This window comes from Staurois parvus, unplaced genomic scaffold, assembly GCF_062004578.1.
Source record: "Staurois parvus isolate SC_StPar_1 unplaced genomic scaffold, SC_StPar_1.0 ptg000058l, whole genome shotgun sequence".
Classification (NCBI taxonomy): domain Eukaryota; kingdom Metazoa; phylum Chordata; class Amphibia; order Anura; family Ranidae; genus Staurois; species Staurois parvus.
In genome coordinates this window covers 15141630-15196618 of record NW_028317854.1, presented here as the reverse complement: position 1 = coordinate 15196618, position 54989 = coordinate 15141630, and the positions used below count along the sequence as shown (strand labels likewise).

The following is a 54989-nucleotide window of genomic DNA, read 5'->3' as shown; positions in this document are numbered from 1 at the left end:
TACAGAACTTACCTGTGGACAGAAGCTACCTCAAGGAACTCCAAGAAGCAGCAAGTCCAGAAGAAAAAGAGAGCTGGAGACGGAGAGGAGCTATTCTCAAAGACGGTCTGTTTGAGTGCAACAAGAGGCTTTGTTTACCCAAGAATATGTTTCCAGCTGTAGTCCAGTGGGCACACGGAGCAGCCCATCTGTCAAAGAGCCTCATAAACTCTCTCATCAACAAGTACTATATAGCGCCTGGAATCACCACATTGACGAACAATTTTTTGCAGAACATGTGCCATCTGTGCAAAGTGCAATCCGGGACGCACAGAGAAGACACCACAGAAACACTTGGCCAAACCCCTATACCCTTTTCAAAGGATACAAATTGATCATATCCAGATGCCAAAGAGTGGGCGGTTGAGTACACCCTAGTGGTGTTGGACATGTTTTCCAGTTGGCCAGAGGCCTTTGCTGTAACTAACAGGACTGCTAAAACAACTGTGAAGAAACTCCTCACTGAGGTTGTATGCAGATATGGGCTTCCAGAGGTGATAGAGAGTGACCAGGGCCCCGCTTTCACAGCTTCAGTAACCAAAGAAATATGGGCGGCATTAGGAGTCACTCTGGCGTTCCATACCCCCTATCACCCCCAAAGTAGTGGGAAAATAGAAAGAATGCTAAAAAAATAGCCCAAGAGACTGGCATGAGTTGGCCAGACAGTCTGTTTATTGCCCTATTTAGTGTCAAATACACACCAAGAGAGAACACTCCCTATCCTCTTATGAGATTTTGTTTAGCTCAGCCCCCAGATTTGGTTGTTATTTTCCACAACAGTTGTAATTACAATTTGATGTGTTAACTGATTATGTGACTGTATTATCACGTGAATTAACCCGTATCCATGTCCAAGTGTTTTCTCCATTCCAGATTCTGAGTCAGATACAGGAACTCACAGCCTATTACCCGGAGATTGGGTATTACTAAAGACATTTATGAGGAAACATTCCCTTGAGCCAAGATATGATGGTCCATTCCAAGTTCTGCTGACCACAGCCCCTTCTGACAAGGTGGCCAGGAAGAACACTTGGATACACGCCTCCCACTGCAAGAAAGTCCCGAACCCTGAGGGAAAGGCATCATCTACACCATGACAACTATGTTGTATATCCTTTTTCTTATAAGTCTGACAGAGGCTCAACAGGTGGATATCACCGAAATAGGTGACACCACTATATTTTGGTACAACTCATCCAACACTCATGTAGCTATTTACACCTTTGATTTCTGTAGTACAGATCCCATGTGGTACTATGACCGTAATCTATATGATCTTGACACAACGAGCATGTTCTGATAGTAGTGACCAGGTATACATATGTGTCATGGATGATTACTGGGGACCAAAAGATTAGAATAAGATTGGAAGGGATTTGGACTGGTGAGTATGCCCTTGAAAAGGCCATTATGCCTCTCCACATCCTAGCAGAGAATACCCTGACCCAACGCCTGGCCGTAGGAGGAAACGAAAAGCTCCTTCTGGTAGTTTTGACCCACATGTGTATATAGATGCCATTGGAGTCCCAAGGGGGGTGTCTAATAAATTTAAAGCCAGAGACCAAGTAAAGCAGGTTTTGAATCCCTCATTCCCATGATAGCTGTTAATAAAAATGTAGATTAGATAAATTACATATACTACAACCAACAGAGGTTTGTGAATTACACCAGGGATGCCCTTCAAGGAATCGTTGACCAGTTAGCCCCTACATCCTACATGACATTACAGAATAGAATGGCTCTGGACATGATTTTAGCAGAAAAAGGAGGTGTCTGTAAAATGATAGAAGGAACCGGAACATGTTGTACATATATTCCTGACAATACTGGCCCGAATGGTAAAATTACTCTGTCTATAAAGAAATTGGAAGATCTGTCAGTTGAGTTGAAAAAGAATTCAGGGATCACAGACTTGTGGGATCAATATTTTAGTTGGATGAGTGGGTGGCAAAAGATAATTGCCCAAATAGGGGTAACTGTACTAATAATTCTGATTCTCCTGGTCCTGGTTGTATGCTGTGTTATACCATGTGTGAGGAAATTGATGAGCAAAGCTGTAGACAACAGAACATGTACCTTCCTGAACCAGGAGCAAGAGGATCCCCACATGATGGATGAAGAAAACCTTATACCCCATTACGGTCCCTCCCCGCCAATAGTAATCTCACAATTTTGTAGGGATAGCATCTGACTTCCTTATGTACAAAGTCTGTGGCAAGGGAGGTGATGAAATAGTCATCACTTGTCTAACGTACAGCATAAAAGAGTTCCAAGGTACATAAGGACAGATGAGCTAGGCTTTATAGGGACAGAGGAAAATAGTCATTTTAAGGGGGGACTGTGATGGATTTGGTAAAATGCCTATTTCGTTTCCTATTGAATATATATATATATATATATATATATACGCTATTTCTATAAGTTTTATAAATATTTACTTTTATACTTTAATACATATGTTGTGTGAATATTTTCTGCCTGCTGGGCTTTGTGGTACTTTAAGAAATCCTTGCTTAAGAAATATTTGCTCACAGGAACAGACCCCCTCCCATCGTGTGATTTGGAAGACAAAAGAATGTTTTTCTCTTTTTAAGATAAGACTGAAGAAGATCACACCTATACCATGACGGAGATTGTTTTCGTGTAAAGTGACCAATCAAAGACTAATATAATGCTTATGCTGTTATCACGTGATGTTCGCATCATTTTTCATATATAAGCTCACGGTTTCATTTCAATAAATTAGAGAGAAGTTTTCACAGACCAAAGGTGTCAGTGTGAGTTTCTTTATGTGCGCACATTCCACAAGCTGGCCAGCGTCATAAATTTTGGACAGGAACAGATAAGCACTGGATGATTAAGTCCATGACTAAAACAAAAGTAAACTTGTTGCTTTGTCCTGTGCAAAGCACAGGTTCCCTTTAAGCCTGGGTTCACACTGATGCAGTGTTCCACATCGCATGTGATTTACACAGGAACCGCACCGCATTCTTGTGCAAATCACATGCGATTTCTGTGCGGTGCAATTTCAGCCATACATTTTGTTGTGTAACTTAAATCACACCGCATCTGCACCAAAATAGTGCAGGACCCTTTTTTTGTCCGCACCAGAATCGGATCACATGGGTGTTCACACCCATGCAATCTGATTCTGCACATCACACCTCGTTTTGCGAACCGATTTCAGTGTGTTAACTTAAAATATACACCCACAGAAGTTCACATGTACGGGGTGCGATTATGATGTGGTATGGAAATTGCACAGAAACTAGTGTGAATTCTGCACCACATCAGTGTGAACTCAGGCTAAGGGTGCATTTAAATGGGCAATTACACACCCTGCAATTTTCAGCAGCAAGAATCTGCGAAATCCTGCAGTAGAACGGGCAGCTGTATGCGAAGACCTGTGGCTGCTGAGATCATGCAGTGCAATGACAGGTTGCATTGTATGATTGTATTGATTGTATCTGGATTCACACAAAATGTATCTAGCCACGTTCACCACAGCTATTCGCATACACCTGTCCATTCCGGTGGCAGGAATCTGAAGGATGTTTAATCGCCGTGTGAATGAACTCTTAGAACTTCTCTCGATGTTCTTCTTCCAAATCATCACCTTATTAATTTGTAGCTTTAAAGTACTTAGCAAAATAGTATCAATTAGCTGAAATTGGTTTATACACCCAGATTGTGTCTTGTAACTGATGGAAACTAAGATGATGAGGGTGGCCTCTCTTCTACCACCTCATACACTATACCCTGAAATTCCTGAAGATATACTCAACTTGGATGAACAATCCACATACAGTACAGCCACAGATATAAACACAGACTTACTGTATGCTAGCCATACACTAGTCAAAAAATTGTTCAAACACGTTTTCAAATAACGAACACGCAGTCATGGGAGCAAGCCATATTGCCATCATATAATGACCGTTTTTCAAACAATAAATTGTTGAATGAACATTTTGATTTTTAATGGGCAAGAAACACATTAACCATTTAATTCATCATCCATTCGGCAGAAGTTTTCCAAGCTTTTCCTTTGTTTTTTTTTCTGTCAAAAATATTTTCTATTTGTGCTCATTAACTGGACAAACAACAAACAAACTGTCCAAATGACAGATTTTCAAATGATTTTTTGTCTAGGGTATAGGCACCATCAGGGGCGGACTGACAACTCATGGGGCCCCCGGGCAATAGGGGATCATGGGGCCCCTGTGTCCTTGCCCAAACTCAAAAAAGCCTATGAAAAAGGTACCAGGGGCATCTCATGGGGCCCCCTACTGACCCCGGGCCCTCAGGCAGTGCCCTAGTTTCCAAATGTTCAGTCCGCCCCTGGGCACCATAAGTCTGGTGTTATGTATTTTTTGTTTGGATTGCCGCTTTTGACTACTTTGCACATCAGCAAATAAACTTACCCTGAGGTCACTGTGACACCTCTAAAAGGGGAAAATCAAGTTTACATTTAAAATGTTATACATGACTGCTGCCTTGGGTCCTAAGAAAACATATGCTTTTCTTTACCCTTAGCTTTCCTTCAAAGAGTTACTTTTGTTTAAAACAAGTGTAAAAAAATTCAGAAAATGCAATTACTAATGTCTCAAAAATTTAGCTCAGCCATTGAACTGTTGTGACTTATGCAACACCAGGCATGGCTTTCCTCGAAAGTACAACCAGGCGCTGTATTGTACCATTAGTGTAGAAGTGGAAAACCCCAGATACTCCTGTGCTTGGGGATGGACTCTATATTATTGGGACCACATAATGAAATTCTTTGGATATGCACGCTTTGCTGCCCTCAAAGAACCAGGGAGTCCAAAGTACTGAATAGAGAAAAACAAACAGAGGGCGCACCGGCCTTGTGCATTACCTTAAAAGTATATTTATTAAATATTATAAAAATGTATTCTACTCACAATAGTCAATAAATATAAGGCACATCATGAAGGAACCGCTCTGTCCAGTTTGCACTGCGTTTCTGTCTTATGATGAGAATTATGGACATCCAAAAGTCTGACGCATTTCGAGGACTAGCCTTTTCCTCAGAGCCTCTAAGGAAGAGGCTAGTCCTTGAAACGCGTGGATTGGCAATGTGCAGGGTTGGTTGAAACTGGCACAGATTCATAGCAGACAAGACTGCTCCTCTATTCTTAGTTTTAAAAAACTTGCCGTCTGTGTCTTATTAGGGAGATTTCTCTTTTCTGCCCTGTAGACTCAACATGAAGTAAGAGGATATCTTTCCAATGTGAGGGATATGCTCTCCTAGACAGTTGTCACTGGAACAAGTGTTCCTATTCAAATATTTGTCCACCTGGACTGGGGGTAATTCAGAATTGTGGATTTAGATATGACGTTCCTTTAGAGCGCATGCGCCGGCTTAAAAAAAAGAGTGAATATCTCCTAAACGGTGCATGTTTAGGAGATATTAATTCTACCTACAGGTAAGCCTTATTATAAATATACCTGTAGGTAATATTAAAAAAACGAGTTTACTACAACTTTAATGTGCACGATAATCATGCGGAAATAATTGAATAGAGAAAAACGTGCATGATCAGAAGCAAAGAACGACCCGGAAGAAGGTGGCAACCAACATAGAAATCCAACTTAAGAAAGAACATTTGCTTTTGTTGTTTGAGAGTTTTTGTGCTAGTTAATACCATTGTTGGTTCCATCATGATACTGGTCATCATCGGACGACCGGTTCTCCTATTTTCTCATAGTGTGTACCCCACTTAAACTGTAGCTGCTGACTTTTAATAAACATACACTCACCTGTCCCAAGATCCAGCGATGTGCTCACCCGTGCCGTCCTTTCTCTCCCTCTTCTCTCCTCGGCGCCGACATCTCAACTATGGGCACCAGGCTGTGACATTTTTCCCCTAGGTTCACACCTCTGCGGGTGGTGCCGTTGCGGATCCGCATGAAAATCCTTGCAGCCGCACCACCCACACAGAGAAATGCGGACCCGTGGGCGGGTGCCATTAGTTCTAATGGCACGCCACCTGCACTGGAAAACACAACTGTACTGGGAACGAGGTTCCCATGCAGTCTGCGTTTTTAGAAGTGCAGGGACTTCTCTGTGTCACAGGCACGGGAGTCCATTCAAATGAATGGGCTCTAATGCCCGTGCAAAGCGAGGCCCGCCCGGCCTCATATATGTGAAACGGGGGTTCCACTTCATAGACAGGTGCCAACAGTGCATGCGCGAGTCATGCTGCGCATCCTGATTGGTCCAGCAGTCTTCTGAGACCTGTGAAGTGTCCCAGAATCCTGCGGGAGGGAGGAGGGGGACGAACTTTTGGCTTACTTTATCACAGTGAACTGAGCTGGAAGTAGGAGCGGGTACCTGTCAAAACCAGGTATCCGCTCCTCCAAATAAGTGCCAAATATGGCAGTGGAGGGGGGCAGGAGGTAAAGAGGCGGAGCTTGCACGTTTGGGTAGAACTCCGCTTTAAGACTAGTCATTACAGAACATGGACCTTTGTGTGTGCAGGAGGCCTTCAACGTTCTGCCACTTCTATATTTATATTACATTATATTGGGGAAATTGGGGACATTGTCTCCCAACCTCATCTCTATGATTACCAATAGAAGAAACATATATATGTATACTTTATATAAAAATAAAGACGGCTTTCCACAGCTACCCAAAACGAGATGAAACTTTTTTGTGTTTCTGGAATTGCCCTTTGAGACGTTAGCAGAGTCACACACTATCACTGCTGCAGCGCGTTAATCAATCGTGTAGGCACACACTTTATTCATGCTTAGCGAGAACACAGTTTCAATAAAGTTTTATGATGTCTTTTTTTCCGGTTTCGTGACGCAATCAGTGTGTGCCGGATGTGTGATTCCGGAGCCCCCACGTGTCTGCTGAGAGAGTGATTGCGGACCGGGACTCGAGTAGGCAGGTATGTCAGGCAATATTTTCTGCCTCGGTTGTATAAACTTTAGCTTTCCCCATACAGCGCTGAACTACAGCTACCAGCGTGCCAAGCCTCTTCATCTTAGTTGCATATCTCTTCTGCTTGGTCTCTCTCGAAAACTTTTTAACGGGCGAGTTTTTTCCTTCTTTCCTGAGTGTTGTATAATAAAGCAAAGTGAATCTTCGGTGATCTGTTCCTGTTTAATCTTTCCTAATAATACAAGTGGATGGTATGGGTGCTTAGTGCACTCTCTGAGGAGGAGGGGTGAGGAAGACAAAGTTTTGGAACCTGCAAGGCTAGGTTCACATCTATGCTGTTTACGTTTGATCCATTTCTGCAGGGCTTTTTGCAGTGCATTTGGTATTTGTGCACACGTTTTTGACGCACTTTTTGTTTTTATGGGTGTTTTGCGCAGCGCGTTGCTGGGCAGATTAATACAAAACGCATCAAAAGCGCACTGCAAGTGTTTGTGCAGCATCTCCATTAACCACTTACCTACCAGACACTTTTAACCCTTCCTGCCCAGGCCAGTTTTCAGCGCTCTCGCACGTCATGCGACACTGTACACATTACATTTTATAATTTTTTTTTAAACAGCGCTTTCTTTTGGTGGTATTTATTCACCACTGGGTTTTTTATTTTTTGCTAAACAAATTTAAAAAGACTGAAATTTTTGAAGGAAAAAAAAAGTTTGTTTCTCGGTTTTAAAACTTTTTATTTTCACACTGTCCCTTTTTTAGTTTTTTTTTATTACTTTTATTCCTATCCCAAGAAATATAGACATCCCTTGTGATAGAAATAAGGCATCTTTATGGAGACATCTGGGTTCTTTGAGACCAGATATCTCCTCTACCCTGAAAAGCCTGAGATTAAAAAAAAAAAATCGATCTCTGTTTTCCAGAAAAAAAATGGCAGTGTTTACATTTGATCCCAATGCCATCACTTCTGGCCTTCCAGGACCAGAGAGATGGTAAGTTTCCATGATCAGTACTAATAAAAAGCACTGACACTATACTAATGATACTGGGCAGGAAGGGGTTAACATCTGGGGCGATCAAAGGGTTAACTGTGTGTGTTTCACATTGTTTGCTGTGTTTTACTAGGGAGACATGCTGCTTTGTATCTCGCTGCTGACAGTACAGAGATCTGTGTTGTTTACACACATCGCTCTCCCCTCTCAGCCCTGCCGATGATCACTGAGTCCCGACCGGGACCCAGTGATTGACATCCCCAGCAGCCAATAGTGGCATGGAAATGCAAGTTGCGTATATATACATGATTTGTGCAGCCATGCCGCCCTGTAGCAGTACGTTTGCTATAGTGCAGAGAGCAACTGATTAACCTGCCCAGCAACAAGTATGGCCAAAAAAAAAAAATGCATGTAAAACACTGCAAAAAGCACTACAAAACAGACAAAACACAAACTGCATTGGTGTGAACCAAGCCTGAAATGCATTGAAAACGCATCAAAAATGCACGTTTTGTTGTTTTAACCTGCCCAAGTTGGCCGAAAACAAAAAAAATAAAAAAAAAACGCAAAACACATTACAAAATGTGTCAAAAACGCGCATGCAAAAAGCACAAAACACAAAAATTACCTTAGTTTGAACTAGGCCTGAAATGAATTGAAAACCCATCAAAAATGGACACTTGGTGCATTTTGATGCAGTTTTTTTTAGTCACATAAACCTATGAAAAACGCACCCTAAATATGGTAAAATCGTGAGTTTTCGGTGGCCATTATTGGAACCTTTTTTCCTATGGGCAAAATGCTGATAACACTATTTTTTGCCAATACATTTCAGTCCCCAATATATCAGTGCATCCCTAGTGGGTAGCCCTGTCATCAGCACCCGGTTGGATAAAATTCAGTCTAACAATTGAAGGAGCCAGATGGGAAACTCCATGCCGTGTTTTCCCAACCCTTTCCTTAACCAGTGAAAAAAAAACCTGCTCCTAAAAGCTTCTAAACGTCTATGTGTGCAAGGACACATAGGATAATATGGAGGGCTGTATAGAAGCAGTAAAAAAAAAAAGTCTGACACCCCTAAAAGTAACTGCAAAAACATCCTGTGTGCATGAGGCCTGAATAGTGACAGCAGGTGTGGGGGGAGGAGATCGGGGGAGGGAGTTGTGAGGACTGGAGCACAGTAACATGTTACCAAAACAAAAGATGAAGCTATCTTTTAATGCCTATGAACCGCCTAATTCATGCCACCCTATGGCCAGGATATTGAAAGATGGGCTTGCCATGGAAGAGGTGAGCAATGAAAAAAAAAAATGGTTAGATGGCATGCCTAGTGGTGTATTTTTGAACTTGCACCTTTCTGGCGTCTTACAATGGCTGAAAATAGGTATGTGCATCCAAAATTTTAGTTTTTAGAGAGGGAAAGGGTAGGGAAGGTTATTTTTTGCTGTTTTCTGCTGGGGAAATTTCCTTTCACTTCCTGTTCCTGAGATGTATCAGAAAGTGAGGTTCCCCTCCTGGCTTTCACTGGAAACGTTGACCCTATTGGATTATCTCACCTCCCCTGAGACGTAGTTCCGGGCACCGGGCAGGTAGTTTCTTTTTACCTTCATCCCTGCAGCAGCAGAGCTCACCTGTCAGGTGGAAGCATTTGGGTGGCAGCGCTGCCGCCCAAATGCTTACACACAGTGCCAGCCTCACTGCTCCCCCTGCCCACTGTCTCTCCACTTGCCCATCTGCGGGCCCGGGAGCGGCTCACTGCCGGAAGTTCCCCTTCTTGTCTTGACCTGGAAGTCACGTTATGATGTCACTTCCAGGTCCCCGTTGAGAGATTCCTGGCATTGGAGGCCAGGAAAGAATGTAATGCAGTGCGATGTGCACTGCATTACATTCAGGGGAGCAGAGGGGAGACATCCAGGGTCTTTTAGACCTTGGATGTCTCAGTAAAGAGAACCTGTCACCAAAAAATCATTACATGGGGACATTGTCCAAAAAAAATTGAGCCCCTCCCCCACATATGCGCACATTCAAATGTAAAAGCACATGCTGGAGCGCCTATGCATGAAAGCGTCGATTGCGATACACATGTTACATAATGCTGCGCACGTCAGAATGAGAGTAATCATTTTAGCACCAGACCTCTTCCGTAACACTATACTGATGAGCTAGAAGGGACTTTAAAAGCGTCACCTATCGAAAATATAGGGTACTGAGGTTTGTCGCCATTTCACGAGTGCACGCAAATTTAAGATTTGACAAGTTGGATATCTGTTTACTCATTGCAACCTCATCTTTTATAATTTACAAATAGGGAAAATTATCGCCTTTTTTTTTTTGTGCCTTAAAATTTACCAACTTGTATTTTTACTGAAATTATGCGGTAATATTTATTTCAGGTACTTATCTAGCGCCATCAATTTACGTGGCGCTTTACATATATATTGTACATTCACATCAGTCCCTAACCCTCAAGGGGCGTACAATCTAAGGTCCCTAGCTCACATTCATACACGGACTAGGGCCAATTTAGACAGGATCCAATAAACCTACCAGCATGTCTTTGGAGTGTGGGAGGAAACCAGAGTACCCGGAGGAAACCCACGCAGTCACAGGGAGAACATGCAAACTCCAGGCAGGTGGTGCCGTGGTTGGGATTCCAACCAGCGACCCTAGTACTGCCAGGCGGAAGTGCTAACCATTTAGCCACTGTGCTTCCCTAATATCATGCAATATAAAAAATTGGAACTACCACTATTTTATTCTCTAGGGTCTCTGAATTCAGAAAATATATCATGTTTGGGGGTTTTGTGTAATTTTCAGGCCTAAAATGATTTTTTTTAATCTTGTGCAAAAAACGCAAAAATGGCTCTGGCAGCGAAAGGGATAAAGCATAAGCCAGACACTCCCCTTTTCTGACAAGCACCCAATTAGTGCACATTATACTGCATGGTGTTTCTCTGCTCCCTGCATGTCCATGAATGCAGTGCTAGAGACAGGCAGAGAGGGAATAAACAGCACAGTGTTAAACATATTAACCTTTTAAGTCACCATAACACCCCTTTTGTTTTTAAAACATTCCTAATATCACCTCCAATTTAAATACAGTTTTGGTTAAAAACATTTTTTTATCTGGACAAGTAGTTTGTCATGATTGACAAGTAGATTGGGACACTGATTTAGTCCATTGGACAAGTAGTTTTTTCAAAAATTTCCACACCCCTGACAAATAGAGTGAATATTCCCAGCAGAGGCATAGACAGCAATAAAAACCTGTCGGGGGTTATAAATTTCCCATGCTTAAATCATAACAAAAAAAAAATCCTTTTTCACTAATGTGTTCAATGATCTGTTTGTATCCAATAAAATGTATATCTGATGCAGCCTTTTCCAGTTTCATGGTGTTCACTCATTGAATTCACTTTTTGTTCAGGATGTCCCAAGGAGGACGAGGAGGCTTTAATCGTGGAGGAGGTGGCAGTTGGGGTGGAAGAGGGGGAGGAGGACGCGGTGGAGGTGGAAGAGGGGGATTTGGAAGAGGCGGTGGAGGACGTGGAGGTTTCGGTGGAGGACGTGGAGGTTTCGGTGGAGGACGTGGAGGTTATAACAGAGGAGGCTATGACCAGGGACCACCAGAAAGTGTTGTCGGTATGTTATATTTTAGTATGGTAATATAGCTGTTTTCCAGACAGAACTCATATCTAAAATATTGCTGGTAAAACCTGTACAGAGCCTTTTTTAAATGTATATGAAAAGATATCCCCTTACTGTTTGAATATGCTCTTTAGTCTCTGTGCAATTACTATGCCGCTAATCATTTTCTTGTTGCAGAGGTTGGAGAGTTCATGCATCCTTGTGAAGATGATGTTGTGTGTAAATGTATAACAGAAGAAAACAAAGTACCTTATTTTAATGCCCCCATTTACCTGCAAAACAAAGAGCAGATAGGAAAAGTGGATGAAATATTTGGGCAGCTGAGAGACTTTGTATCCTTTTTACAAATGTTTTAATTACATTGTACACTCTATTGCCAACGTATTGGGACACCTGCCTTTACACACACATGAACTTTAATGGCATCCCAGTCTTAGTCTGTAGGGTTCAATATTGAGTTGGCCCACTCTTTGCAGCTATAACAGCTTCAACTCTTCTGGGAAGGCTGTCCACAAGGTTTAGGAGTGTCTATGGGAATGTTTGACCATTCTTCCAGAAGCGCATTTGTGAGGTCAGGCACTGATGTGAGACGAGAAGGCCTGGCTCTCAGTCTCCTCTCTAATTCATCCCAAAGTTGTTCTATCAGTTGAGCAGGCCAGTCAAGTTCCTCCACCCCAGACTCGCTCATTCATGTTTTTATGGACCTTGCTTTGTGCACTGGTGCGCAGTCATGTTGGAACAGGAATGGGCCATTCCCAAACTGTTCCTACAAAGTTTGGAGCATGAAATTATCTAAAATGTCTTGGTATGCTGATACCTTAAGAGTTCCCTTCACTGGAACTAAAGGGCCAAGCCCAACCCCTGAAAAACAATTCCACACCATAATCCCCACCCCCCCTTCATCAAACTTTACTCTTGTCACAATGCAGTCAGGCAAGTACCCTTCTCCTGGCAACCACCAAACCCAGACACGTTCATCTGATTGCCAGACAGAGAAACGTGATTTTTCAGTCCAGAGAACACATCTCCGATGCTCTAGAGTACAGTGGCGGCATGCTTTACACCACTGCATCCGATGCTTTGCATTGCCCTTTGTGACTGAGGCTTGGCTGCAGCTGTTCGGCCATGGAAACCCATTCTATGAAGCTCTCTATGCACTGTTGTTGTGCTAATCTGAAGGCCACATGAAGTTTGGAGGTCTTTAGCTATTGACTTTGCAGACAGTTGGCCACTTCTGTGCACTTCAGCAAGCGCTGACTCTGTCATTTTACGTGGCCTACCACTTCGTGGCTGAGATGCTGTTGTTCCCAGTTGCTTCCATTTTGTTATAATACCACTAACAGTTGACCGTGGAATTTTTAGTAGCAAAGACATTTCATGTATGGAGTTATTGCACAGGTGGAAACCTATCACGATACCACACTTGAGTTCACTGAGATCCTGAGAGCGATCTATTCTTTCACAAATGTTTGTAGAAACAGTCTGCATGCCTAGGTGCTTGATTTTATACACATGTGGCCATGGAGGTGATTGGAACACCTGAATCCAATGATTTGGAGGACTGTCCCAATATTTTTGGAAATACAGTTGCAAGAAAAAGTATGTGAACCCCTTGGGATTACGTGGAGTTTTGCATGAATTGGGCATAAAATGTTCTCTGAACGTCATCTAAGTCACAACAATAGAAGAACACAGAATACAACATCAGAATATATAGATATATAGATGACCCAAATCCAGGGGGGGATACGAAGGGAACAATAGCCCTTAATAGACAAATGACAGTGGTTTAGTGCAAGATAAAGTGTCCATAGTTCATATATCTAAAGAAGTGCAGGTGAATCACAGCACACTCCAAACGTGATCCCAGGCAGTCTTGCTGCAATGGCCTCTCACCTCCACTCTATGACCCCACAGGGCCACAAAGCATAGTGTAGATCACCTCGGGATCCTCCAATTCAGTGACTCTTTAGATAGGATGGCATCACATGAACAAGGACAGTATTCATCCAGACCAGTAGGCAAACGGAAAAAACTCTCCTCCGATGTCACAACCGCTCATAGGCTCATAAATGAGATAAACACAGTCCTCATAGTGTATTACCGCTTTAATGGCAAATGGGCAGCAGACAACCAAAAAGAAGGAGATAATCCACTTACATGGCAACAGCTCGTATACAGATGATAACAATGTGCTGGGTGTACAGCAAGATCACAAAGGTGCACCAAGATGGCGTCACGCCGGAAGTACGTCACCACGCTAATGCCGTCGACGCGTTGCGTCACGTAACTCGTTACTTCATCATGACCATTGTTGTTATCTGTATACAAGCTGTTGCCATGTAAGTGGATTATCTCCTTCTTTTTGGTTGTCTGCTGCCCATTTGCCATTAAAGCGGTAATACACTATGAGGACTGTGTTTATCTCCTCATTTATGAGCCTATTAGCGGTTGTGACATCGGAGATTTTTTCCGTGGGCCAAAAGTTCAGTGAATGGATCATCTACAAGGACCGACATCCTTTGCAGATGTCGACTTGTAGTTCTCAATTAACTGCCTCAGCTCTGTTGAGCACTCTAGTAGTTCATTGATTCTTTCTGTCAGAGTGTAACTGCCTGCCCATACAATGTACGGGTAGACAGCTTACAGTGGCAGTCAGCAGGAGTGAGTCCTGGATGACACTAGCAATCTGCTGATCGCTGGTGCAAATTCTTTGCAGGCTCCTACAGAAAAAATTACTAAATGCACATTTTTTTACCTGCATAAAAAGTGCCTTTATTCTTTTTTAAAAGGTGAACTTATTCTTTAATTGCTTATCGGACATATCTTCAGTATATGCTTTCTGAAGTGATATTTGTTATACTCACTAACGTTTCTATACCTTGGTACTGAATATTGTGTAATAAAGCTGAACTCCGGAGAGAAGAAAAAAGTGCCCTTACAGTGGGGTTCTCCCCCACACTGCAATAAATGCTCATTCATGCCTAGGGTACCCATAACGAGCACATTTACTTTCCTCATTCCTTGGCAGCTGGCGCTCAATCTTCTCCCTAATACTCCAACTTGTGGACAGTCTTTCGGCTTCCTCTCATGCAGTGCACTGCTATTAACCATCTGTTGTATTTGATGATGTCACAGTGCCTGCCAACAACAAAAAGGCTGCAGGACCCAGTCTTGCAGTGTGGAGGAAGCCTGCAGGAGTAGGGAAGCAGGTAAGTAAATATCTTTGTTATGGGTACCCAAGGCATAAATGAAAACTTAATCCTTGAAGTGCTGGGTAAAGGAGTGGGGTGCTCACTGCAAAGGGATTTTTTTTTTTCAACCTTAAATTTGCTCTAAATGACATTTGTATATTCCTTAATGTTTTATTTCAGTATTTTTCTGTAAAATTATCTGAAAACATGAAAGCATCATCATTTAAGAAGTTGCAAAAGGTAATTGTTCTTTTTTAGCTTTAAAATACTTTTTCACACATGGTAAAATCCTAGATTTTTTTTTTTTTTTTTGCTAATTGTCATTTAAACCTCAAACACTTCTTCATTTTCTGACCGTGAAATGAAGAAGGCAGCATCTGTCAGGTTGTTTTTATTTTCCCAAGTACAAATACACCACCACCCTTATCAGCTGGACGCACAACCAGATCCTTTATATCCAGAAGTTGTTTAATGCCCATACAGATATTCTGTTGATTCTTCAGATTTTTGACACTCAAGGAATCTAAGTCTGTAATCGCCATATCCCTAAAAATATTAACATGGGGGTGACCACTAGAGGAGGGATTAAATAACGATGCATTCCTGAAGTGTGTATTTTTAATATCACTAGGAGTGCATTTGTTGTCTACAAAGGGATTGAGTAAAAAATGCCTTTTTATAGATGCTTGTCTGGTAAATTTGTGGACATCAATATAAGTCTGAAATTTGTCTTGCCTGTGGAGCAAATTTCAGACCTCTATTCATGTTGTTTTTATTGCTCCCTGCATTTTATCTTGTATATTCTCCTACCTTGTCATCTCGTGTCCCTAGTACAGCTTGTGTATTATAGTGCTTGTGGGACAGGAGGTAGTGTAAAAGAAACATAGACAGTATTAGACATAGCGAGGAGTAATCCTTTACCACTGCATCCAAAAAAAGAGAAAATTATTGGCTTCAGTTGAGTTTCAAAGAGCTGAAAACTCCATTGATAGTATAAGTATAGTATGATGTTTTACAATGTATATTTCATTTGTTTATAACAATACCCTGGATTGCTGTATACTCTGGTTGTTAAAAAAAAAAAAAAAAAAAAAAAAAAAAAAATGTCCACTTATTCTTTATGAAATAATTTATATTCTCCCCCACTCCTCAGTTTTATATAGACCCAGCAAAGCTACTACCCCTGCAGAGGTTCCTTCCTCGGCCACCTGGTGAAAAGGGTCCTCCACGTGGGGGTGGTCGCGGAGGAGGAAGAGGGGGTGGACGTGGCAGAGGTTTCAGAGGAGGTGGTGGAGGAAGAGGAGGAGGTTTGTATTCAGGATTTTTTGATGTGTATTTCTGAAAGCTTACAGTGTGCAAAGGATATAATATATATATATATATATATATATATATATATATATATATATATATATATATATATATTGCGTATTCATAATGTTTAATATTCGGCCATCGGGTGAAATGCTAGTTTTTTTTCACACGTAAAGCAGTATCACTCTGTTGTACTGTAAAATGCCCATTTACTGAACATCTTGTCTGCCAGGGCAACTTAATTTTTTGCACACCTGATAAAATCTGAATTTCTTTTATGCTAGAAAATTTACCTACATATATTTTTTTGAAAGCAGAGGCCTTGAAGAATAAAGTGGTGGTTGTTGAAGTTGTCACACGATATTTGCACAGATGTTTACCAAACGAACATTTTTAGGAAAAAGTGCAAAAAGTAGAAAAAGTACACTTATATAAATTTTATTGCACACAAACAAAATAGAATACCCAACTTTTTTTGTAAAATATAAAAAATGGTGTTGCATCAGTTGATGCCAAACATGTCGAGTTTTAAAATTGTGCACATCTGTGAAGTGGCGACATACTACCGTACCTAAAATTGGGCATAGCTTTGGGCAAGTGACAGGTTCTGTTTATGGCTACATCAGGGGTCTTCCGTCTCTTCGGTGGGCAGGTATTCTGACGGCTTACTGCTGTCCCAGGCTGCCTTGGGCAAGTGACAGGTTCTGTTTATGGATACATCAGGGGTCCTCCATCTCTTCGGTGGGCAGGTATCCTGATGGCTTACTGCTGTCCCAGGCTCCCTGGAGGAACAGGAGAACACAGGAACCACTGCGGTGGAAAAGCCATCAGGTGGCTGTAAAGCTGCCTGAATCACTATTACATGACAACCAATCGCCAGCTGTAGAGAAAAAAAAAATGGATGGGATGTAGTTAGTGGGGGAAAAAAATGTTATACTTACCTGCTCCGTGCAATGGTTTTGCACAGAGCAGCCCCGATCCTCTTCTTTTTGTATCTCCTGTTGGTGGTCCCGGCTCCCCCAAGTGCCCCCAATAGCAAGCCTCTTGCTCGGCTCCACCCCCATTCTCTCAGTGACTCGCTGTCTGTGATTGACAGTAGCAGGAGTCAATTGCTCCTGCTGCTGTGTGAGCCAACGAGAGGAGCGAGACCCTGGAGAGCCATGGCTCTTATGCACATCGCTGTAGTGAGATGGAGCTCTGGTTAGCTTGGGGGGGCTGCATCCAGAAGGTTTTTTACCTTAATACATTAAAGTGTTACTAAATTCACAACAGTAAAATCAGCCTGTAAATGTAGTAAAGCATGTTTGTTCTACTCATTGTGGAACCTAATGGGTTAATCCTCCACATTGTGTAAAAAGGCTGTATGATTCTGTCTTCTCTGATCCTCCCAATCTTCTGTCTCCAGTCCATCTGCTGGTAGTATCTAGGAGTTCTAGGAGTCACTCTGCACGTGCTCAGTTTAGTGTATAAGGCTAGAGAGTTTGTTTTTTTTTGGGGGGGGTTGCATGTGATCTGCATAGGGCCAATCAGCATTTCTGGCTGTGGCCATCTTGAGTAAGGGCAGATGATTTATATAGCATTTACTTCCTAGAATCTATACATCCTTAGCTCAGGCATGCAGGCAGGAGTTTATGATTAGCCAAGAAAACCCCTTCTGAAGACTCCTGGGATCTATGCCTTCATTTGCCTAGGCGTGAAAGCCAGAAAGTAACTGAAGAAACTTAAAAAAAAAAGTTTAAAACATTAAATATGGTATAATTTCCTATCTACTTACTAATGCTAGCAGCATAAGGATTAAAAATAGTCAATGTTGAACAAGAGAGTGAAGTTCCGCTTTAATTACAGTGTATCAAAAACACATACCACACCACTTTCATTGTGTATTGTTCCAGTTTAAAATATTGATGTGGTATAATTTTTTTTTTTTCTTGAAGGAGGATTCCGAGGTGGACGAGGAGGATTTGGTGGAGGTGGTGGCTTCAGAGGTAGAGGCGGAGGAGGAGGAGGACGTGGCTTCAGAGGTAATCTAGAAGGGTCATATAAGTTTTAACGTGTATTAATGGGAAATTTGGGCTTGTAAAAAAAATAAAAAAAAAAAGAGTGTGATAATAAATGGCAAAGCCTTGTTCATTCCTTTCCAAGCAGGCTGCTGTTTTATTTATTTTTAAGAATAATTTATTGAAGGGGAAGTATGGCCAAAGCTTTTTTCCCTGTTTGACCTTGGAACTAAAGGGGAACCTAAAAGGCCATTTTCTTCCTATATCACTTTTGTAAGACAACAATAGTATGTGAATGATTTAAAGCTAAACTCCAGGAAGGTGTTGCATACACAAATTTAGCACTGTATCCATTAATACATCATTCAATTATTGTTTTTTATTATTTTTATGAGGGCAGTGTAAGTACCTAAATGTAACACGTTATCAACCTGTTGCAACCTTTTGTACAGCAGCATTCAGACTAGAGTGGGAAAAACATCACAAATAGCAAGCTAATAGGAGAAAACAAAAGAAAGTCAGAGAGCATCTCATCAGTGTGCTGTTTATCCTTTTACTGCACAGTCTCAGACTGGGGAAAAGATGAGACCTGTAAGTGTCAATTAACTGCAGCAGGTCATATGCACTGCCAGACAGGGCTGTGCTTTGTGGCAATTTGGGTAAATATCAAAACGGATGCACAGAAATACAAACCCTTTGACAGGTAAAATGGCTCTCTTGCATTTAGTGGTTTGCTTGGAGTTCACATTTATTGTACATAATGTTATCAATGTTTAATATTAAAAAAAATAGTTGTGCTTTACTGCTACTTGTTACTTTGCAAATTTGAGGCAGCCACCAAAGCACTTCCTATGTGGTTATACAGTAGTATATGTATAACCAAAACGTTCTAGTTTTGGATGGAGCAGGGAAGGGTTAACCCCCCTCCCAGGTTATTTTTCCTTGTCTATGTCACACTGGGGAGATTTCCCTTCACTTCCCGGACACAACAGGAAATCTCCCTAAATTGTGGGGATTCCCATCTTTGGCAGTTGGCACTAAAATATTTGCCCATTGGATGATCCCCCTCCCTGTCTATTCTACAGATTTGCTATATTTAATAGAATAACAAAAATATGGAAAAGCAAACTTGCAGAAAAATGGATACCCTATAAAACATGTACCGTATTTTTCGCTCCATAAGACGCACTTTTTTTCCCCCAAAAAAGGGGGGAAAATGTCAGTGCGTCTTATGGAGCGAATATAGAGCGGCCGGTCCGGTATTTCCACCGCCGCCCTGTCAGAATACCGGGCCGGCCGCTCAGCTCTGCAGCGGGACCTTACCTGTCCCTCTATCCAGCGGCGCGCTGTCTTCCCGGCTTCTGTAGTGTGCGTGACAGCCGGGTCCCAAGTGCGCATGAGCAAGAAGCAGTGCTCTTTGTGAATGGTAAGGCGGTACCTGGGACACATGACAGATCCCAGAAGCCGCCAGACCAATCAAAGCGCAGCGCTTCTCGCGCATGCGCACTGGGCATCCGGCTGTCCGACGAGCGCCCACACTACAGAAGCCGGGAAGACAGCGCGCGGCTGGATAGAGGAACAGGTAAGATACAAAAAAAAAAACTGCGGAAGTAAGAGCGGGTACCTGTCAAATTCAGGTACCCGCTCCCCCTCCCTCCCCAAAGGTCAGCAGTCATCTGTACTGTCCGCAGTCTCTGGTCATCTCCTGTGCTGTCCGCAGTCTCTGGTCATCTCCTGTGCTGTCCGCAGTCTCTGGTCATCTCCTGTGCTGTCCGCAGTCTCTGGTCATCTCCTGTGCTGTCCGCAGTCTCTGGTCATCTCCTGTGCTGTCCGCAGTCTCTGGTCATCTCCTGTGCTGTCCGCAGTCTCTGGTCATCTCCTGTGCTGTCCGCAGTCTCTGGTCATCTCCTGTGCTGTCCGCAGTCTCTGGTCATCTCCTGTGCTGTCCGCAGTCTCTGGTCATCTCCTGTGCTGTCCGCAGTCTCTGGTCATCTCCTGTGCTGTCCGCAGTCTCTGGTCATCTCCTGTGCTGTCCGCAGTCTCTGGTCATCTCCTGTGCTGTCCGCAGTCTCTGGTCATCTCCTGTGCTGTCCGCAGTCTCTGGTCATCTCCTGTGCTGTCCGCAGTCTCTGGTCATCTCCTGTGCTGTCCGCAGTCTCTGGTCATCTCCTGTGCTGTCCGCAGTCTCTGGTCATCTCCTGTGCTGTCCGCAGTCTCTGGTCATCTCCTGTGCTGTCCGCAGTCTCTGGTCATCTCCTGTGCTGTCCGCAGTCTCTGGTCATCTCCTGTGCTGTCCGCAGTCTCTGGTCATCTCCTGTGCTGTCCGCAGTCTCTGGTCATCTCCTGTGCTGTCCGCAGTCTCTGGTCATCTCCTGTGCTGTCCGCAGTCTCTGGTCATCTCCTGTGCTGTCCGCAGTCTCTGGTCATCTCCTGTGCTGTCCGCAGTCTCTGGTCATCTCCTGTGCTGTCCGCAGTCTCTGGTCATCTCCTGTGCTGTCCGCAGTCTCTGGTCATCTCCTGTGCTGTCCGCAGTCTCTGGTCATCTCCTGTGCTGTCCGCAGTCTCTGGTCATCTCCTGTGCTGTCCGCAGTCTCTGGTCATCTCCTGTGCTGTCCGCAGTCTCTGGTCATCTCCTGTGCTGTCCGCAGTCTCTGGTCATCTCCTGTGCTGTCCGCAGTCTCTGGTCATCTCCTGTGCTGTCCGCAGTCTCTGGTCATCTCCTGTGCTGTCCGCAGTCTCTGGTCATCTCCTGTGCTGTCCGCAGTCTCTGGTCATCTCCTGTGCTGTCCGCAGTCTCTGGTCATCTCCTGTGCTGTCCGCAGTCTCTGGTCATCTCCTGTGCTGTCCGCAGTCTCTGGTCATCTCCTGTGCTGTCCGCAGTCTCTGGTCATCTCCTGTGCTGTCCGCAGTCTCTGGTCATCTCCTGTGCTGTCCGCAGTCTCTGGTCATCTCCTGTGCTGTCCGCAGTCTCTGGTCATCTCCTGTGCTGTCCGCAGTCTCTGGTCATCTCCTGTGCTGTCCGCAGTCTCTGGTCATCTCCTGTGCTGTCCGCAGTCTCTGGTCATCTCCTGTGCTGTCCGCAGTCTCTGGTCATCTCCTGTGCTGTCCGCAGTCTCTGGTCATCTCCTGTGCTGTCCGCAGTCTCTGGTCATCTCCTGTGCTGTCCGCAGTCTCTGGTCATCTCCTGTGCTGTCCGCAGTCTCTGGTCATCTCCTGTGCTGTCCGCAGTCTCTGGTCATCTCCTGTGCTGTCCGCAGTCTCTGGTCATCTCCTGTGCTGTCCGCAGTCTCTGGTCATCTCCTGTGCTGTCCGCAGTCTCTGGTCATCTCCTGTGCTGTCCGCAGTCTCTGGTCATCTCCTGTGCTGTCCGCAGTCTCTGGTCATCTCCTGTGCTGTCCGCAGTCTCTGGTCATCTCCTGTGCTGTCCGCAGTCTCTGGTCATCTCCTGTGCTGTCCGCAGTCTCTGGTCATCTCCTGTGCTGTCCGCAGTCTCTGGTCATCTCCTGTGCTGTCCGCAGTCTCTGGTCATCTCCTGTGCTGTCCGCAGTCTCTGGTCATCTCCTGTGCTGTCCGCAGTCTCTGGTCATCTCCTGTGCTGTCCGCAGTCTCTGGTCATCTCCTGTGCTGTCCGCAGTCTCTGGTCATCTCCTGTGCTGTCCGCAGTCTCTGGTCATCTCCTGTGCTGTCCGCAGTCTCTGGTCATCTCCTGTGCTGTCCGCAGTCTCTGGTCATCTCCTGTGCTGTCCGCAGTCTCTGGTCATCTCCTGTGCTGTCCGCAGTCTCTGGTCATCTCCTGTGCTGTCCGCAGTCTCTGGTCATCTCCTGTGCTGTCCGCAGTCTCTGGTCATCTCCTGTGCTGTCCGCAGTCTCTGGTCATCTCCTGTGCTGTCCGCAGTCTCTGGTCATCTCCTGTGCTGTCCGCAGTCTCTGGTCATCTCCTGTGCTGTCCGCAGTCTCTGGTCATCTCCTGTACTGTGTCCGCAGTCCATTAGTTCAGAATTTTTTTTTCCTGTTTTCTGCCTCTAAAACCTAGGGTGCGTCTTATGGTCAGGTGCGTCTTATGGAGCGAAAAATACGGTATATCTTAATAAACACTGTAATAATAATGTAAAATATTTGCTCACTATAAATACCCAATACTTTACACTTAAAGGGTTTGAAAGGCCAAAGGTGTGTTAAAATAACTAGCAAGACTGAACTTTCGGTGGCCTTAAAATTTCTGATATTAATTATGGGATGTTTTTAAATGGACTCTAAACATGTGAGTGTATGTATATCATGATTATCTAATCCTAAATATATAGTTGCTCACCGTGAATAATTTATTTCTTCTCTACAGGAGGCCGGTAGTATGTTCTTTGAAATCCAGAGGTGGTTGGTGCCTTTTGGAAACGTCCTTATTTGTGAAAATGTTTGGGAATGTAGCCTCTGGTTTTTCGTTTTTACGGTAAAATCCTAACACATCCTAAAGATGAGAACCTTGACGTCGTTATCTCAGTGACGGTGTTATCTCCGTGTGTGTACATACATGAGACATTATGGACCTAAATCAGTTATGTCATTCTTAAACCCAGACGTTCTTCGTGGATTGATGTTTCATCTGAAGAATTTTTTTTTATAGAACTAATTTTATAATTATTCATGCTTTTGTCATGTAAATATGGGAACATTGTATTGCTAAATGATGCCAAGTCAATAAAATGTTTCTACCATTTTTTACACTTGTCTTGTATTACACATGTTAACTGTATATTTCAAATGGTTTTAAACAAATATCAAAGTGGAAACGGGATCATAGTTATTTTTCCTCTCTAACACCACACAAGCTGTAATTTCCATTCTTCTCTAACACTGCACATGCTGTAAGTGGGCACCACAGTGCTCTGCAGCTTGTGTTGCTCTGCTGTGCATGTTAATGACCTACACTTTTTTTAATCCAAAATATTAAACTAGTGTGTCGAGAGCCGCAGGCATACATTATGTTTTGGTGCTAAAAAGTCATCTGCATATGTGTTCTAGTTATGTGGAATCACATATGTAAGAAAGTCAGCATGACAGACGGGCACCTAATTAGCACTTTCAGAAAGTTGTGGACACCTCCATGCTTTTCCTAAGAAAGTTCTTTCTGTTTTTAACTTTTAAGTGCCTTAACCCCTTCACTGCCACTGCTTACGGTGGTTGCAGCGCTGGGAGTTATACACTTCACAAGCCAGATGTCAGATTTTCTAGCTGCATAGCCAAGGCCAACACGCCCCACTTTGTTGCTTGTGAGCAGCACCCAGCCGGAGCCTCACTGTCCAATAACTACAGCAGGCCTGGCAGGGGATGTCACAGCTAAACTGACCACAGAGATACAGGAACACCATGTGTAGGCAAAGAACCCTGCAACGCCTTTTGAGGGAAGCATTGGTGCATAAACTGACCACGCCAGTGTGAATCTGCTTTTGTGATTTGGCATGGTCAGATTGGAACTGCAAGGAAGACGAACTGTCAAAATCATGTGGTAAATTAAGTGATGTAACTTTAGGAGGCTACAGTTACGAACATAGCCATGGAAACAGGTACATTTAAAAAAAATAAAAAAAACAGCCTACATTCACGCGGGTGCTTGGCACACCCTGCAAGATTCTGTGGATTCCTGCATTTGGAATGACAGATGTGCGATCACAAAATGCATCCATCACTTGATCACCACAGGTAATTGCTGGCTGTATAAACAGTCCCAAATATCTGTGGCCACCCTTAGGCCTGTCATTGGATTGTATGGGCTGTGGGTCTGCAGCTATTTGCACAGAAATTCGCAGGTTCTTGTTGCTGGAATTTGAAAAGTGTACTAATTGCCCTTGTAAATGGACCTTTAGGGGTAACGTACACTTTAACATAACAGCCAGGCAACTAGCATTTTCAGAATTGCATTAGAAATGGCATCCTAAGTATTTTCCTCATGGCAAGTTTAAGATTTTTAAGAGCGCAGTCAATCTCTATAGAATAATATGACTCAAAACATTGATATATGCAGACTTACTCTGGTTTTTGCACATACAGTACATTACATGCATTGGTTTTCCAAGATATCCCCTTTCTACTGGATGGTTAGTATACCAAGGTCAACACCATTTAAAGTGGACACTTCTGAATTATTTCATCTGTCAGTGGCTCCATTAGTGGTTTTTCTTTTTAAAGTAGTATAAATTTCTGCAAATTTATGTTTAAGTGCCACTAGAACCAGGGGTGGGCAACCCACGGCACAAGTGGCACGCAAAGCCTATTTTGCCGGCACACGACTCCCTCCCCATCAGCAGAGTAGCGCAGTAAGGGTCAGTGAGACCCAGCTTTAGCTGCACTCATGGATTGCGGGGCGGAAGATTAGAGGGCTACAGATGTGGGACTGATTTGCAGGAGGTACAGTGGTGGGACAGATGAGCAGGTGGGTTCAGTGTTAGGACAGATGAGGACAGGGTTCAGCAGTGAGATAGAAGAGCAGGAGGGTAAAGTGGTGGAGCAGATATTCAGGGAGGTACAATGGCTGGGCAGATGAGAAAGGGGGGATACATTGGTGGGACAGATGAGTAGGGGGTTACAGTGGTGGGGACAGAAGAGCAGGGGGGTACAGTGGTGGGACGGGTGGGTTGGGTACAGTGGTGGGACAAATGAATAGGGGGGTTCAGTGGTGGGATGATCAGTTTGGGGGGTACAGTCGTGGGACAAATTAGCAAGAGGGTACAGTGATCTGAGGTGCATGAATTGGGGCTGATCTGAGGGCTGAAGGTGCAGGAACTGGGTCTGATCTGAAGTGTGAAGTTGCAGGAATAGATTGTTACAATGTTATGAAGGACTAATTTGTGTCACATTCCAAGCTGTTTGATAATAGGGGCATGTGATGGAATTAAGCTCTCTAGAAAAGAGGCTCTGAATGAAAACTAAGCAGTTCATTGTGAATATGCCAAGTTCTGTGCTAGTCTTTGTTTAGCTAACAAGCTTTGCTCGACACAAACCTGTGGTACAAATCTTGTCATTTATTCAAGCAGTTTAACGCTCAAGCAACCCATGAAATAATGACCGGGAATACTGGTGGACAGTCATTGCACTGAGACACATTCATGACAGCTAAAAAACGTGAAATGGACAAAACATCGATCTCCTCCTGGGTTGAGAATGGTTCTGCTGCTCCCACTGAGGTTCCTTCTGTGTTTTCTCAGTATGAACATAATATTGTTGCAGCCTATCTAATAACAGCAGGTATGATCTTATTCTTTTAAGACTTTGTAGATTTAGGTATTTTTTCATATTTGGATGGTACACACTATATTACAGAAGCTTTAATAATTAGAAAGAAAACCTGTTAGGGGAGACGTGGAAAGACCTAAGCTATCCCTAAAATGCAAGTTTATTAGCATGCATTGCTCAAGTATTTTGAGTCACTAACCCAGAACATGCAGATATAGACCTCTGACTGTTCTCCAGCTTTCCTGGTCTGCATACTTGTTTAAGGTCACTCAAATGGTATTGTAGCCATAGGGTCCGTATAACAGCCAGGCACATAGAATTTTCAAAAGATCCTCAATGGCAGCACTGTGATTTTAGGTTGAACTGGATTCAACCTTATAAACTATGTAAACTATAGATTCTGAATTGTTAACATAATTTTGCTATTCCAAGCTGAGGTTTGCTATGTACAGGTCAGTAAACCGCATTTAGTTAATGTTTCGTAAATTTACATTACACGTTGCTTGTTAGAGGATAGGTGACTAAGTCAAGCTGAACTTCTATTAGGCACAGACAGCTTACCGTACTATACATAAACCTTCCCCCAAAAACCCTCAGCTTTTTTAAAAAACTAGTGTTGCTAATAGATGGCAACATTTTATGAATTTTGGGTATGTATGTTACTAAGATTTATGCATAGTTTTTTATATTACAAGTTTTGAGTTTGTTTCGTTTAAATCAGTGCCAAAGGTCTCACTTTTGTTCACACAGGGGTAATAAGCATTTCAAGCAACATTGTGGTTCTGGGAATTTTTGTAAAATACAAGGAACTTCGCACAGCAACCAATGCCATCATTATCAATCTGGCATTTACTGATATTGGAGTCAGTGGGATTGGTTATCCTATGTCTGCTGCTTCCGACCTTCATGGAAGTTGGAAATTTGGATATGTAGGATGCCAGGTATTAAACATTTTGGGCATGTTTAATTATGTATAATGGTAGGCAAACTTTTCTGGAATTGTTTCCTTTGCACTTTCACAAATACTATCTTGATTTTTGTCATGTTATATACAGGTGAAACTCGAAAAATTAGAATACCGTGCAAAAGTTCATTTATTTCAGTAATGCAACTTAAAAGGTGAAACTAATATATGAGAGAGACTCATTACATGCAAAGCAAGATAGTTCAAGCCGTGATTTGTCATAATTGTGATGATTATGGCTTACAGCTCATGAAAACCCCAAATCCACAATCTCAGAAAATTAGAATATTACATGCAATCAATAAAACAAGGATTGTACATAGAACAATATCGGACCCCTGAAAAGTATAAGCATGCATATGTACTCAGTACTTGGTTTGGGCCCCTTTTGCAGCAATTACTGCCTCAATGCGGCGTGGCATGGAAGCTATCAGCCTGTGGCACTGCTGAGGTGTTATGGAAGACCAGGATGCTTCAATAGCGGCCTTCAGCTCTTCTGCATTGTTCGTTCTCATGTCTCTCATCTGCCTCTTGGCAATGCCCTATAGATTCTCTATGGGGTTCAGGTCAGGCGAGTTTGCTGGCCAATCAAGCACAGTAATCCCACGGTCACTGAACCAGGTCCTGCTGGAAAATGAAGTCAGCATCCCCATAAAGCTCGTCTGCGGAAGGAAGCATGAAGTGCTCCAAAATCTCCTGGTAGACGGCTGCGTTGACCCTGGACTTAATGAAGCACAGTGGACCAACACCAGCAGATGACATGGCTCCCCAAATCAACACAGACTGTGGAAACTTCACACTGGACTTCAAGCATCTTGCAGTGTGTGCCTCTCCATTCTTCCTCCATACTCGGGGTCCTTGGTTTCCAAATGAGATGCAAAAGTTGCTATTATCAGAAAAAAGGACTTTGGACCACTGAGCAACAGACCAGGTCTGTTTTTCTTTAGCCCAGGTAAGACTCTTCTGACGTTGTTTGTTCAGGAGCAGCTTGACAAGAGGAATACAACATTTAAAGCCCATGTCCCGTCTGTGTGTGGTGGCTCTTGATGCACTGACTCCAGCTTCAGTCCACTCCTTGTGAAAGTCCCCAACACTTTTGAATGGCCTTTTCCTGACAATCCTCTCCAGGCTGCAGTCATCCCTGCTGCTTGTGCGCCTTTTTCTTCCACACTTTTCCCTTCCACATAACTTTCTATTAATGTGCTTTGATACAGCACTTTTGGAACATCCAACTTCTTTTGCAATTACCTTTTGAGGCTTTCCCTCCTTATGGAGGGTGTCCGTGATGGTTTTCTGCACAACTGTCAGGTCAGCAGTCTTTCCCATGACTGTGATTCCTAGTGAACCAGACTGAGAGACCATTTAAAGGCTCAGGAACCCTTTGCAGGTGTTATGGCTTAATTAGCTGATTAGAGTGGGACACTTTGAGCCTAGAATATTGCACCTTTTCACAATATTCTAATTTTCTGAGATTGTGGATTTGGGGTTTTCATGAGCTGTAAGCCATAATAATCACAGTTATGACAAATTACGGCTTGAACTATCTTGCTTTGCATGTTATGAGTGTATCTCATATATTAGTTTCACCTTTTAAGTTGCAATACTGAAATAAATGAACTTTTGCACGATATTCTAATTTTTCGAGTTTCACCTGTATGTATAGGATCATAGCCATTTTCTCCAAGCAAACTCTATAATGAGGCAAGTTAGTGCTACCCACAGACAAAAGAAAGTGCTTTCCACACTGAAAAGCATTCCATTAGCAGTTTTGTTTTGTTCTTAAAAAATAAAACATGGCGTGTATTTATCATTGATTCAGTAGAAATTTGTCCAACATTTGCCATTTGTTTACCAAGATTTACTAATTCACTTTATAACAATGGTTTTCTCTCAATTTCAAACAAGATTCACCTATCAACAATTGTATCAAACAAGATTCACCCAAACATTACCCCAAGATATAATAATAACACTGTATTTTCAACATTCAAATAACATTTAATTTGGCCGCATGCAATATTGTAAAATTTGTCTGCCAGCTGCCTGCGTAATACATAGAGTGAATGTTGACAGAAACCAATAGGTAAATTCTGTTGAATCTTGAGATAAATCTTTGGGTGGAATAGTCACTCAATGTAGTGCCCAGTAAATTGTTGATAAATTTGATAAATGTACCCCTGTATGTTTAAAAACTCATATGAGAGGGTGACAGATTATTATTGTACAGATGCCTGCCAGTATATTCTAAGTATGACTGTTAAATTATCCTAGGGAAACTATAATTGTTTTTCTTGAAATTGCTTTTTTAATACAAATGTATTAATTTGTATTTCTTTCTTGTCCATTGAAAGAATCAGGAAATCTTAACCCTTCGAGTTTTACTACTGCCTACAGGAGAAATCAACACTGGCAACAAAAAACTTACCCACCATAGGACAAACACATCCACAATCAGCATGCCGCAGTTTTGTAGCAAAGTAATATCAAAAGCTCATAAGCACAGAGTGGTGGGACCTGTTGCCCTGAATAGACTTTATTTTGCGGGATAACAAAAACTCACAGCATGCCTCAGTTCCTTGTGTCTTTGGAGAGTGGATGTGTTTTTTTCAGCTCTGACATTTTCTGTTCAATTTGAAGATTTTTCTACTATCAACAGCTGCTGATAGATTCATGCCAAATATATTAAATCCTGGATATCTCTTCAAGGCTTCAGTGATTAACATTTGTGTTCAAGTTCACATAGGGGTTCACTACTCAGGTCAGGCCAGTATGTTTGAGTATTCTTTCTGGAGTTCTTGGGCCTGGGCTAAGTCAGTTCTCCTGTCCCTGAAACTGTTTTGTGTACCTAGCAGTCTTGTCCGGGGTTGAGGTTTCCTATTTTCTTTTAAAAGAAAAGTATGGTCAAAGCTTTTTGGACCATAATTCTCATGTTGATCACAGGAGTGCACTTACTAGTACTCTTCTGTGACCCAGAATCAGCCGACAGTGGGTTAAAGCTTGCAGTTGTCTGACTTCATAGACCACCTCCAGGCTCTGGAAGATCCCTCTGTCCAGATGCCTGATTGGCAATGTGCTGCTGAAAGTCTGAGCCATCTGCTCTCACCCCCTCCCCAGCCCAGTGCTCCTGTAAAAACTGGATGGGCAGAACAGAGTAGTGACTGACAGTCACCGATTTCTGCTCAGAGCTGACTGAGAACTGAGAGATCAGCAGGCATGTAATTGCTCAGTCCTCGGTCTTCGAGCTGAACCTCAAACTTCCCCTTTCATTTCAGCTGTGACTGTCTGTTAAATGCTTCCCGATTTTTCTCATGCAAAGATCTCATGTCAGACACCTTGGTTAAGGGTGCTGGGCTTTGAAATTATTGTATAAGAAACATTTATTATGCATGATCTTTGGGGGACAATGGGCTCCATTCACAAAAGCAAATCGCATGCAGAATTTAGGTGTGTTCCCAAATACCGCATGCAACCTGAAAATGTCAATTCACTATTGCTTTATGAGGTATTTACCACTTAAAACAAAAATGCTTGGTAAATACCACATCAAACATGAGTTAAAGTCATTTCACAAAAGGAAATAAATACATGCGCTGATTAAGTGGTGGTCCCAACATGCAATAGTTAAGGAGCCAGCAGCCGCCGGTATCTTCAACAACCAGTGAACAACATGATTGTTAAGGAGCAGGTGGCCTCCAGATCCTGTCTCCCCATGTGAATGAGTATGGGGTATTAAATTTTTTTTAAAAATTGTCCCCCGGTGTAGATCCAACATCAATCATGGGAACACCGCTAGCCAACCCGAAAAAGAGAAAAAAAAGTCAGCTCCCAACAAAGGCTCCCGCTGAATGATAGCTCCGCCGCCTCCCGCTGCTAAATAAACTAAGGGACAGGTCCACCTAGTGACGCCACTGGCGTTCATCATGATTGACATTGGATCTATATCAGGGGACAATTTTTTTTGCCTAATTTTTCAATTCTGTCGAACCACAGTGTTGTAAAGTGGCTAAATTATTATTTTATCTCTAGAGTAAATACCCTTTTTATGCATGCTAATATTCTGTTAGCTTTGCTTGCTGCAGCTTGGCATTACATGCCATTGCTGAGTCTGTCATCTACTATCACCCCCAGATTTTTTGCCATCCTGGATTCCCCCAGAGTGCATGTAACTTGCATTCATATTTTTTGCCCCCAAGTGCATCACTTTACATTTTGCAACATTAAACCTCATTTGCCATGTATTTGCCCACTCTTTAATTTTATTGAGGTCCTCTTGTCAGGTTTCAATATCCTGCTGTGACTTTATTGTCCTACTTAGCCTTGTATCATCCGCAAACACTGAGATTAAGCTATTTATACCAACCTCTATAAAATTTATGAAAAAAATTAAAAAGCATTGGTCCCAGGATGGAGCCCTGGGGTACCCCACTTACAACTCCACACCAGTCTGAATAAATGCTTTTAATCACCACCCTTTGGACGTGCCCCTGTAACCAGTTTTCTATCTATTTACAAAACCCTCTGGTCCATGCCTACAGATCTGTTTGTAAATTAAGCATTTATAATGAACTGTATTGAATGCTTTAGCAAAATCGAGGTACACCACATCCACTGCCCTTCCTTCATCTAGATGGTTTGGCAAGAATGACCTTTCATAAAGCCATGCTGATTACTAGTAATGATGCTGTTTTCATCAGTAAAATCTTAGATATAGTCCCTTATTATCCTCTCCAATAGTTTACATACTATTGATGTTAGACTGACTGGCCTGTAGTTTCCAGGAATGTATCTTTACTCTTTTTAAAAAATAGAGATCTGTGTTATTTGTAATTACTAGAAGCCGGGGCATCCACCAATTGGCACATGAAGTTGTCCTGTAGCACAATTAAAAATTGACAGGCCTTAAATGAATTTGCTGTTCCTTCTGCCCAGTCAATATCTCGATAGTTGAAGTCCCCCGTAATGATGACATTGCCCTGCCGCCATTTCTACCTTTGACAGGAAATCCAACTCCTCCTCATCCTTCTAGGTAGGGTACCTGTAGCATACCTCCGCTATTAATTTCCTGCTTATTTGTTCTCTTTGAAGCTCCACTCATAGGGACTCCACCTCCCCCTTGCCCCATTTGCAATGTCATCCCTCATGTTCACAAGCAAATCATCCTTGATATACAGGCATACTCCCTCCTAATCTTCTACTCCCCCTGTCTCTCCGATATACCTTAGATTCATTGCTACTCTGATTCATTTAGCTGTATATGTGTATGCAACCTCATTTATTTATTTCCTTTTGTGAATTGACTTTAACTTCTGTTTTATGCAGTGTTTACCGAGTGTTTTTGCTTTATGAGATAAATACATAAAGCAATAGTAAACTGACATTTTCAGGATCGCATGTCAGCTTTTGTGAATGGTGCACAGTGTCCCTTAGGATCGATTCTAGATGTTATGTTTCTAGGATGCTGCCAATGGCAAAGGTGCTCTTTTTTCCCTCTTAGCTTAGTTCCAACCATCAGTCTTAGAATTTCTTAGACGCGCCTTCCTCTGCATGAAGGTGGGCTCCCACTTTCTGTGGAGGGAGGGATATTCATTAACCTTTTATGACTGTTTACACACTTTCTATCTCTGATGCTTGGGTTCAGGAAAATATTTTCAAGGGCTACACACAGGAGTTTCCAACATTTTAGCAGATCTCAATTGAGTGGTCTCGGGTCTTCTGTCCCTAGGTGTCCTTGTCCCAGTTCCTGTGACAACACAGTTTCTAGGACATTTTTCTAGAATTTCCTGTCAAGGTGCACTCTGCTAGATCTGTGAGCTCTCTTTGGCATCAAGCAGTTTTCCCAGATTTACAAGGCTACCACCTGGTCTTCTTTTTCTTTCCCCCCTCATTTTTCTAAGTTCCACCAGGTGGATGTTCAATCTTATAATATAAAAAAATGTGCCAAAATTTATACCACTCACCCCATAAAATACCTATATTTGCTTATAAGTGTTCAAAATATATAAAAAAAAAATAAAAAAAAATAAATATAAATCCAAAATTATGAAAAAATAATAAAATATATAATTCCAAAAATTATATAAAACATACAGTATATAAACTTATTTTTTTTGGACTTTTTTATATATTTTGAACACTTATAAGCAAATATAGGTATTTTATGGGGTGAATAGTATACATTTTGGCACATTTTTTTATATTATTGTTTCACATCTTCAAGGGTGAAGGTGTTATTTGTGTTATGGGGATTTAAGATTTTGTCTTAGTTGAATCTTTGAATTTTTTGAATTATTTGATATATGGATGTTCAATCTTCATTTGATACCAGCTTTGGTTGCTCATTGAGCTGCAGACAGTCTCCAATTTTCTATTGTTTTTTTTTCTGTTAGTTTGTGTTCTGTTACCTGCTCCCCAGTTGGACTGCTTTTGGATGCATTCCAGAGCACATGGAATTGGATGACATGTTAAATGATTTTCTATGGAGGACGTTCACATATATACAGTCCAAATACAGTGCGTTGTCAAAAAGGGTCATGTGCATGTTTGGAGTGGTGCAATGTAAACCGCTTGTGAGATGCTTATCTGTTCAAATACAATGTGATTCCATTTTGTACTCAACATAAAATCCTTTTCTTGGAGTCTATTGAGGGACACAGGTCTGCCCTTGTTACTTCTTTGTTACAAAACTGAGGCATGTTGGTTGTGGGCATATTTATTCTGTTCTGGCTAAGGCCTCATGTACACTGCTGCTCATAAACGTGAGTTTAGGAGCTTTTGGCTTTTTTTGTCAAAGCCCCTGAACTCAAATCAATAAAAGCCTATGGGGTTTATTTACTAAAGCTGGTTCACTCAGAATCTTGTGCACTTCTGCATAGAATCCAATTTGCTTCCAGGTTTTATTGCTAAAGCTTAATTGAACAAGCTGAGGTTAGAAGCTGATTGGCTACCATGCACAGCTTCACCAGCTTCTGTTTGCTTTTAGTAAATAAACCCCTATGTATCCATGTACACATAGGCTTTTACCAGAGTTTAGGAGCAGCAGAGTTTAGGGGCAGTAAAACGTTCCTTTTCTGAACGCAGAATCATCATGTTCAGGAGAGGAACGTTTTGGCCAAAAAACGCTAAACGTTGCAAAAACACATGTAAACGTTTAGCACTTGGGCATTTATCCATGTGAATGGAAAATACTCTGGCCAATCAAATGAATAAACGTCCAAGCACTAAACGCGGTTCCGCGTTTACATGCATTTTTGCCGCGTTTAGCGAGTTTCTGCTGCCCGGAGAATTTAACGACTAGGTGAGTTCATGTGTACATGAGGCCTTACAGTCTTATTTTTTTGTTGCTAGTTTCCATTTCTCCTGTCAGCAGCAGTATAATTCGGTTGGTGAATGGAGAGTACAAAAATCCTATTTTTATATATTTAAGACTTTATTTTACAAATAATCATTTAATGCAGGTGCTTCTGTGTACTTTAGTAAAAATTGAGATGAATCTCATGTGAGCCTGAAGAGAGGGAAAGTTCATCGCTACTCTACCTCATTTAGCTGTATATGTGTATGAAACCTCATATTCTTCTATTGAGGTCTATTCACAATATAAGCTACACACAATAGTAAGTCTTGTTATTAGATGGCTCTGAATGGTTCATATGCTTTACGCAATATTTGATATTTACCTGGCAAACACCATTATATGTAAAAATATATATATATTATTAATCTATTCCGTGATAAATTAATAAATATAGGTTAAAAAAAAACCTACACCCCTTGTACATGCAAAGAAAATGACAAAAAACATCCAAATTTTAAGTGCACTGATTAATTTTTGCATCTTATGCTTTGTGGGCCTTTGTCACTAGATGGCTTTAAAGCAGTGGTCTCCAAACTACGGCCCAGGGGCCGGATGTGGTCCTTTGCTTGCCCTTATCTGGCCCTTGGGGCACTTTTTCTCCCACTGATACAAGACACTATTCCTCCCACTGTCAGCAATAAGGGGGCATAATTCCTGCTACTGACATCAAAAACAGTCACTATTCCTGTCACTGAAACAACTCACGGGGCCCTATTCCTCCCATTGACTCCAACAACGGGGCACTATTCTTCCCACTGACACCAAGGATGGGGCACTATATCTCCAACTCAGACCAAGAATAGGGCGCTATTCCTCCCCTAATGCCAAAGATGCATTGTTTACTCCCAATGGCGCAGGACAATTTCTTCTCCCAATGGCTAGTCTATAGGCTATAGACTATGGCTATAGTCGTCACCCCCCCCCCCCCCCAAAGTCTGAAAGCCAGTAAACTGGCCCTTTGTTTAGAAAGTTTGTAAGCAAGGATACTGGTTTATAAGCATTTTTATTCTAAAAACTGGATACTATTATTCATTGTTTCCAGGAATTATCATGAATTTTTTTTTCTGGTTTGTAATGGTGTTATCCTGCATTTCTAGAACTAATAAAACCAAGATGAGTTAATGTTTTTTTTTTTTGTATGCTGCATGAGACCTGTATGGCATTTCTTAAAAAGTCATGATGATTTTTTATGCTTTGTGTTTATTTGCAGATCTATGCCTGCTTGAATATTTTTTTTGGCATGGCAAGCATTGGACTGCTGACTGTGGTTGCTATTGATCGATACCTGACTATCTGTAGACCCGACATAGGTACTGATTAGGATCAAATTGTGAATATGGGAGTAGAGATTTTCTTCTCAGTTTACTCCCAGATTTGTAGTTCATATTTTTAGTACATGTAAACATGATGAGCTTGGTGTATGAGAGCTTCTGAAAGAACATTCAGTGCTACCTACTACAGTAAGCAACCCTAAGCAATACAAGCAGTATTTAAAGTAGATCTAACCCAATCTCTAAAATATCGTCATTTATTTGAAAGTCAAGTTAATTTCATAGGTCATAAGTAAATCTGAAGCTTCTAATAAAATATTACCTTGTAATGCTGCCACATACGTCCTTGTTCAGACACCTCCTGTCTCCTAATTGTACTCCTGTGTTGTAATCATGCCACATGCGGTTTCAGTGGAGACTGCAATCATTTATACCCATGCTCATTGTGCAGGTTTTCTGCCTTTTTTAACTATTGTCACCAACAAGAAGCTTGTCCAGAGCAATGACATGCCGTTGCCACTGGAGCACATAAATGTTACCGAAAGTGACAATAAAGAGGCTAAAGGGGAATAGCACCACTGGGATGAAAAAATGTAAAAACTGTATCTTGTATAAGAAAAAACTGGCAATTGTTTTATGATACACAGGGCATGAGTAAACTAAAGGTGGTCCAATTAGGATTTAGATCTACTTTAGTTCAAGAATCTTATAACTAAGGTATTAGGTTAAATCTGTACAGGCAGAGACCTTATTTGTTTTTGCCCATTTTTTAAAGTTTACAAATGTTTAAAAACTGTTTTATATCATTAAAAAAAACATTTATACAGAACCAATATTTCGCAAATAAACATTCAATGTGTATGTAAACTCTAAATCAATGTTAAAGCAGAGCTCCACCTAAAAGGGGAAGTTCCACTTTAAGGCTTTGTCCCCTGCTCCCTGTTAATGATTGGCACCTTTGGGGAGCGGGGGGGAGGGGGCACCTGAATTTGTCAGGTATCCGCTCCCACTTCTGCTGCAATCGCCTAGGTAATCGGAAGCAGTCCTCCCCCCCCATCCTTCCCTGTAGTCTTCTAGGACACATGACAGGTCCCAGAAGAATACGGGACCATTCACAAAGCGCAGTGCTACTCGCACATGCACAATGGGCACCTGGCTGTGAAGCCACAAGCTGTCACAGCCGGGTGTCCACATTGAAGATACCGGCACCGAGGAGACAGGATGGTTGGTCAATTCCGGCCGGTGTGAGGACACCGCCGGATCGAAGGACAGGTGAGAGTCCGTTTTTTAAAAGTCAGCAGCTACAGTTTTTGTAGCCACTGACTTTAATTTTTTTTCAATTCCGACTGGACCTCTGTTTTAAGCTTTGTCTTTTTTTTTTTTTTTTGTAAATCTGTGGCAAAGTTTCTAACCTGGAGATTAAGAGCATTGGTGTTGTCAGACTGCCATATGCACTTCAGTTTGCCATTGGGCTGCCTAGCAGGCATGCAGGAGACATGCACAGGCCTAATAGGCAGCACTTCGGTCAACTGAATGAGTGTACATGGCATCCTGACAATACTGCTGCTAATGAAAACAGGAATTGCTGTTACCGGCAGAATCTCCAAACAAGAATCTTCACAACAGATTCACAAAAATGATTTGCTAAAAATTAGTATATAATGAGGCATGGTTACGAAAATATTGAAAAAGTAGATTTTGAGTTTACATACACTTACATTCTGGAAACAAAACAAAAAACTAAATGTACAAAGCACATTGGTTTAGAATGAGAGAGCCCAGCACTGCCTGCATGCCTAAGAAAGCCCAGCATGTTTTGCTTGTTTGTCTTTTGTTTTGGACTAAGACATATGGTGCTAACTCAGAGTTCAGCAATAGTACATAATCTGAGTGTGTAAGAAAGCAGAGAGAATGGTGATTGATAACACTTATAGTATACCTCACCAGGCTATCAAATACATTGCTAATGGTAAATACATTTTCTCTGCAGGAAGAAGAATAACAAGCTATCATTATGCAGCCATGATTATTGCTGCATGGTTAAATGCCGTTTTCTGGTCTGTCATGCCTATTGTTGGATGGGCAAGCTATGCTCCAGACCCTACTGGAGCCACGTGCACAATTAACTGGAGGAAGAATGATGTGTAAGAATGATTACATTACAATGATACAACATAATATAATTACAATACACATTGATTGTCATTGATATAAAACATTACAAGGATTACATTACATAAGCATTAAGGATGATCAAAAGACTTTTACCAAGGTTTTGGTAATAAGTATGCATTATTGTTGTGATTGTTCAAGATTTTCTGAGATTTAAAGGGTCAATCCCTCCAAATATGAGATGTTAGTTGTAGGTGGAGACTAGTGGGCTATATCAGCCTCTGCTCAAACAGTGAAATGTCTCTGTTTCAAGAGATCCCATGCTGCATCTGTCTCCCGCCATCTCTAAGGATGAGAACTGAGCGATCAAACACCGTTGATTGCTCCATTCTTCCTGTCACTCTGAGCAGAGAGCAGTGACTGTCATCCACTGCTCTCTGCTGTGCCTCCCCTGAGGGCTCACTGGAGCACTGAGCTTTGGAGGGGGCAGGAGCAGCTGGTTTAGGCTCTTAGAGAATTGCTGAGAGACTGAGCCAGGTGTTGGTCCAGGGATCCGGGTGGATCCCAACTGTAAAGTTGGGATTTTTCCCCAGCCTGGGCCAGTTGAGTAACTTCAGCCAACAGCGGGCTAAAATCCGCTGTTGGCTGAAGTTACTCAGCTAGCCCAGGCTGGGGAAAAATCCCAACTTTACAGTTGGGATCCACCCAGATCCCTGGACCAACACCTGGCTCAGTCTCTCAGCAATTCACAGGAGTGCAGAACGAACTGCACTCCTGTGGTCCGTAGGAGAAGTACAGCTAAACGAGCTTTGGCTGTACTTCTACTTTAAAACTGCTGTTTTGAGGAGCACTGGCCCCTATGCTCCAGAGACTTGCTCATTCTCCCAGCAGCGCAGCTGAGCTGGGTGCTGGTCCAGGCTTCTGGGTGGTCTTTTCAGAGCCTGGACCGGCTCTGTGACATTAGCCAAAGGCGGGATTTAGAATTTAAACTTTATAGCTTAGATGAATACAATATTTACCCTTTTATGTCTGTTTACATGTAGGATTATCATGTATAGCTGTTATTGTGCAGAATTAATGTTTCCATTGATTTGTGGACACTTCTCTTGCAGGTCCTTTGTTTCATACACAATGACTGTGGTTGCAGTAAACTTTGTGGTACCTCTGATGGTAATGTTTTACTGCTATTACAACGTGTCCATCACCATGAAAGGGTATGGCAGCGGCAACAGCCTAGGGGGTGGCAATGTAGACTGGTCTGATCAGGCCGATGTCACGAAGGTATGGTTTTAATACCGAGTAATACAGTTTTTATTTTTTGGTCTTTTTCCTTTTGTTAATTTGTCCAACAACAACAGACTTTTTCATGCTAAAGTGAAAATAGAGCTTTGCAAAGTATAACTAAAGATAAAACTTTTTTTTTAGTTTTGGATAAAGTGGAGAGGGGGTTGAAGGCTTATCAGTTTTTATTGCTGTCTGTGCTCCCATTAAGGAGACTCACCCTCTCTATTTGTCCTGTTTACTATTATCATTGAAAGTAAAGGAAAACACCACATTTTGGGTTGTCCCCAGTAAAGTAATAGAGGGGACATCTTCCAATTGGGACACCAGCTCTGGTGATCTGGGGGTCCCCAAGGAATTCTCTCCATTTATAGGGATTTCCTCTCACTTCTTGTGTTCCTGTGGCTATGGGACAAGAAGTGAAGGGAAATATCTGCAATGGGATACAGATGGCAAAAAAAAAAAAAATCTGACAGGGTTTATAACCCTCCTTTGCTCTATCAAAAATGAAAAGAAGTTTTGCTTATAGTTATACTTTAATTAAAGTAGAATAATTACAATGACAAAGCGCAAAATCACTGATTGCACAAGTATACCATCCTTTTAATATGACACACCTAAATTAAAACTGGACAAGCCAATTCTTTCTCAAAGTCACATAATTAGTGAAATGGAAGATCACCTGTATATAGTCAAGGGATTACAAGTGATGGTAGTATAAATGCACTATGTGCTTCAGCATGCTCTGACCCCACTTTGTCATTTTACATGGCCTACCACTTCGTGGCTGAGTTGCTGTTGTTCCCAGTTGCTTCCACTTTGTTATAATACCAATAATAGTTGACTGTGGAATATTTAGTAGCAAGGAAATTTCACGGATGGACTTATTGCACAGCTGACAACCTATCACGTTACCACGCTTGAATTCACTGAGCTCCTGAGAGCAACCCATTCTTTCACAAATGTTTGTAGAAGCAGTCTGCATGCCTAGGTGCTTGATTTTATACACTTGTGCCCATGGAGATGATTGGTACACATGAATCCAGTGATTTGGAGAGGTGTCCCAATACCTTTGGCAATATAGTGTATGTCGAAAGCCACTTCCCTGTAACAGTACTCTTCTATGAGTTGTCTATGGAGAAGAGCAGAAAAGGAATTAATTAGACAATGGCAAAAATCAGGACTTAAAATACTGGTTTATGAGAAACAGGGCGTCACATTGACTAAATGTTGATTTATTGTGCCAAAATAGCAATTCCACACCAATGTGATTTGAACAGTGATATAAAGATGATCGCAGGATAACAAATGTCTAAGATGACTGTGCATTAGTACTCATAGGAGATATAAGAAACCAGCATGTGATTTTATGTATCATCAGATAACTGAAGCTCAATACGTTTTTATTGCAATTGGCCTTTAAAGAGAAATGTTTTCCCATTTGTTTGTCTTGCAGATGTCAGTAGTAATGATTGTCATGTTTCTGGTGGCCTGGTCTCCCTATTCTATTGTGTGCTTATGGTCATCCTTTGGAGATCCTAAACAAATTTCACCGGCAATGGCTATCATAGCTCCTCTGTTTGCTAAATCCTCCACTTTCTACAACCCATGCATATATGTCATTGCTAATAAAAAGTAAGTATTGGAATTTCTTTAATAACTTCATATCACTATTTATTTCATAGGCTTTACTCTAACTATTTTTTTCTTCATAAATTCTCTTAAATATACAACTTTTAAATGTTATGTATTATTATTAACCATAGTTTTTATTGGATGTGCCCAGGAACAGACTGGCCTGTTTGTCCTTTATTGCAAGCAGTCATTGGTTAAAAGTTGAGGGCTTTTTTTTTTTTTTTTTAGAAATCATACTTACCTAGGTAGGTGCAGCATCGGTCCAGTGCTTCATCCGTTTCCCACTGGCTCTAAGACTGAGAACTGAGTGATCAAAGACCACTGATCGCTCAGTTCTCAGTGTTGCGTGAACACAGAGCTGGTGATTGTCTCTGCTCTGCCCCCTGTGCTCACTGGAGTGCTGGGCTGCGGAGGGGAAGGGAGTGGTTGGCTCAGGTTCTCAGGACCAGGTGCTGGTCCAGGGATCTGTGTGGATCCCAAATTTAAATTTGGGATCTTTCCCCAGCCTGGACCGGCTGAATGGCATCAGCAACAGCGGACTTTAGCTCGCTGTCAGCTGAAAACGGGTTAAAGGAGTGCAGAATGAACTTCCACAGGTGAAGTACAGCCAAAAAGGCTTTGGCTGTACTATTCCTTTAAGCTGATAAAAACTACTAGACTCATATGTTGATCTGTCACATACTGTATAGCAATATATTTTGTTTGCTCTTGTATATATACAGTGTATTCCTAAATAAATGATCTCTTTACATTTTACTACAGGTTCAGGCGTGCAATACTTTCCATGGTGAGATGCAAGGCACGTCAAGAAGTAAATCTTGATAACCAGTTTGCAATGAGTGTCTCCCAAAATCCTTTAACAGCTAACACATAATCAGTATGAAATGATCTGTTTATTCGGAGACTTTTTCTATGTGAAATATCTTCACAAGGATGTGTAGGCAACAACTGGTAAAAAGTGAATCATGGAATCAAGGATATACAAGGCACCAGCAGTTTCACCACTACAATCTCAATACTCCTCTTTTATACTTACATGAAATAAATTTATCTCAAAGTTCCTAATAAAGATGAAATTCATTCTATATTGATTTTTGTTGCTTTTAGAAGTGACCAATAATTCCGTTGTTAATAGTAGTATTTGCTCTTGCTAAGACATCCCCCAGAATTTGTATTTCATTGGAACTCATAACAACAAAGCCACACTTAACGTGTATGTAAAGGCAAACAATTTTTCATTTTTCTTGTGAAGTATTGCATTTGGAATTGTTAGGCACCCCAATTTTTAATGCTCTGTGTCTCCACTGGGGAAATTTACCACTCTATTTCTCCTGGTGACCATGGTCACTGAGACAGAAATTAAAGCGGAGCTCCACCCAAAAGAGGAAGTTACGCTTTAAGGACTGCTCCCCCGCTCCCCATTAAGGATTGGCACCTTTGGGGGCGTGTACCCGAATTTGCCAGGTACCCGCTCCCATTTCCAGTCCGATTGCCTAGGAGATCGGAAACGGTAGGTGTCCTCCCTCCCTCCCTGTAGTCTTTTGGGACATGTGACAGGTCCCAGAAGACTACAAGACCCTTCATGAAGCGCAGCGCTACTCACGCATACGCAGTTGGTACCAGGCTGTGAAGCCGCAAGCTATCACAGCCGGGTGCCCACACTGAAGATGTCGGCCTCCTGGAATATTGTAGCTGCTGACTTTTATTTTTTTAACAGGGTGAGTGGAACTCCGCTTTAATGGGGAAATCCTACTTTTTTGAGTTGTCAAGAGAATAGGAGCTGAGAGGGAATCTTAAAGTGAGAACAAATGTTCTGATTGCAACTGCCTAAGAGGGGAATCCCCTAAATTTCTTCTTGTTTCCTGTTATGTCTCCAGGTTAGAAAGTGAAGGGAAATCTCCCCAGTGGGACACAGACAGCAAAAAAATAACATGATGGGTTTGAACACTCCCTCATTCATTTCAAAACTAAAATAAAATATTTGGCTACACAAACACTTTCAAATCAAATGCCAGGGGGATATTAACAAAAACACCAATGAATGGATTTCTATATTTATTAAAAATCGATTAATGTTTTTTATATGCAAAAAAATCAAAAGCAAAGTGTCGCGTTCCACTACCAATGGGGATGAAAAATGTAAATGATATAAAGTGTATAAACATACATTTATAAAGAAATATAAAAAATGATATTGAATTAAATGAAATAAATTAGTCCAGCATCAATTAAACAAGTGATAGTGCAATCATGCTGCTGCTGCTGCTGCTGCATGCATGTCTTTGAATAAACCATGATTTTAGTGTATCTTCTAATGGTGTAATATGAGATAAATATCGTGTAGTCCACCAATCTTAAATTGTGTGCACCAGTTGTGCTCTCATCTGGCGTATATGACCAAACCATTAAGTGAGGTCATAAAGGCTTGTGTCCCTTTAATTGGACTCAGAGATGAACAGACGTATATATCTCTATTTCCTAGATGGATGGATTAAGTTTTTCCCTTTTCCCAGCAGGGGGTCTCGTCGCTTCCTAGGGACCTTTTTCCTGGAGGTGGATGGATGGAGGGAGTTATCCCTCTTCCCACTAGGGGGTCTCTTCACTTCCTTAGGATTGTTTTTAATCATTTTAATTTTTATCGTCATTTCATTCAAAACACTTGGTGTAATTTTTATGAATTAATTGTTTTTTACAAATTCACATAATTTATATTTTATTCACATAGAGTATATACTATAGTAGCTCACAAGAACCACGTTTTATCATTTTTTATATGCAACCAGTATTAATAGATAGATAGTGTAAAAAGCAAGGGGAATCAGTAGAAGCCAGTCAGTTGTCCGGTGTGCACATGTGGTTACAGGGAACATGCTGGCAGGAGATTTCCATATATAAAATTACAGATTGAGGGCACAGAGGTAATCTAACTATGCTGCTTAAAACGGAACTACACTCCATCAAAGCACCACAAAGCAAAAATGTTATTTAATTAATGTTTAATATTCAAAGCAAACTTCCCCACACAGCCAAGTCTCCATACTTTATTTTGCTACAAAAATCACTTTGGAAAACACCCCAAGTATTTCTGATCGTGGTCACCTAAAGTATGGGCAGAAGATTCATGTTAGCATTGACTTCCTGGAATCCATCAGCCCTTAGTTCAAGCATACAAGGAGGAGGGCTTGCTTATGAGAAAACCCCTCCCCCCCCAGAAGACTTCTGGGATGTATGACATAATATGCCTAGGCAAGAGACAAGGAAGTAACTAAAGAAATAGTTTAAACCAAGTAAATATGATATAGGTTCCTATCTATTTACAGAGGCGTCCCTAGGGTTGGTGTCACCCGGTGCGGTAACACTTGTGACACCCCCTCCGACGTTCCCCTCATAATGGATCGGATCTGTGGATTGAGCATAATGGATTGGACTCCAATCCATTATGCTCAATCCACAGATCTGATCCATCCTGTGGGGATCATCGGCTTGCTTTACAGCTTACCTTTTCGTGGAGCGGGTCCAGTGTCACCCCATGCGGTAGGTGTCACCCGGTGCGGCGCGCACCCCCCGCACCAGCCTGGGGACGCCACTGTCTATTTACTAATGCTGCTGTCAGCATAAGATTGTCAATGTTGATTGAGAGAGTGAAGTTCCACTTTACCTGCAGCAAAAAAAGGCAATTCATCAGCCTGGCTGTCCTGTGTGGTAGAAATGTGTAAATCAGGAGTGGGAATACAGAAACTCAAATCTTATACCTGGCAAGACAGCTCCCAAATAGGTCTCACGACTGTGTATTTATCTGTTTGTCTGTATTTTAGCTTTAAAATAATTGATTGTTAGAGTGTGTGGTTTGGTGGAGACATGTAGGCTAAAGCCACTCCTTATAGTTCATTTACTTGGGCTGGTCAGGAGTAGTGGCGATCCTTTCCTGTTTTCATTGAAAGTTGTTTGGTCTTTTTGGTTCCTGAACAAACTTTTAACATTGCCCAAATGCAATACAATAAAAACTACTCTGGAACATTAAAGTTTCTTACTTATTTTTATCCAATATTTAATAGCTTTAATTAGCAAATACAAAATTATGGTGACAGTAAATAGCAAAGAGAAGAAGGATGGATGAGAAGAAGGGAGGAGTAGTGGAGAGGGAAAGAATAGCTAAGTAGAAGGGAGGACAATTAGGGAGGGGATGGGTGAGGAATGAGGAAGGACAAGCTAGGAGGAGAAAGATGGGTGAAAAGGAGGGAGGACAAGCAAGGATAACAAGTATGGAGGGTGAATCATTATTGAGGACCAGGAAGACTAATAAGAAAAGAGGGCAAAAATTGAAGAAACGGAGGCATGACAAGCAGAAAGGAAAAGGCTGGCAAGAAGCAGGGATGACAAGTTGGGTGGAAAAAGACAGCTAAAAGCAGAGATGATGTTGTTAAAAAGATTGGATGATAAGTGGGGTAGAGAAGGACCGCTGAAAATCAGGTATAACAAGCATGGCTATAACCCCGTACACAGAATGAGAATATCGGACAAATGATCGTCCATTTTTTTTTTTTGCATGCTAGTCTCATCATATCAAAAATTAAAAGGTTACTAAAATTAGGAAAATTCTTGTACGACGTTGTGTATTGTAATGTATTTGTATTGTATTTTCAGACAAAAACTGAACTGATTAAACAAACATTCTGGAATAAAATTAGACCAGATGTCTGTAACAATATTCTCTGCCCACTTTCATAGCTAATTTTCAAAGTACAGTACACTATGATGGATTGATATAAATTCCCCTCACTTTGGAGAGATTGTCTTTGATTTCCTGTTGCACTTTCAGGACAGAAAGTAAAGGGAAACCTCCCTAATGGGATACAGGCAGCTCTCTATGAATAGAGGACAGATGGATGAATGAAAGGTCTGCTTCCTCCATTCATAGTATATTTTTTTCATTCATAGCTATATGACAGCTTTTATGAGTGTAGGAGGTGGGTATAGTTGGTACTCTTGACAAGTTCATATAACAGGTCCCCCAGCTAGTAATAACATTGGCAACACCAGAAGATTACGGCTGCAGGGATGGGGAGGGATCTCAGTGAACAGATGACTTCAACTGAAACCACAGCCAGCAGCACAGGGGACACTTTACGTAGATTGTACATACAGTCCCTTGTGCTGATTTTTTTTTCTTTAATTTACTACATTTAGGCTTAAACGTTTTCAGAACGTATTCATATTATCCAGGGCTATGGTGCGCAAAGCCTTTTCTCTAAAGCAGTACATGCATAGCATATACACTGCAATGTGGGTGCATTGTCCACTACTGTTTGGAGAGTGTGTTTTGAATGATACTGTAATACACCAAGGTATGCACATTGCAGCTTGGTTTAAGCTGCTCATTTTACTGTGCCTTACTGTAATGCACCAATGTTAATGGGTCCTTTAGGGATAAACAGGGTTTCAGTCATTGTGAAGAAGGCTATATGTCTAGTGTCCACCTATTCTCTTGCTTTAGGATTTGACAATATGTTATTAACCCTGAATGTATCCCCTTTCACCAACATTAGCTACTAGAATCATAGATCTAGAACTTTTAACCCGGTTGTCTCTGTCTTCATCTTTACTATATAAAAATCACATTGTAAACACGGCCATTTACATTCCCAGAAGAATTTATCACTAGACAAATATTCCTGTTATTTCTGATATCTGTAATTTCTAATGAGTGCATTGCATGGATGGGGGTGGTATACAGTGTGTTCGCAATGTTTTACTGATGACCAGGCAGGGTTGTGGGCTGGGCTGTGATGGATTAAACACATTAAAGTAAAATTACAGGCAAAACTTTTTATTTTTATTTTGAATAGAGCATTAGAAGGTTATAACCCCTATCAGACTTTGTTTTTATCACCATTTGTGTCCCATCGTGGAGATTTCCCTTCACGTCCTGTCCCATAGCCAAACAAAAGTGAGAGGAAATTTAAGGGAATTTCTTGGGGACACCCAGGTCACCAGAAATAGTGTCTCCATTGGAAGATTTCCCCTCTATTAATTTTCTGGGGACAATGCAAAATTTGTGATTTTCTTTTACTTTCAGTGATAATGGTTAACAGGACAAATAGAGAGGTGAATCTCCTTAATTGGGGGCACAGACAGCAATAAAAACTGACAAAAATTCTAATCCCTCTCCACTATATTCAAAACTCTTTAAATGGTACACCTGATTGAGTCATATTTATCAATGTATTTAAAATATGAACTAAATAAAAAAGCTGCTACATTGTTGATGAAAAACCTGTCATGTTGTATAATAACAGAAAACATGGCCCTTGTCTAGTATATCCAAGCATTTTTTTTTTCATTAAAGCATTTTTTAAAAGCTAGAGTACTCCTACATTACTCATTATGCATGGTACATACTGTATCTCTCATTATATTTGTTTAATTGCTTATTCAAACATTTCTGCAGAAGAACATAAAGCTTGAGAAGTCAGCTGCTACTTAAGAGACACTTCAGGAGTACTTTTTAGCCTCTTATTATGAAGAACGTGGTTCAAACTATTCCTGGTATGCTGTGAGTAAAGGGCAGCAATGAATTATTGCAGCTCCACAAACAGCAAGGATACAGCATGTGAATTGAGCTGTTTACTAAAACCTGGAAAATTTGCACATATATGCTAACCCATGGAACATGATGGCTCTCTGTGAAATGGATTAATCACAATCTTGTCTCTCACATATTCCAGGAGGGTGAAGAACTCTATAAATCACTGGCATCCATGTGTCAGTAAAATTAGAGCTTTTTGTGCTATAATGCACCTCGTGGTTTTGTTCTGTGTGCCAGTGGTGGTACCTGGGGGTGTGGCAGTTTACATAGAGGGTGCCCTAGGGCAGCATCCAATGACTGTGAATGGGAAATAGAACAACTTAGGTGGACTTACAGAAGAGAGAACTGGTGGTGGTTGGGGCCAGAAAACTGTGAATAGTGTTCTTACCCTTTTTCTGCTAAAGGGTGAATGTTTAAGGTGGAGAAGTGTTGGAATTATTTTTACAATGTGCCACTGACCACTGATGCTGGAGGGTTATCGTTATTACCACTTACCACCAATGATGAAAGGGGGTTTATTGTGGGAATTTACACCAGTGCTGCCAAATACACCAATGCTGGCTGGTTACTATGATTGCCAATGACATCATTGCTGTGGCTTATTTCACTCCCACACTACAAGCTATACACCGTAAAGAGACACTTACTTCATTGGGCATACATCTAGGTGTTCAGCAGGTGGCATCCTAAAAAGCATTCTTGATAAGTGTCCTTTCTAACTTTAAATTTTAATCATGTTGATTATGTTGTGTTGAATCGCGGCTACTTTGTGGATATCATGCAGCCACTGATGTAAGCAGCAAAGACAGAAGAAGAGATAGCATATGACACGAATGTAGAAATAAGTGCCTCCTGGGACTACTTTAGAAAGTCCTCTATATTTTTTGTATTTTGTACATTTTACCTCATTTACACTTGTATTTTTATTATTAAAACATTCCATAAAAACTAATTAGAGTTACTTTCATATCACCACAAATGATACCTGGTTCCATATTTTCTAAAGGAGGGGGGTGCTGGAAGAGAAAAGAGACAAGGGCGACCTGGGGACGTTGAGGTATTCTGATTTGCAGGTATACTGTACATCCCTGAATGCATAGGACTCTCAACATGAGTCTTTTAAACTGCAGTTGTCTATGTCTAATTGGATGTTTTTGCTGAGGCAGGAAGTCAGATTTATTGCCCATGACCTTGGCAATGGCATTGTGCAGTTTATGACCAAAAATGAAGATTCCTATGAAAGGGATCTTTCATCAGGCCTATTTAAAGACTGGATATGCCAGCCATGGTCTTACCCACAAAGCATGCTTGGCAGTCGCTGACCCAAACACAGCCCAGGACATAGAACAGATTTTGTCAATTGAAGCTTCCCATGGGCAGAGAGAGAGGAGTTTTAGCAGAGGAGTTTATATATTTGCAGGACACAGTGTCCTCTAATGGTAAAGTGGTATATCCGGCCAATCTCATGAGGACCGTGTTGACTAAAGGAGGTGATTCCAGTTGTTGGACTTCCTCTTCATCATTTCCTCATCATTTTGATATCTTGTTGAAAAGAAATGACTTTCACTCCATTGTACCAGAATGTTATCTTTTAGTTTAGTCATCATTGGGAAGTCAATGCTTTTTTGAGGTGTTTGAAATGCTTGAACTGCTTTTTAGGGGCATTACAAAGGCAAAAACATGAGTCAAGTCAAAATCTGCATACAGATCATTCTCATCCACATCTTTTTTTGAAGTGTCTGAAGAGGGTAGCCTGTTCAGAGTAGGCGTTGAGACCAGTTGACTTGTCTCAGAAGAAAAGTGTGGAAGTAGACAGTCCTTGTGCAGGGTGATTGGAAGCAAGCTCCTTCAAAGAGTCCTGAACAATTTACTTAATGAGTGTGACTACCTGTTTGTTATCATTATCCTTATCCTTGGCTGCTTGAACAAGCAGGCTTGGGTGGTTTGAACACCACAGTCCTAGCAAACATTGGATCTAGTGTAAGAATGATGGTGGTTAAAGTGATATTTGGAGGAAGCGTCATGATGTTGTCTAGATCTTAATGAAGACCTGACCCTGGATAGCCTGGAAGGGTCTCTTCTTTCTCTGGAGGATTGCTGGCATTCAGATCTTGTAAGGCTAAAAGACAAAGCGCCCGTTAATCAACTTTTCATTGCAGCTGAAAAGAAAAAACCTTACCTGAAAGATGTCCTATACCTTCTTGGCAAAGCCTGGTGGAAGGTGGCAGTGACAGGTCCATGTCTCAGGACATGAAGAAAACATTACTGCAAAAGGCTTGCAGGAATAAAATAGAAAAGCTCATGAATACACAGCCATTCATTCCTATAAACTAACATGCACAACAGCAGGAAAAAACACCAGGAGAGTGCTGGCCACAGGGACGTGCTGCAACATAAACAAATCACCCCCCCCCCCCCAAAGTACCCTTGTATGTAGTGTTTAGGGACAAGGGCCTTAAAATGAGGTGGGGTAAGTGGAATCTGGAAACCCCCGTTACAATATGGTGGGAAGCAATATCTGCCATTCAGAGGTCAATGAGACCTGAGTTACATTAGTACCCCTTATCAATTTCCACAGTTGAAAGAAAAAAAAAAACACCAAGACTGTGAGGAAAAGCCCTTTAATGAAATTAAACACAAACACATCATTACTGGCTTTAACCAGTTTTACACCACCCTATATCAGAAATAATATATATATATATATGCGATTTTGGAGTTCCGGGTAGGGGGTGCACACGGCCATTCAAGGCCTCAGCTGTCAATCACCGGGTCCTGGTCGGTGATTACTCACCGTCACCCAGTGATCGATGAGTATCTCTGATGGGGGAGAGACCTGTGTATAAACAACACATATCTCTCTCCTGTCAGCTCCTGCGCACTGCTTTGTATGGCTCTGTATAGCTAAGCCATACAAAGCAGTGAGCTTACAGTGTAAAGTACTCACACAGCACACAGTGAAACAGCACATAGTTAACTCTTTGATCGCCCTAGATGTTAACCCTTTCATGACCAGTGCCATTAGTACAGTGTCAGTGCTTTTTATTAGCACTGATCACTGTATTGGTGTCACTGGGGATGTCAGTGACATCAAGTCAGTTCCCCCCAGTGTCAGAATGCCCATCGCAGTCCCGCTGTAAGTCGCTGATTGCCGCCATTACTAGTGAAAAAAACAAAACAAAAAAAAAACTGCAGTATATATACCGCCATTTGTAAACGCTATAACTTTCACGAAAACCAATAAATTTAGCCAAGATATGTCGCAGAATACATTTTGGCCTAAATTTATGATGAAATTTGATTTTTAAAATTTGCTTTACTGGACATGTTTAACTGCTTCCCATCCACCCTATAGCAGTAATACTACTACAGGGGGGCACGGGTGTGCAAAATCATATATATCGGATGTCAATCACCAAGTCCCAGCCGGCGATTACTCGCCGGGACCGGGTGATCAACAAGCATTACCGATGGAGGGAGAGAACTAAATAAACAATACATTTCTCTACCTTTTCAGCTCCTGCACACTGCTATGCATGGCTTTGCATAGCAAAGCTATACAAAGCAGTGTGCTTACAGTGAAACACAGCACACAGTAAAACAGCACACAGTTAACTCTTTGATCGCCCCACATGTTAACCCCTTCCTGTCCAGTTCCATTAGTACAGTGTCAGTGGTTTTTATTAGCACTGATCACTGTATTGGTGTCACTGGGGATGTCAGTGTCACCAAGTAAGTTCCCCTCAGTGTCAGAATGCCTTTCGTAGTCATGCTATAAGTTGCTGACCGCTGCCATTACTTGTAAAAATAAAAAACGAAATCCCAGTATACTGTATATACCGCCATTTGTAAATGCTATAACTTTCATGTAAATCAATTCATTTACAAATATTAGGATTTTTTTTAGCAAAGACATGTCACAGAATACATATTGGCCTAAATTTATGACGAAATTTGATTTTTTTAATTTTTTTACTGGACATGTTTAATAGCAAAAAGTCAAAAATATTGCTTTTTTCTCAAAATTGTTTTTTTTTTTTATAGCGCAAAAAATAAAAAATGCACAGGCAATCAAATACCCCAAAAAGAAAGCTCTGTTCGTGGGAAAAAAAGGATGTAAATTTCATTTGGGTGCAGCGTTGCATGACCGCACAATTGTCAGTTAACCACTTGCCAACCTCGCTATAGCCGAATGACGGCTACAGCGCAGTTGTCCAGTTCTGGGAGCGCGTCTTATGATGTTCTCCCAGAACGCGTCCTCATGCGCGCCCCCAGCAGCGCGCACCTGGCGATCTCCGTGATTGCTGTGTTCTATGGAAACAGCTGATCACGGGATGTGGTAAATGGCCAATCACAGTGGCCTTTTACCACATGATCAGCTGTGTCCAATGACACAGCAGATCACGGAGTAAATACAGTTGCCTGTTATCATGCTGTCACAGTGTGTGGAAAGTACTGCCGATAACAGGCAATTGTCAGAGAACAGATCGGCACTGATCATCAGGGAACTGAGGATCAGTGCCCAGCACTGCCACCCACTAGGGCCTAGCAGTGCCTCCCACCAGTGCCCAGTAGTACCAGCCATCTGTGCCCATCAGTGCCACCCACCTGTGCTGCCAGTCAGTGCCCATAAGTGTCGCATATCAGTGCAGCATCATCAGTACCGCCTATCAGTGCTGCCTATCCATGCCACCTCATCAGTGCCCATCAGTGCTGCCTGCAGCCTCATCAATGCACATCAGTGAAGGAGAAAAATTTTATAATAGAAACAAAGAAAAACTTTTTTTGCTCTCTTTTTTTTTCATAATGCAAAACATAAAACACTCAGCAGCGATTAAATACCACCAAAAAAAGCTTTATTTGTGTGAAAAAAATGATAAAAATTTCATATGGGTACAATGTTCAATGACCGCGCAATTTTCATTCAAAGTGCGACAGCGCTGAAAGCTGAAAATTGGCCTGGGCAGGAAGGGGGTATAAGTGCCCAGTAGGCAAGTGGTTAAAGTAACGCAGTGCCACAATGAAAAAATGCCCTGGTCAGGAATGGGGGTTAAATCCTCAGGAGGGCAAGTGGTTAATTGCAAAAAGTCAAAAATATAGTTTTTTTCTCAAAATTGTCTGTAATTTTTTATTTATAGCACGAAATATAAAAAACACAGAGGAAATCAAATGCCACCAAAGGAAAGCGCTATTTGTGGGAAAACAAAGATGTAAATTTAATTTGGGTGCAGCGTTGCATGACTGTGCAATTGTCAGTTAATGTAAGGCAGCGATGTACTGCAAAAAATGGCCTGGTCAGGAAAGGGGGTAAATCCTCTGGAGGACAAGTGGTTAAAGCCCAACTCCAAGCACAATAAACTTATCAGCATTCCAGCAGATATATATTTAATTCCCTAAAAAGCTGCTACATTAGGCAAATCATCTAGTTTACATGCCAGAGGTAGTACATTTCCAGCATGGCCGGCACGGTCCAATGTAAGCTCTGCGAGTCTCATAGTCTACACGGCTGTGGTCGTATCTCCGTCTTCCTCTATGCCATTCACAATCACACTTTTGTGAATGGCCAGTTAGATTATAGGGGTCAGTTCTGTCCCTAAATTGTGCTAAATTAAAGAGAAAATAATATTCTATGAACAGCGTGTTTCATAGCAAATATATACAGTATATTGTACATCCTCATTTAGTGAATGCTATTTTAGAATAGATGCAAGAACCCAGTTCCATTGGTATGTGGATAACAGTTGTGTCATACGATTAGCTTTCCATTGGTATGCGGTGCATAGCTTCTAGATGTGAAATCACAAGTTGTATTGGTATGCGGCTGCATAACTTTAGAAATGAAATGCTAAAGTACATCAGTATGCAGCTACATAACTTCCAGAAATGACAGAAAGTTACCCTATATAACCATTTCTTCATTCAGGAACTCAAAGCTGTTTATGAGGATGTAAACAGTATATTCCCAGATTTTAGTGCTTAACTGCTTAAGGACAGCCCTATAGTGGCATCTGTGCACAAAATCACGTATATATACGTGATTTTGCATTTCCAGGTAGGGGGCACGCGCAAGCCGGTGTGCAAAATCATGTAAATATATTTCCGCCCTACCCGCGCCACCATTCACAGTTGTCAATCAACAGTTAACCCTTTGCTCACCCCTGACATTAACCCCTTCCTACCCACTGCCATTAGTACAGTTTCAGTGCATTTTTTTTTTCTCCAGTGACACCAAGTTAGTTCCCCTCCAGTGTCAGAATGTCCGCCACAGTCCCACTAAAAGTTGCTCATTGCCGCCATTACTAGTAGAAAAAAAAAATCCCATTATCTATACTGCCATTTGTAAATGCTATAACTTTCATGTAAACCAATTAATTTACACGTATTAGGATTTTTTTTAGCAAAGACATGTTGCAGAATACATTTTGGCCTAAATTTATGACAACATTTGATTTTTAAAATTTTTTTACTGGACATGTTTAATAGCAAAAAGTCCAAAATATTGTTTTTTTCTCAAAATTGGCAGTCTTTTTTTAATTATAGCGCAAAAAATAAAAAGTGCACAGGTGATCAAATACCACCGAAAGAAAGCTCAATTCATGGGAAAAAAACTACATAAATTTCATGTGGGTGCAGTGTTGCATGACCTCGCAATTGTCAGTTAAAATAACACAGCGCTGTAACGCAAAAAATGGCCTGGTCATGAAGAGGTGTAAATCCTCTGGAGGGCAAGTGGTTAACAAGCAATGCAGATAATATTGTTAAGAAGGCATGGTAATATTGACAAGCTAGATGCATATGGAAAGACAAGAAGGACAGAATTCCTATGACAAAACTGATTATTGAAAGAATTGAGGGGAGCAAGTTTACAAGGCAAAAGGAACTTGAAGTCTTGTAAAGTGATATTAAAGGACATTTTTTTAATAAAAAACATGTCATACTTACCTGCTCTGTGCAGTGGTTTTGCATAGAGCAGCCCTATTCCTCTTTTTGGGTCCTCGGCACTCCTGGTCCTTCCCTCCTGCCAAGTGATTCCAGAGCAAGCAGCATGTCAATTCAAACACAGAGCCACAGCTCAGACCCATCCCCTCTCTCTCCTCATTGTCCCACTGGCTGTGATTGACAGCAGCGGGAACCAAAGGCTTCCACTGCTGTCTCAGCCAATGAGGAGGGAGAGTCCCTGGAGAGCTGAGACCCTCGTGCACATTGCTGACTCACGAAGGAGCGCAGGTAAGTATTAGGGGGGTTGCTGTACACAGAAGGTTTTTTATACCTTCATGCATGGAATGCATGAAGGTAAAAAACCTTGAGACTTTACAACCACTTTAACTATATGAGACTGGGAGCACATATTTATGAAGCAGTGACATTCAGGAAACATTAACTGCAAAAAAAATAAATCACTTAATTTTGAAACAAATTTACTATAAATAAATATATTCTAAATATGTCCCTGCGTGTTTTAAAAACTGATAACTATGTAGTACTTATCCCCAAAGTTGCTGGTGATGTATGCATTCCCTGAGAAACGACCCCTCCTGGCAAAGCCACACCCTCTGACACACCAAGGCTAAAGAAAGAGGATTTCTTCGGGACCCAACCAACAGCAGCAAACCAAGCAGTGATGTCACACTCTCCTTCGGACTCTCATCTAATCAAAAAAATAATTATTATTATACAGGATTTATATAGCGCCAACAGATAATGCAGCGCTTTACAATATAAGGGGGACAGTACAATTACAATACATTTCGACATGCTTTAGAATTAGTCCTCATGCATACTGACCATTTTTACAGCTGCTGTTTTTGGCTTTTGATGTTTTTTTTTCTACAGCCTTTAAACCCCCCAGCATGTTATCCTATGTGTCTATGCACACATAGACTGTAATTAATGTTTTTTGGCTGGGGCGTTTTTTGGCTTGAAAAAAACCCAGAACTAGTGGATTTCTAGAGGAGTTTTTTTAGCTGTAAAAACTCTCTAACGCTGAAAAACGTGGCAAAACGCGGTAAATTGTGGCAAATCAGCGTTTTTGGACTTTTTTCTTTACCAAACAAAATATACTTTTTTGGTAAAAAAAATTATAAAAATGCTAAAACCCGCAAATGTGAAAATACACGGCAAAACGCAGCTAAATGCTAATACAAAAACGCAAAAAAATGCTGAAAAACTCAAATTTTTAATGTGAATTTACACAGCTAATGTAACCAGCGTTATTAAAACACCCAGTGTGCATTGAGCCTTATTCAGACAATGCAAAGCATTCTTTGAATGGCACCTGTGCTGAGTAGCTGACCTCCTGTGTTCAGAATGCATGCCAGCCATTTGTGGTGGAACCCAGAAGCAAGTGGAGATTTTTGGAGTAGTAGTATCTACTTTAGTGATTTCCAGCTTCCAGGAACAGGTATGGTATATACAGTACATATTAGACAAGATAAAGATAAGGTGCTGCTACCTAGTTAGAAATT

General features: G+C 41.6%; 2 protein-coding genes across 2 annotated transcripts; both read left to right on the top strand.

Moving 5' to 3' along the window:
* The first annotated feature begins 6871 nt into the window (after positions 1 to 6871).
* GAR1 (GAR1 ribonucleoprotein) lies at positions 6872 to 22814 on the top strand. The gene is made up of 7 exons (XM_089668515.1): positions 6872 to 6959; positions 11372 to 11586; positions 11770 to 11924; positions 14967 to 15026; positions 15940 to 16093; positions 18035 to 18121; positions 22437 to 22814. The coding sequence occupies exons 2-7, from the start codon at positions 11373 to 11375 to the stop codon at positions 22445 to 22447; spliced, it is 681 nt and encodes a 226-aa protein (XP_089524641.1). The 5' UTR covers positions 6872 to 6959; position 11372; the 3' UTR covers positions 22448 to 22814.
* Positions 22815 to 25034: 2220 nt separating this feature from the next.
* On the top strand, positions 25035 to 43960 carry RRH (retinal pigment epithelium-derived rhodopsin homolog). The gene is made up of 7 exons (XM_089668514.1): positions 25035 to 25336; positions 26075 to 26265; positions 34850 to 34949; positions 36901 to 37054; positions 38135 to 38303; positions 39760 to 39938; positions 40701 to 43960. Exons 1-7 carry the CDS (start codon positions 25198 to 25200, stop codon positions 40810 to 40812), a joined length of 1044 nt encoding a protein of 347 aa, XP_089524640.1. The 5' UTR covers positions 25035 to 25197; the 3' UTR covers positions 40813 to 43960.
* Positions 43961 to 54989: the final 11029 nt, after the last annotated feature.

Coding starts and splice junctions, on each gene's coding strand:
- GAR1 (XM_089668515.1), top strand. CDS start 11,373: ATGTCCCAAGGAGGACGAGGAGGCTTTAATCGTGGAGGAGGTGGCAGT. Junction 11,925..14,966: donor TTGGGCAGCTGAGAGACTTT/GTATCCTTTTTA, acceptor GTTTTATTTCAG/TATTTTTCTGTAAAATTATC. Junction 15,027..15,939: donor CATTTAAGAAGTTGCAAAAG/GTAATTGTTCTT, acceptor CCCACTCCTCAG/TTTTATATAGACCCAGCAAA.
- RRH (XM_089668514.1), top strand. CDS start 25,198: ATGACAGCTAAAAAACGTGAAATGGACAAAACATCGATCTCCTCCTGG. Junction 25,337..26,074: donor AGCCTATCTAATAACAGCAG/GTATGATCTTAT, acceptor TTGTTCACACAG/GGGTAATAAGCATTTCAAGC. Junction 39,939..40,700: donor TATGTCATTGCTAATAAAAA/GTAAGTATTGGA, acceptor ATTTTACTACAG/GTTCAGGCGTGCAATACTTT.